This window comes from Scyliorhinus torazame, chromosome 2 (genome assembly GCF_047496885.1).
Source record: "Scyliorhinus torazame isolate Kashiwa2021f chromosome 2, sScyTor2.1, whole genome shotgun sequence".
Classification (NCBI taxonomy): Eukaryota; Metazoa; Chordata; class Chondrichthyes; order Carcharhiniformes; family Scyliorhinidae; genus Scyliorhinus; species Scyliorhinus torazame.
The window spans coordinates 313,094,145-313,166,233 of NC_092708.1; positions in this window are offsets into that span (position 1 = coordinate 313,094,145).

Here is a 72,089-nt window from a genome sequence, read left to right on the forward strand (position 1 = left end):
TTTTTACCATCCCTCACTCTGTGTCAATGAGGCTAGTTGTGATCTAATGTCGCTCCAGCTGCGATCAGCTAACTCGCCACAGAGCAGTCATTAAATTTGGGACCTTTCTGATCTCCATGGCTCAGCTACTTATCAGATTGGAAAGGAAGCAGGAAACGGGAGGGGGGAGCACAATATTAATGGTAAAGCCTTGTTCAAATAATTTTCTGCAGAATTCTGCCTGACTGTCAAGCAAACGTATCGCCAATCTGATGGGAAGGATATGAACCCATGGAGTCCCAGCCACAGCCTGGGACTCGAGGGGATAGCCCCCAGAAACCAGTAAGGGAAGAAAGCTCCAGGTGGGCATTAGGAGGGAGTAAGTGAAGCAATAACAACAGATCCACATTCTGGCTATTGCAAGGGAGAGAGTGAATGATCAAGGTGGGAGTAGGGCAGAGAGATATTGTTGGGACTATGACATAGACTGAGCGAAAACAGAGGCTTCCCTGTGAAGCCTGAGTAGTCCAGTGTTTGGCACTAAAAGCAACTGATCTTCAACACTTACCTTGGTGAGTCAGTCCCTGCCACCTCTGCTGGGAATGCCATGGTGTGGGCCTCCCCCTCATGCATTGTTGAATTTAACACGCCACCTAAAACAGAAGGTCAGCCATGGTCATATTGAATAGCAGAGGAGGCTCGAGGTGCCATCGGACCTATTTCCACCCCTATTTCTTATATCCTTTTGCACCTCCATATTTCACTTTCAAATAGTTTACTTTAATCCCCTCCACAGGGAGTGGAGTAGTTCTTTCTTGAAACCCATTAAGAGTTCCTGCTCCACCATTTATGCCAGTAATCTATTTGACTTTGATGATGTGCTTTGTAACTGTTAAAGCCTGAGCAGTCTTTTTACTGCTAAAACTTACATTGATTTCTTTGACTTTTGAGTTTCCGACATAACCTGAACTCTGAATAATACCCATTATTGCGCTCACCCTCGATTCTAGTTTCACATAATGGTATTTTTTGAAACTGCAGAATCAGTAGCGTAGCGTAAAACCTTTTGCTAAATGCTAATATCCATTGAGAACCTGACGACTCGACTGAATTTTATTTTGGACCTATAACAGTAGTATTGGGAGAGCATTATTCTGCTTACCTGAGTACCTTATTCTTGAACTTATTCCAGAAGTTAAAGAAGTATCATAACACACATGGTCACAAAGCCCCCAAGCAAAGAGATTTTATAACAATAAGCCTATATATTATCTCTATTCTTTTTTTCTTTGATCATCATCCTCAAATATAATCTGAAGCTGACGTAAAGATACCAGACAGTTTCCGGACACTAATGCGATTGAAAAGATTGCAAAATACAGATACAAAATTCATGCTTCGCGAAAAGAGTTCTGGTGAGCAAGCGTACAAGCTGAGTGTTCGGGAAGTAACATTTGACAGTTGTTAGCTTCCCTAAGGCTCTTTCATCAAAGCAGAACATGTGTAAGTCCTTGGAATATAAATCAACATGTGGTGAATCTATTGGGAGAGTTGCTTACAGATTTATATATGCGTCGCCATCATTACACTCCCATTAGTGGCTGTGCCAAACAATAACTGACATTAGAACACAGGGACCTTGGGGTGATGGCGGCCTGGATTTCAGTTCCAGCTGTTGGCAATGTGTGAAGAGAGTTTGGTGGATTGTCATTGACTAGATGAATGAGATAACAAATATATTGGATTTCCTTTGATGGTTCTGGTGCCTGGAGGCAAGTAGTGAGTGATAAAGAGAAGTTTTCAGCATTTAAATGAATGCTGTGAAGTGGAATTATTATTTATCAGAAACCTTCTTCAGAAATTCAAGATATTTGACCAGATTCCTTCTTGTTTAAATTCTTTACAATCTCTATGATTACAGGTGGAAGGAAATAAAGTGGTGGCCTTATCCTCTGCTTCCCCACAACCTCTCTCCACCGCCCCTCCCCCCACCACCACCGCCAATCCCAACCCTTCCAGTTTTCCCGCTCCCCTGAAGTCACTGACTGCTCAATGATACACAATAGTCCATAAGCTTCCACACGCTTTTCATCAGGAATCTTTAGATATCAATCAGGAGGGGGGGAAATTCTCACTGATTTTAAAATGTCTTTAGCCAGAGCTGCTGATGCCAATTCAGGAATTCCTGTTACTATCTGAGATGAGACTTTACTTAACTCTGCAGATCAGCAATAGAAACAGGCACCTTCCCAGTCTATAAGGGTAGGAACCGTGCCTAACAATGTCAGTGCGAGTTGATAACATATATTAGTGTCAATGAATAACTTCAACAATGAATTTATAAGTGATCTGCAGTTTTATTGTAAGATGCCGTGACAATTTATGACTTGTTTTTGCCCTGATATTGTCAGCTTTTCTCCAGCTCCTTTGATTGTTGTTGCTTTAGCAACTTATCCAGCTGGAAGTTGCCAGGCCTCAGTTCATCAAATTCTTCCATGAATTATATGACTTGTCTCTGCTTTCACTTCCCTTACAGAGATCGCCAATGGTATGGAGGAAAGCAGAACCTTTATAAAAAACACCATGAAGTGTTAAAGTTAGAAAAGTCTATTTGACTACAACACCTTTCTTCCAGTGGTTAATGGGTAATTTATTTTATTCATCCATTGGACATGGATGCCTTTGCAAAGCCGAAATCGCCCATGAGAAGGTGGTGTTGAAGTATTGGCAGACCATGTTGTGTAGGTACTCCCACAGTAGTGCAAGGGGAGGGAATTCCACGATTTTGACCTGGCGACAGTGAAGAAACACGATATAGTTCCAAATCAGTATGGTGTGTGAATTGGAGGGCTTTTGCAGGTGATGGCGTTCACGGTTGCATTATTCGTCGAGGTGATAAAGATCATCAGCGGGATTCTCCATCAGCTAACGCCGAAATAGGAAACGTGATTGGGCGGAGAATCGGTTCTGAAGCCAAAATCGTTGGGGGGGGGACGTGGGGGGGGGGGGGGGGGGGACGGACCGATTTCATGCGAAATCACAATTCTCCATCACATCGACAGCGACGTCAATGCGGTCTTGAATGCGCGTATAGTAAACACCGTTTTAATATCATTAGCATGCCCGACCCGGTATTCTCCGGGGCCTCATTCCCGACGGTGAGGTTCACTTGTGCTTTTAAAAATAATGAAACCGACGTCGTGGCTGATGAGGGAGTGAGAGAGGAGGTAGGACACGGAGACTACGGGCTGCCAGAATGCTGGCTGGGGTGGGGCTGTGCCAGGACTGGGGGGAGGGTGACACGTGTACGGGCCGTGTGGCCAGGGTGTCCCACCCACGGGACTGGGGCAGTGCCCAGACATGGAACACCATTACCGGGGCCTGCAAGGCAACCATCTTGATGTGAACCCCACTGACCATCCACCATGGTCCCATGTTCTGCAGAGTGACACTGGCCGTATAGGTGCCCTCACTCCCCCAACTCCGCACCCAATCCTTCCCCTATCCCCCCACCACTCAAATGGCCGCCATCGGCCGGTGGGGCATTGGGCGGCCCACCCAAGGGCAACGTCCACTGTAGCCCCTATGGGGGCACCGGGTGGGGGCCATGGAGCGTACCACTGGCAAGGACTGTGTCAGCCGACGATACACCTGACAGCAAGGATGGGCGCCAGGGCCAGAGTCCCCATGATGCTGGGCACCAACGGGGCCAGGGGTGCGGGGATGGAGGGGGGAACATGGGGGTGCAGATTCCACTGTGCCAGCTAGGGGCACCATGTAGCTCATTGGACCTGGTTGGGGATGGGGTTATGCACCATGCTAACATGTAAGCCTTTCAACCCCTGCAGCCAATGGATATTGGATTTCAACCAGCAATGGAGGCAATCAAGCGAATCGCCACAGCCCTGGGTGATGATCTGCGGCTGTACGAGCTGGAGCTGCTCGAGGAGGAGGAAGCTGCAGCAGCAGAGCGTGCCACAGCAGAGCATGCCCCAGAGGAATATGAGGCAGCTGCCCAGGATGGAGAACCAGCTGCCATGGAGGAGGAGGTGCAAAGGAGGCACCACATGAGGCTTTGTGTATACCGGCAGTGCCTGTCATTTGAGGGCTTGCCAGACCGGGCACGCCATTGAAGACTCTGGCTGAGCAGGGAGACAGTGCGACATGACTGCCAGATCATGGCGCAGCTGGCACCGCAGAGGAATGGGGAGGACACCCACTCCCGGTGGCCGTCAAGGTGATAGTCTCCCTGAAATTTGACGATACGAGTCTTTCCAGGCACCGAGTGGGGACCTGTCCAGAATCTCACAGACCTCGGTGCACAGGTGCATCTACGCAGTCACGAGGGCCCTATATGCCCAGTCGGCACAATACATCCATTTCAATGTTGACCGAGCCCACCAGGATGCCCGGGCACCAGGATTCACCACCATTGCCAAGATGCCACAGGTCCATGGGGTGATCAACAGGATGCATTTCCCCCTACGAGCAACTGCAGAAGACAGGCCGCTCTACACAAACTGAAAAGGGTTCCACTCAATGAATGTACAGCTGATATGTGACCATCAGATGAGCATCAATCACGTCTGCTACCCGGGCAGTATGCACGACGACTTCATCCTGGCACACTCAATGATTCCTGACATGTTTGAGATGCCCCCTTGGCTGGGTTGGCGCCTGGGTGACAGGGGTTATCCACTGTGGTCGTGGCTGATGATGCCTATCTGGAGGCCACAGACGGATGCTGGGCCACGCTACAACGACGCCCATGCAGCGACCAGGAGTGTGATTGAGCGGTGTTTCGGCCTCCTGACGATGCGGTTCAGGTGTCTGAACCGCTCTGGAGGGGCACTCCAGTACGATGCTGAGAGGTTGCCCGCATCGTGGCGGCTTGCTATGTCCTCCACAACATCGTGCAGCAGAGTGGCGACATGCTGGAGAAGGAGGATGAACACCAGGCCTCGTCCAATGAGGAGGTGTGGGGGAGGGCCAGGATGGGTAGGATATGGGGCCCAGGCAGGCACGGGAGGCCGACAACTTGTGCGCCAGTGCCAAAGCACATGGGACGTTCTTATTACCTCCAGGTTCACGGACTAGGTGGGGGGGGGGTAACTGGCCAGGGACACGGACACTGCATCTTTTTGGCTGGGGTGGTGTGCGTGGGGAGTGAAGTGTGTGGACGTGGCTGCAGATGTTCAGCCTCCTGAGTGTCAATCGCGAATCCGGCAGATCCGGCACCGTTTCTCATTGGAAGCAATTAACAGGAGCAGAATCGGTCCAGGTGCAGACCAGTTTTGTTGTGGAAATCCACGAATCCTGTCCTGGCGTCAACACGTGTTTGGATGGTGCTGTCGGAGGAGCCTTGGTGAATTGCTGCAGTATGCTGTTTATCCATCTGCCTAATGCTTTCAATCTTTTGTAAAATCAATACATTCAATCAAGTAATGAAAAATCTAATGTAAGTTTCTTTTTTCCTCCTGTTTCAGTACCACATATTTTCATTTGCCTCAAAGAATGGGTTGCTGTGAGCATGGGTTTCCCCACAAATCTTACATGACTTCTTACAGCGCTGAGTTTGGCAGTAAGATAGATACTTTTTCTAAACTTGTGCAATATCTCCCTTCAACACATGACGTGTTCCCTTCATTGTCCAACCATGAAATGATGAAACCCCCCATCTGAAGCAATGGATTTTGAGTGACAGGCAATCCGGTGGTTCTTAAAGATTTTGAGCTAAGTTTAAATTCAGCTCCTGAGACAGTCTCACAATTGACAGTGTTGGAGTTGTGAATAATAAATATGAAAATATAACTAAGGAATGAAGGATTGCTACTCGTGCCTTCCAATCATTATTTAACATTAGACATAGAATCCCTTCAGTGCAGAAGGAGGCCATTCGGCCCAACGGGCCTGCACTGACCCCCTGAAAGAGCACCCTACATAGGCTCACTCCTCCGCCCTATCCCCGTAACCCCACCTTACCTACACATCTTTAGACACTAAGGGGCAATTTTAACATGACAGGTCCACGTAAACTGCGTGGTCCTGTCATGTTTGGACTGCGGGAGGAAGTCCAAACTTTGGACTGCGGGAGGAAGCCAGAGCACCCGGAGCAGACACGGGGAGAAGGTGCAATCTCCACAGAGACAGTCACCCGAGACCAGAATTGAACCTGGCTCCCTGGTGCTGTGAGGTAGCAGTGCTAACCATTGGACCACCATGCTGTGCCATTCTTGTGAATACAATTAAATCCAGAAAACATTTCCTAATATTGCTTTTTGTTTTCAAAAAGTACTTGTGCCACATAAGGGGAAAAAAACATAGAAAATTACATGTTACACTAAACCAGGATTGTATCAAGTCCCAGTGGATAATCTAACCAGGTTGCCCTATATTACTGCATTAAAAGCTAGCTTTCCTGTTAACGGGACAATTACTACACCTGGAAACACACAGATAAGAATTGACTTCTGATAATTCACAAAAAGAATTTACTGTGGTTCTGTTCGATTAGAAGTATCAGTTTGATACTGATACATGCTTCATGTAATCATAGAAAATAGGAGTAAGAGTGGGCCATTTGACCCTTCAAGCCTGCTTCTCCATTTATTATGATCATGGTTGATCATCCAACTTGATAATCTAATCCCGCCTTCCCCCCATATCCTTTGATCCTCTTCGCCCAAGTTCTATATCTATCTCCTTCTTGAAAATATATAGGGCGTGGTGCAATGGCCAAGGTGCGCCCAAAGCGGATCTGTGCGAGCCAGTTAGATGGCGGGAGATGCCAAAATCGGAATCCGCGCCGGATGCTGATCGGTTTGTGATCTAACTGGGATCCATTTGCGGGATCCAGATCCTGCACTGACTTAGTGAGAAACCAATAATCACCAATTTTTAAAAATAAATTTAGAGTACCCAATTCTTCTTTTTCCAATTAAGGGGCAATTTAGCTTGGCCAATCTACCTATCCTGCACACCTTTGGGTTGGGGAGGTGAGTCCCACGAAGACACGGGGAGAATGTGCAAACTCCACACAGACAGCGACCTGAGGCCAGGATCGTGCCAAGGTCGTCAGTGCCGTGAGGCAGCAGTGCTAACCACTATGCCACCGTGCCGCCCATAATCACCAATTAAAGCAATCTACAAAGCCTTAACGGGACGGACCCAATATCTATTGATCTCCTGTGATCTAACCGCCTCCACAGCGATTGATCACATGAACACCTTTTAGCACACCTATTTAAAAACATGAAGCTTGTGCAATGGCTGCTGTGTGGATCAGAGGAGGTGAGTTTGAGCACCATGGTGGCACAGTGATTAGCACTACTGTCTCACAACTCTAGGGAACAATGTTCAGTTCCGGCCTTGGTTGATTGATTAATGTTTTGGGTTCGTTCCAGGGCTCGAGCAAGGACTTGTGCAACATATGCCAAACTACATAGTTCCAATGCCTCGATCGCTGTGGCCGTGCAATTCAATACACCCCCCAGAGGGTTGCCGATTTTGTGGTGGTCTGCTGTTCTCTCTACACCCTGACACAGCAGCATGATGTACTGGAGGTGTGACAGAAGGGCCATGTGGCCTCGTCTGAAGAGGAGGTCGAAGACGAGCTGAACCAAGAGGGGCTAGATGATAAACATCTGGAGGAATGCTCGGAGGACTAGGGAGGACCTCGTCCTTGCCCACTTCTCATAGGATGTGGTTTCATTTGTCATCTCACCCCCACCCCCTTCCCCTTTACACTCAGCAACTCCCCCCCACCCATCATCCCCCTTTCCCAACACGTCTCTGCCCGACCCAACCATTCTTGAACCATTCTCAAACCCCCTTCCACCATTCCCCGCCCCACCCTCTCCCCCCATCACCCTGTCCCATCCTCCAAGGTCTGTGCCACAGTGGAGGCCATTGTGCTTATTACGGGTGGCGATCCACCCGGTAACACTCCCCACACTGACGACCTGCTGCCACTGCCTCCCAGATGGCATCGGCTGACCTGTGGCTGTCGCATCATGACTCCACTGTGTCCAGCAGTCTTGCCAGGTTGACATCTCTGAATCATTGTGCAGGTCTCCTTGGTGGCATGGCTGCTTGCTGTCTGGGTTTCACATAGAGGGAGCGGTTTAAAGCTGCTCCGCCTTGTTAGCGGGGAGCTGTTGGGCACGGTCCAGCAAATCAGCTGGCGGGACAGCCATTTCCGCCATGAAGCCCATGGAGCCTCATTACCGGCTCTAATTGACATTAGATCCTGGTCACGGTCTCGCCAGATCAGCTGTCGGGAAGCACCCGGCAATTCTCGCTTGGGACCACACTTAGTGTTTCTTCCGTTAGATTGTGCCCATAATGTTCTGGCCTCAACTGCTGGGTGGAAATATTTCTCCTCACCTCAGTCCTTAGTGGTTTACCCCATATCCTTAGAGAATGACCCCTGGTTCTAGACACCCCCGCCATCAGGAACATGGGGCTTCCTGAATCTACTCTGTCTAGTCCTGTTATAATGTTATAGATTTCTGTGAGATCCCCCCATATTCTTCTGAATTCTTGCAAATATAATCCTAACTGACTGAATAGCTCCTCATGCGTCTGTCTCGCTATCCCAGGAATCAATCTGGTAAATCTCTCTGCACTCCCTCTGTAGCAAGAATATCCTTCCTCGGATAAAGAGACCAAAACTGCACACAATATTCCAGGCGGGGCCTCTTCAAGGCCCTGTTTAATTGCAGCAAGACACCCTTGGTTCTGTACTCGAACCCTCATGCCATGAAGGCCAACATGCCATTTGCCTTCTTTACTGCCTGTTGCGCCTGCATGTTTATCCTCAGCGACTGGTGTGGAACTGTGTGGTAGTGTGGAACTGACAACATCTGCTTGCTCCCAAGGTCAGGAAAGCATAGCCCTGCATATGTATCCTTATATAAATGCACAATACTCTCTCCCTGACATCGAATTACTAAGTAAATGTTCAATGTTCGTGCATAGTCAACAGAACATTTACCTTTTTTCCAAGATCAATCATTTTTACATAATGTGAAGGATGTTAAAATTTGCTTTTCATTCAATGCAGGGATACTGTTGCCATTATGCAGCAGAGCTAACATCAGACCAATCCTTGCCAGAGTTTGATGTACTATCAAATCTATGACTTCACTACCATCTGCGCTACTTTTTTACATAATGTAATTTACTGCAACATTGTAGAAAATTCCAGTAACTGATTTTCTTACTAGTCACAGCTACTTTCTTCTAATTATTTCTTTCAGTTGCCACATAACAACAAAGAAGAAAAATTATCTGAGGTAAAACCTGCTTATTATATACGGACACAAGTGAAGCAATCTTGTCTTTGGGTATTAGTATAAATAGCAAATTGGTACCTATTTTACATCTCTCCCAATTTTTATTTCCATTGACTTCACTGGGAATAAAAATAAAGAGACACGTAAATCATGCTGCTCACTTATTACCCAACCATCTTCAGCCAGAAGTTTAAAGTGAATGATTCATCTTGTCCTCCTCCAGAGGTCGTCAGCTTCACAGATGCCCATCTTCAGCCAATTCAATTCACTCCACATGATATCAAGAAACAGCTGAAGGCACTGGATACTGCAACGGCTATGGGACCTGACAGTATTCCGACAATAGTACTGAAGATTTGTGCTCCAGAATTAGCTGTGCCCCTATTCAAGCTGTTCCAGTGCAGCCACAACATTGACACGCACCCAACAATGTGGAAAATTGCCCAAGTATGTCCTGTTCAGAAAAAAGCAGGATAAATTCAACCAGGCCAATTTCCGCCCCATCAGTCTACTCTCGCTCATTGGCAAAGTGATGGACAAGGTCATCAACAAATTTCAGCAGTGTGGTTGCTCCACTGACTGAACTTCTGAAAAAGCACGGGATATTTCGGTGGACTTCAAAATGTCAGGAGGCATTTTACAATCTGAAAACAGTGTTAATCACGACATGCGTTTTGGCAACACCAAAGTATGACAGGCAATTTAAGGTGGCCATCGATGCATGTTATGTGAGCATTGATTCTGTGCTATTACAAGAAGATGATCAAGGTATAGAAGGACCTGTTGGTTATTTTTCCAGAAAACTAAGTGTTCATCAAAACAACTATTCAACCATCGAGAAGGAGACTTTGAGTTTGGTATTGGCATTGCATAATGTCATAGGTTATCATAGATTATCATAGAATTTACAGTGCAGAAGGAGGCCATTCGGCCCATCGAGTCTGCACCGGCTCTTGGTAAGAGCACCCTACCCAAGGTCAACACTTCCACCCTATCCCCATAACCCAGCAACCCCACCCAACACTAAGGGCAATTTTGGACACTAAGGGCAATTTATCATGGCCAATCCACCTAACCTGCACATCTTTGAACTGTGGGAGGAAACCGGAGCACCCGGAGGAAACCCACGCACACACGGGGAGGATGTGCAGACTCCGCACAGACAGTGACCCAAGCCGGAATCGAACCTGGGACCCTGGAGCTGTGAAGCAATTGTGCTATCCACAATGCTACCGTGCTGCCCGTAAATGTTGTAATTTGTTGCTAACAATTCATCAGTGCAATTGTCTACACAGACCATACACCGTTGAAGTTTCTGGAGAATTTTAAAGATTGAAATGCAAGACTGTTTAGTTTATTGCTACAACCTATTAACTTGAAAATTATACATGTAGCAGGAAGAGAAAATGTGATTGCTGTTGCTTTATCATGACTTTGAGATTTGAGAAGACTGGAACATTTAAATTGGGAATGAGAGACTGAAATGGACGATACTAATGTTTAAATTTGCATGCATGAATATGACGAGATTTATATCATATGATGCAACAGTAGTGTTTAGTAATGAGTAATGTTTAAAGTTGGAAAGGCTTTGAAAAATAAGCCACCTTTTCATATTTTTTAACGGGAGGTGTGACGAATGCAGGAAATTGTTAAGTATTATATTTTATATTTTGTTGTAGTTATGACATTAAAAACCCTGGATTCAACTATATACAGGCAACATTTCTGCTAAAGCTGTGATTAAGGGTATGCATAGGTGAGGTAATAATTGATTTTAATCATTTACTTGTTTGCATATAGATGGTTAATAGAATATTGTTTGTGTTTAGGAGGTTCCCTGCGGTATAGCTAATCTATGATGGATTGTGTTTAGTCCCAGCTCAGTAGGTCATGGGACATTTTAGTGAAAGGAAACTAGAGAATGACTTACGCTTGGAATACATATATAATTAATGGGAGGAGCCAGGTCTGTCTATCGGTTTTGCAGTCTGCCACAGGATTTGAGTCTGACAAGACAAGAAGGATTTTTAGGTTGCCTCGGAAAGGGTCTGTCTCCCCAAAGGTCTGCACAGATAAGCAAGTAACCCTAATTGTTAACTTTATTTACAAGTGACATTTGAACTGTATTGGGATATGTAGTGGCAGGCATAAATAGTGAGTTAAAGATTTTTTTTTCCTTTTATTTAAGAACTGTTTCAACTGTTAATTGGAAAGCTATTTCTGTGTTACTAATGTGATTGATTCTATGTTTAAATTAAAGTTTATTTTTAACATAAATGATACATTTTGGTCAGTGTTGTCATTCCTGTGGTCTCAAAGTCTTCCCTCACAGTCTTAACAAATTGCAAAGAATACTGACCTAGCCAGTGATGTTCACATTCCATGAACAAATAAAATTAAAACTTCCCCTGTGGGATAGGATTTTCCAGAGTACAGAGTATAGTTAATACATGCTACCACATCTTGCCTAACCCAGTGCTTTTCCATTCATAAACAGACAGTTGGAAAGCAGCTGGCCTCCAGCATAAGCTGTAAATTGTGCATCAGATTGGCAGCTCCTTTGATTTCCTCACTTTACAGTCCACTATGCCAGTCTAAGTTGGAGGGCCACAATGACTGTAGGGAGAGCTGTCCAAGCATCAAGTATTTGCACTGCAACCATGACTGGTAACCACTTTGAAAAATGAGGAGCAGCAGACACTCCCAACAAAGGCTGAGTTGAATGTATTATTAGTATCCTCAAACAGAGCTGGAGATGCAGGGATCGTAGTAGGTATGATAGTTCAGGTGACCACGACTGCTTGTTATATCCTGCAAAACTTAGTTCTACAAAGGGCAAAGTACTTTGTTCTTCTATTCAACATAAACATATCTATCATACAACAAGGATTCATAAAACAACAACCTGGATTCCTTATTTGAAGATTAGACTATATAGTGTTAATGAGGAGGCTAAGTGTACATGTTTGACTCCTACCACCAGCTCCTGTAGACTGAATACAAGTCATAGGACTAATGCATCGCATCCTGTGTCAAGGTGGCAGTGCGTGACAGCAATTTATGATACTTGATCTACAAGGTACGTACATCATTTCACAACACCCTCTTTTTCTAGCTAGAGATTTACCTTTAAGCACAATTATTTACAATGACAGAAAAAGAAAAGATCAGAATAAACCATAATGGAAAACAATAAATTTACAAGTATTACGATCCCAGACCAGACCCCAACAGTGCCTAGGATAATAGACCAAAACCCCAATATTTTAGTTTATTTGTAAGACCGTGTGGAAAGAAGAATGTTCTCCAGGGGTGAATGCATTAAAATCAGGGCTTTGGTATTTCCAAATTAAAACTTTATTATGAATACAATATGAAACATTTTTAACTTCACACATGAAAAGGACAGCTTACAATTACCCCTTAATGCTACTGCTCAATTTCCCATTAAACATCAAATAAACATACAAACAGCTCTCAATCTATCTTAAAATTAGCATGTCAGAGTAATACTCGCTTTGTAAAACATATATGGCTCCTGTTAGATCCGCTTCTGGCTGAAGATCTTCAAAAAGATGGTTTACCTGGCATGTTTCAGCAACTTTCTGCTCCCCAGCTAAGACTGTTCTGCTTTCCATTTATTACTCTTCTGTATCTACCCTACTGTGAGAGAATTGTGGATTTGGGGTCAGGTAGGTTATAATTCAGCCGCTCTCTCTCCTAAAGCTTCTCCAAAAATTCACGGCTGCTCCGCATTTTGTGCTCTATCCAGCAATGACCTCATTTCCCCAAGCTGAAAAACAAATGATCTCTTCAGGCATGCTAAGCACATTAACTCCCCAAGGACTTTGCCAATCAAACCACATTCCTCTGGTCAAATTCACATGCTGTTTCAAAGAAGCAAAACAAAATCCTTTCTTGAAAAACCATGACCAATGCAGTCAAACACACTATAACACCAAACTTTTAACCCTTAAATTGTCCTACCATTTAGAAGCCAGTATTATTAAAACCCTCCATACATCACACAAGTCCCTAAAATGCATCAGTGCTTCCATTTGCTTATCCATCCAGACATATTTCTGGTGATCTTTGCTGAAGGCTGCTGTACCTTTTCAGAATGTTGGTTAGGTATGCCCTATGCATTTTGCATCTTAGACAATGTTTGAGTCGCAACAGGATTATTCGGTGTATTACTCAGTGTTTCTGGTCGTGGTGTTGTTCTGAGTTGGCATCTGTTTGGGCGCTGTCATGCCACTTGGTGTTAGTACTTTATACAGTCTCGGTTCTGGGCAGATGGTGATTATTTCTGCTGGTTTGCAGGAGCCATCAATGGGGTGTTGTACTCAAATTTTCCATCTGATGTTCAGGTTGGATAATGCGCTACCCACATGCCTTTCATGGGCATCTTTCACCTTCCCCTGTTTTATTACTCAATGCATCCTCTACTCCTGGAAGTATCGCTGAGTGATGACTGGTAAAGTTTTTTCCTATTGGTCTGCCAAATAGAAATCAGGCTCATGAGCATATTGATGGCCCATCTCCGGGAACAAAAGAGTAACATTTGAGTAACCGATACTAAGGCAGACATCCTGGCGCCAGAGGAGACCGAAACAAAGCAGTCCGACGGCCACCTAGGACACGCCCAGCCATCAGGGCACCCACCCCTTTATTGGATTAAATCAATAGGAATGATAAAGAAATGGCCCAATTGATTGGGGCCAAGTTCAAGGCCCGCCCAAAAGAGCGCAAAGCCCCTTTGGGTGTATGAAGGAGCCCCCAAGAAAAAAATCACTCTCTTGGACCCGGCTCTCACCGAGGAGAGACCTGTCCACCAGCTGCACCAGAAGCAAGTAAGTCCAAGGTCAACGCACGCTACCAGACAGACAACCTTAGCTGTTCCCCTGTACCAGTTCGACGCCAGCAGCCTCAGAACTGAACAACGGACATTGTTCCTCTGACTGAGTGGACGCCCGAAGCTAAGTATAGGCTTTAGCAGTAGTGATAGTTTAGTCTGTAGAGTTTCGTGCATGAGTATATTTAACTGTGTGTGTAAATAAATAAACATTGACTTTGAACTAACTAACTGGTGTACCGAGTCTTTGATCAGTATTCGGGTTTAAACCTTGTGGCAGTATCGAAAAATACCTGGCGACTCAAGAGCAAACATAATTAGGATTAAGGAAGGCGACCATATTGACCACCATATTCAGAGCCAAGCAAAGAGAGCAACAGTGATCAAGATCATCTCTCTGCTGGTGTGCCCATGATCACTTGACCTATTGTGTCCACAACATAAAATATCTGGGGTGACCAGGATGAATTGTTGTAACAACATTTGACTGTAATGGATCACAGAGATGGAGGGTTCTCCGTTCCGGGACTCCCAAATCACATTCCCTGATGGGATGAAGAATCATGTGTCAGAGCAAAATCGCATGTAAATTAATGCAAATGCATCTTAATGACCCATCTACATCCATTTATCAGGCCCAGGATGTCCACCATGTCAGAGCTACACTGGAAGTGGCCATCTGAGCCCAACCAAGGGTGATCACCCCCCACCCACCCCCAAAATGCACTGCCTTCGCACTCCTCTCAACCATATCCCCACATGCCCTCTGGGGACCCCTGTAATAGGGTAACCTCTTCAGGGACCCACTGCCTAAATGAACCCTACTCACAGACACTAGCTAGAGAGCAGTCCAGAGCAGTAAGAAGAAATACAACTGTAACACTTACCTTGAAGCTCCACGTGTCCATTCCTGGAAGGAGAGCTGCTGTGACTTGCGTCTGGTTCCCACAGATCAATTAGCTGCAAGCCATTTATAGCTTTCTAGTAGTGGTCTGTGATTGTCAGTCTGTACAAACTATCGGCAGATTTGATTTATTAATCTCCCTTCATGGTTCAGTGGCCTCGTGGTGAAATCCCAATGTTTACAAACATTGGCAACATCAAAGAGAGGTAAGTGCAGTGAAATCACATGCTCACAATGGTGGTGCGATAGCGGGTATTCCACGCCATGCATAAACTTTCATGGCAAGGAACATTGAATTGCTTGCTGGTTTGCATTCCCAAAGAGATCATAAACCGATTGCAATTCACCTCCGCCGGGAGAACAGGATGTTTGAGCAATGTTAATGGTGAGTTTGGCAGTGGTTGGTCGAATCATCACTTGCCATTTCTGTAAGCACATACATTTAAGTGTTTTATTGGGTTGTATTATTTTATTGTTACTTTTAAAAAGTTTTATCGGGGATGCAAGAACAGAGAAAGCTTGGGGAGTATGTGTGTATGTATGTAAATCTGTGAAAGTGGCAAGACAAGGTGAGAAGGTGGTGGATAAACACAAATGGGATCTTCACTTTTAACAATAGAAATCAAAAGCAAGGAAGTTATGTTCAGCATTCGTAAAGCACTGGCAAGTCCTCAGCTGGATTATTGTGTTTAATTCTGGACACTGTCCTCAAGAAAGGACGCTAAAGGCCTTGGGGAGTGTTTTTGAAAACTCACCACTATTCTTAGAAGTCCCCCATACCAAAAAAGGCCGACATTCTAAATGGTGATCAGGGATTCTCACTCCCCGACTCCGATGCAAGCTTCAGTGGGTGCTATTCAGGTCAAACTATATTTTGACGTTATCCCCCGGTATAACCCAGACCTTCACCGAAGATTTCATCTACTTACCACTTAGCAGCATCGATCCTGGGTCCCGCATTGCTAAGTAAGTAAAGTAGACTTTGGAATAACCACTATTTCAGGTTAAATTAAGTTATTTTATTATTATATTTTTTTCTTTTAAAAGCTGCAATTACTGTCTTTACAGGAAGGTAAAAAGATCTTGCTTCTGGATCCTTCTGGTTGGTTGAAGGGACCTTCAGGCCCAACTTGACAATCAATCTTCTTTAAAGTCTGGTCTTCTTTAGATGTATTCACTGATGAGCTCAGTTGCTGTGTCCTATCTTTCCCATGTACAGAGCTGTGAGAGCTATCTCTGAGCTGACTCTGCCTACTTTTTAAATTCTAGTCTTTCTTAGATGTACTTAGCTATTTTAGCTCGGCTGCTTTGCCCTGTCTCTTTCCCCTGGCCAAGTTGACTGTAATATGACTCAGCTTCTCCCCTCTCTCTCTCTCTCTCTGAGTTCTGCTTCTGGTTCTGGTTCTGCCTGCTATCCCCTTTCTTCAGGTTTATATTCTCTTTCTAACAGTTATTCAGTTTTTATGACGTTATTGTAAAGTAACTCTTATTTTCTTTGATTGTAAAAAGTATCTTTGATCTAAACTTTTAATCCAACTAAGTATTAATTTTGACATGACTTCATCTCATAGATCTGATTACATTGTTTCCTTTGTGATGTTCAAAATGCTTTGGTTTCAAGAGGTGTTACTATTAATTCCTGTCATTTCTATAGTTTTATTTTCCAATTGTGTCCTCAGCTCAAAATTTTGACTTTGATTTTGGCTTTGAATTATGTTTCTCGTAGACTGATAGTCTCCAGTTTTCTTTAATTTACCTGGTATTAACAAATTTTCACACCTAGAACCTCATCCTTTCTTTCCCAGCTGCTAACTAAGATAGTTAATTTCAATGAAGGTGTGAGCCATTGTTTTTGGCTTCCTTCAAAATCCTGTTTATTTTGTTTGCTAAGCCTGCTTGACCAAGGCTATCTGCATTTTACAATCCTTCACTGGCAGCTGCTGTTAACCCTTTGTGGGATCTTTCCCTGTATCCTCTCATGTTTCTCTCAGACCAGATATTGCCAGACTTCCATGTTTCAAATGACACATCTTTCCATATTTTCAACAACAGGAGGGAAGAGATTGGTATTACTAGAATAGTGTCATTAATATGTGCCTTCAGTTCTGTGGAGAGACTGTGGAAGCTAGGGTTCATCTCCTTAGAACATGGAAGGATACGTGGAGATTTGATGAAGGCATTCAAAATCATGAATGGTTTCAACAGAGTAACTAAAGAAAATGTTTTTCCACTGCTCAAAGTGTCAGTAACCAGAGGATACAGATCCAAGGTAATTGTAAAAAGAACTCAAGAATATATGAAGCGTTTTTCCTTACACAGTGAGTTACTATGATCTGTATTCCACTGCCTCGAAAGAAAATTGGATAAATACTTGAAGGGAAAGCAAGGCTATGAGAAAAATAGTGGCACGGTAGCACAGTGGTTGTCTTTGTTGCTTCACAGCTCCAGGATGTTATGGGCTAGGGTTTAGAGAACACCAAAGTATATCATGGAGTTTACCTGACCCACAACTTTTAATAGATTTTGGTTCTGGGGAGCACAAGGGCCCACTTTACGGGTGTGACGCAACAGAGATCTAAAGTATTTTAAAAACAAAACAATGTTGATTCTATGAATCCAGTTAGCATTTTATAAACCCACAGGAAACATCTTACCAACTGCCAACACTGATAACCCCCAAAAACATACAATACTCTATCGGTAACCCTTAGTAACTTTCCTAACAACATCCGTGAGCCAAAACACTTTTTAACAAAGACAGTAGGTTTGAATTATCTACAGAGAACAGTTATCACTTTTAAATTATCAAGTGATCTAAACGCCGTGTTTAACATACAGACGGACACCAGTATACATCTGCTTGGTTTGAATGCAGCTCTCCAACTGAAAGCAAAATTGAAACACAGAGCCAAAAAGAGCTTCCAATTCTAAACAAAAGTAAAAAGCAGAATCACATTCCAGCTCCACCCACACAATGACATCACTACAGCCATTTGATAAAACACACTTTTCTTAAAGGGACTCTCACAAGACACCTTCCCCAAGAAAAAAAAAAACATCATCTTCAAGATGGTTTCATTTTTCACCTTTTCACTTTCCTTTGAGAAATATTGACAGTAAATATTTGTATTTTTTTAACAAAACAAAACACGCAAACATTTATAACAACATAGTCCATTTTAGTTCTTCTTCTTCCAATTGGAATCCCTCTTGATTGACAGTCCCTTTTTGGACAAGAAGGTCTCTGTACGATCCATCCATTTCTTTATGCCTCGGCATTTCTCTTTCAGGTCAGTTACTTTAGTTCAATCCAATCATAGAGCCCCTTGTAACTCTCCAACACAGGAGCATCGGTTAATAAAGCATTTAGACCTTCAAATGCCTGTTGACACCCCGCTGTCCACTGAAATTTGCGACGTTTCTTCAGCAAGTCCGTCAGTGGAGTGACCACATTGCTAAAATTCGGCGCAAATCTCTGGTAAAATCCACTCATGCCAAGAAATCGCATTATTTCCCGTTGTGTCAATGGTATTGGAAACTCCTCAATAACTTTTGTTTTCACATCCCGTGGGACCATTCGACCCTGTCCGATTGTATGGCCAAGGAAAGTGACTTGGGCTTTTCCAAATTCACTTGTGGCTAGATTTACCACCAAACCTGCCTCCTGAAGTCGATCGAATAACACCATCAGATGTTTTAAATGTTCTTTCCATGTCTGATTGAAAATTACCAGATCGTCGATGTATACCGCACAATTGGGTAATCCTGAAACAACTTTGTTAGTTAACCATTGAAATGTGGCTGGGGCGTTTTTCATGCCAAATGGCATAACTTTGAATTGGTAGATACCATCTGGAGTCACAAAAGCTGAAATCTCCTTCACCCTTTCGGATAAAGGTACCTGCCAGTAACCTTTTGGTAAATCCAGTTTAGAAATAAAAGCTGATTGTCCCACTTTCTCAATGCAATCCGCCAAACGTGGGATAGGATAAGAGTCCGTTCTTGTAACTGCATTAACCTTTCTATAGTCCACACACAACCGTTGCGTACCATCCAGTTTCTGTACCATCACTATGGGTGAGCGCCATTGGCTGCAACCCACTTCAATTGTGCCATTTGTAAGCATACTTTCAATCCCCTTGTTAACCTGTGCCGATTTTAAAGGGTTAAGTCTATATGGATGTTGTTTAATTGGAACAGCCGCTCCCACCCACATCTACATCATGTATAGCTATTTTAGTACTTCCCATCTTATCTCCACAAACTTGTGATATCAATAACTCTTTCACGTCATTTTGTTTTTCCTCTGAAAGATAACTCAACAATGTATCCCAATTTTTAAGAACATCCTCGTTTTCCAATTTAATTTGAGGTATGTCAAATTCAAAGTCACCTGGATTTGGCATTTCACTTTGGGACAGAATCATTAAAACGTCCTCCGTTTGCTCTCCTTCCCTTTCAAAGTACCTTTTAAGCATATTCCCATGACACACTCAGTGAGTTTTCCTTCTATCTGGCGTTCTTACTACATAATTCACCTCACTTAAATTCCTTTCAATCTGATAAGGTCCACAAAACCTTGCTTTTAGAGGTTCACCTACCACTGGTAACAATACTAAAACTTTATCTCCACTGGCAAAACTACGAACTTTTGCTTTCTTGTCCGCTATCCGTTTCATCACATTTTGTACAACTTTTAAATATTGGCTAGCCACTTCCCCTGCTCTATTTAATCATTCCCTAAAATTTGACACGCAATCCAATAATGTAAGTTCCAACTGCTCACTCACCAATTTTTCCTGAATCAATTTAAGTGGTCCTCTTACCTCATGACCAAAAATTAGTTCAAAAGGACTGAATTTGGTTGACTCATTAGGTACATCCCTAATTGCAAACAGTATGAATGGAATTCTTTTATCCCAATCCTCTGGATAATCTTGACAATAAGCCCTCAACATTGTCTTTAATGTCTGATGCCACCTTTCTAACACTCCCTGCGATTCTGGATGGTACGCCGTTGATTTAAATTGTTTTATTCCTAAGCTATCCATAACTTTTTTGAATAACCTTGAGGTAAATTTTTATCCTTGATCCGATTGTCTTTCTGTGGGTAGTGCATATCTTGTAAAGAATTGAAGTAACTCCTCCACAATCTTTCTAGCTGTAATATTGCATACTGAAATGGCCTCTGGAAACCTAGTAGACACATCCATTATAGTAAAAAGATATTGATTCCCACTTTTCGTTTTAGGAAGCGGTCCTAATCAATCAATTAAGACCCTTGTAAAAGGTTTCTCAAATGCTGGAATGGGTATAAAGGGCGCTGGTTTTATCACTGCTTGAGGTTTCCCTATCACTTGACAAGTGTGACATGATCAACAAAATTTAACTACATCTTTATGTAGTCCAGGCCAATAAAAATGTTTTTGTATTCTAGCTTGAGTTTTCCTTCCTCCCAAATGACCTCCCACTGGTACCTCATGTGCTACTCGCAACATCTCCTTTCTATACCCTACCGGCAATACCACTTGATGAACTTCTGCCCACTTTTCATCCGCCTGCATATGTAAATGTTTCCATTTTCTCATCAAGACATCACTTTTATGGGAATAACATTCTGGTATACACTCTGTGTATGTATACTGTATATATACACAGTATACTCCTCCTCCATGTCTGCTTTATGATACATCCGTTTTATTTCTATATCTTTCTGTTGTAACTCCGCCAATTTTCCTGAACTAAAAATATCCACCTCATCCTCCACTTGTTCTTGTTCTTTTCCAACCATCTGATCAAAAATCGTTTCTGATAATTGAACTTCAACTTTATCTTCACTCTTTGATTTCTCCTCTTTTCTTAACCTGTGACTTTGCGACCTTGTTACTACACAAACCGGAAAAGTCCCAGGATATTTGTCCTTCAACACTTCAGTTGTCTGAGTTCCCACTGGCTTATCAACCACAGTAGACATCACTCCCACCTGTGATCCAGCTATATCATTACCCAAGATAAACTGCATTTCTGGACAAGATAGTTTCTCTATTACCTCCTACTACCAATTCACCACTCTTCACTGGACTTTCCAACCTTACCTTATATAATGGAACACTACTCCTCTCATCCTGAATTCCACATTTAACTATCTTTTCTGGCAATATTCCTCCCAAACTACATAACTCCTCATCTCTTACCATCAAAGATTGACTAGCTCCCGTATCTCTTAAATTTGTGACTACTTTACCACTCCTCCTAGTACACATGAGTAAACTTTACCCACACAAGTAAATTCTTTAAAGAGATCTGGCACCTTCTTATCAATCACCTCTTGATCAGGCTGTACAATCTTTTGCACCTCCTTCGCTTCACTTGGGCTTTCCGTTACCACTTTAACAAACCCACTGACTTATCCTGTTTTATCACATCAGCCGCCCCAGTGCTTTTTTTAAACCACCAACATTGTGACTTTACATGGTCTAGTTTATTACAGTGAAAACATTTGAAACTTTTCATTTCTCTTCCACCCTCCTGGATTTGTTTTTTAATCTGAGGTACACTCTCCTTATTATCCTCCATCAGATCTCCTTTACCTCTACACTTGAGTATTGTTTAGTACAGGGCTAAATTGCTGGCTTTGAAAGCAGACCAAGGCAGGCCAGCAGCACGGTTCAATTCCCGTAACAGCCTCCCTGAACAGGCGCCGGAATGTGGCGACTAGGGGCTTTTCACAGTAACTTCATTGATAACTACTTGTGACAATAAGCGATTTTCATTTCATTTCTCTTTTCCCCAGTTTCTATCCCTCACAGGTTGAAACTGATGTTGGAAACCAAGCTTTGATTTATGAACTAATTCATAATCATCTGCCATTTCTGCTGCTAACCTCACAGTTTTAACCCTCTGCTCTTCCACTTGAGTTCTTACCACATCAGGAATTGAATTTTTAAATTCCCTCCAAAAGTATAATTTCTCTGAGAGCTTCATACGTTTGGTCTATTCTCAAAGCCCTTACCCATCTATCAAAATAACTCTGTTTGATCCTTTCAAACTCCATGTATGTTTGACCAGTTTTTTCCTTAAATTTCTAAACCTTTGTCTGTAGGCTTCAGGCACTCGTTCATATGCACCTAAGATGGATTTTTTTTCACCTCTTCAATGTCCCAGATACCTCCTCTGATAGTGATGCAAGCACGTCACTCACCCTACCTACCAGGTTTGTTTGAATTATTAATACCCACAGGTCCTGGGCCATTTCATTTGTTTAGCTACCTTCTCAAATGAAATGAAATGAAGAAGGCTTCTACCTCATTCTCATCAAACCTTGGCAATGTTCGGACATATTTAAATAGACCCCCACCAAGCCTTAGACTATGACGCTCAAGCTCATTATCATCATCACTCTCCTCAAACTGTACGTTCCGCTTCACCAATTTTAAGTGATTGCCATGTTTCATGGCCATTTTCTGAAGTTCAAACTCTCTCTCTTTTTCCCTTTCCTCTCTCTCCTTTTCTTTTTCTTCTCTATCTCTTTCTCTCTCTTTTTATTTTCCCCTGCTCTGTACCTCCCTTTCTCTTTCTTTTTGTTCTGCCAGGGCTACTCTTTCTTTTTTCCTTTCTCCTCTTCTTTTCTCTCATTTTATATTCAAGCTGCTTTAATTCTTTTTCATGTCCAAGTTGCTTGATTTGTCAATGAATTCTTGCCATTCCTAACGAGTCCAACTGTATCTCAGGCAATATTAAATGCTCAGTTACCGCCGTAAGTACCTCATATTTTCATATTCTGTCAGGTAATGTTAACTACAATGTTTTTGCCAAATCTAAAAGCCTGTTTTTAGTCTATGTTCGTAAGGTACTGCGCGTGACCTTCTCCACCCCCAAAAACTTTGTGCCTCTGAAAGAGCCATTATCCACAACACACTCCCTGCTTAAACTGAAATACCTAACCTGAAAAATTCACTCAGCCAACCCAATCACGAAAGATAGCCTTTTATCTCACGAGCCCCAATTTGTGATGGGCCAGGGTTGAGAGAACACCAAAGTATATCATGGAGTTCACTCGACCCACAACTTTTCATAGATTTTGGGTATGGGGAGCACAAGGGCACATTTTACAGATGTGATGCAACAGAGATCTAAAGTATTTTAAAAACAAAACAATGTTTATTCTATGAATCCAGTTAGCATTTTATAAACCCACAGTAAACATCTTACCAACTACCGATACTGATGACCTCCCAAAAAGAAACAGTACTCTATAGGTAACCCTTAGTAACTTTCCTAACAACATCCATAAAGCCAAAACACTTTTTAACAAAGACAGTAGGTTTGAATTCTTATAGAGAACAGTTATCACTTTTAAATTATCAAGTGATCTAAACACCTTGTTTAACATACAGAGAGAGACCAGTATACATCTGCCTGGTTTTAATGCAGCTCTGCAACTGAAAGTGAAACTTAAACACAGAACCATAAAGAGCTTCCAGCTCAAAACAAAAGTAAAAAGCAGAATCACATTCCAGCTCCACCCACACAATGACATCACTGCAGCCATGTGATAAAACACACTTTTCTTAAAGGGACTCTCACATGACAAGGTCCCAAATTCGTTTCCCAGCATGGGTCGCTGTCTGTGCTCAGTCTGCACGTTCCCCCTGTGTCTGCGTGGGTTTCCTCCCACAAGTCCCGAAAGACGTGCTTGTTAGGTCATTTGGACATTCTGAATTCTCCCTCCGTGTACCCGAGCAAGCGCTGGAATGTGGCGACTAAGGGCTTTTCACAGTAACTTCATTGCAGTGTTAATGTAAGCCTACTTGTGACAATAAAGATTATTATTAAAAAAAGCAGAGCAGTTGAATTAATTGACAGAACATGTATAATGGGCCAAATAGCCTCCTTCTGTGCTGAATCTTTCTATGCTTCTTGTTTCGTGAGATATCATGTATTGACTTTCTTCTCAACATTTTGATTTTATTAACAGACTATATTAGCACTGATGCAGGACTAGTACTTGCTGTGCCTTATGCCAATAATATTAAAAATTCAATCTATTTATATTTCCCCTTAATTAGACGTTTACTGCTACCACACTCTTTGCTTTAATCAGGAAGCGTTGATGGTTTGATCCACAGCCAGCATCTGTGGCTACCCAACAGGGAAATGTGCTTCTTGGGTCCTGTCAGCTTTTCTGCTGCACAACTCAGAACGCTGTGTGTCATGAAGTGATAAATCTGTTCAATGATTCAATTGAGAGTATGTAAAATATAACCATTGTAGACAATTACTTTTCAATGGAAGCTGTTGTTGGGTTTGTCAACGAGGACGCCATCAATGCTCACCGTACATTATTTAAAGTCTTTTGTTGCACTTCATGATTCAAACATATTATTGTGCCTCAATCTCACATTGAAGTGAACATATTTATATTTTTATGGAATGATTAAGAAGTAAAAATAATCGGAGAAAGAATTCCTCAGTGTGAGCCTCTGATTAAAGTGAAAGCATTTTCGGCAGATATTACAAGGTGCTTCTATTCAATGCAGATGGAGCAAATGTTTGAAATACTGGCTTGGAATACAAAGTGTAGTGTCAATGAGCAGCTGTTTATTACAATCCCCTGTTCTCTTTCACTGGCACTCAGGCAGCACAATCCCGTGTGAAAATTGGATCCAAGCAGCAGTTTACAAATCTGTCATGTTTCTCATTGAATCCCAACGCATTGTGTGCAGTCCCTCACAGGAAAGGGATTACTCTAGTCTTAGTCACAGTGGTGTCCTCCAGCCTTCCATTAATCGTCTTTGTTGAGCATAATGGCGTTCTCTAATAGGTTATGATATTTAAGACGGTTCTGCCCGATTATGAGCGCATTTGCAGGTCTTAGAATGTAGGTATTCACAAAGCTGAATTCTGTTTCTGATAACGCAGACCACTAGGGAGCGTGGAAGCACCTGTATTAGATTGGCGGAGCTCCTGATGCTATTCATTACTGAACCACTAGGAATCAGACACAATTCCCTTCTCTCTGCATCAAAATCTCCAAGTGTCAGAGAGTAAGGGTGTCTGTTACCAGAGAAGTGCGTGAAGTCTAAACAATGGGCTGGATTTTACTTTCCTCAGCTGGGTGTGTTTATGGTCAGGGTGTGGATAGGGAGGGGGGGGGGGGGGGTTACAGGGAGGGGGGCATTAAGGCCAGCTTGCAATCCCACCTTGTCCTGCCCACCCCTGATCTGGCCCCCTGAAAATGCTAGATGGGCAGCTGCCGAAATCGGCAGCCTGTCCGTCATATCTGAAAAGATAGTTGTGCTGGAATGTATTAGGGGTAGTATGGTACCTGTGAAGCCGAGAGGCTATTGGCTGACAGGTCCCGGGTCCTGGTTGGATCTGCCGCCTGCTGGCTCCGCCCTGAAGGCGGAGTATAAGAGCTCGAGTTCTCCCAGCAGCCGCATTCTGCAACTGAGCTGCTGGGTAACAAGTCTTGCTTAATAAAGCCTCGATTGATTTCATCTCTTCTCGACTTGAGTGAGTAATTGTTGCGCTTCAATTTATTAAGCAAGCTTAAAAGACGATGGAGCTCCGGATCACCCCGGAGTGTCTGTGAATCAGCCCCCATACAGCAAATTCGGCGGCCGTGTTTAAACACTGGCTAGCGTGCTTCGAAGGGTACCTTCGAACGGCGCCCGGCCGGACCACGGAAGATCAGAAAATGCAGGTCCTGCATTCCAGGGTGAGCCCAGAGATCTACATGTTAATCGAAAACGCGGAGGATTTCCCGACGGCGCTCGCCATGCTGAAAGCTGTCTACATTCGGCCCATAAACCAGGTCTACGTACGCCACCAACTCGCGACGAGACGTCAAATCCCCGGAGAATCGCTCGACGAGTTCTACAGCTCGCTCTTGATTCTGGGAAGGAACTGCAACTGCCCGTCGGTTAGCGCAAACGAGCACACGGAGCTCCTATTCAGGGATGCTTTTGTGGCAGGTATGACTTCTTCTCAAATTCGCCAAAGGCTGTTAGAGAGAGAGACTCATTAGGACTCACAGAGGCACGGGCCCTTGCAGCCTCCCTCGACGTGGCCTCACAAAATGCCCGCGCCTTCGGCCCCGACCGCGCGGCAGCCCCTTGGGCTCCGTGGACCCCCGTTGCGACCGACCCCCCGGCAGCCCCTACCACCCCACAAGCCTGCGCGGCTAGAGCACCAGACCATCCCGGTGGGCCCAGCTGTTATTTTTGCGGGCAGGCGAAACACCCCCGGCAGCGCTGCCCGGACCGCGCAGCTATTTGTAAAAGCTGCGGCAAGAAGGGGCATTACGCAGCGGTGTGCCAGTCCCGGGGGGTCGCCGCAATCTCCGGGGGAGAACGGGGACAGCAGACTCAACCCCCCCAGCGCTCCATGTGCGGCCGGCGGGCGCCGCCATTTTGGCCCCGGACACCACGAGGGGAGGATGGGCGCCGCCATCTTGTGACCCCCTGGCCACATGCGATCCATGGGGGCGGCCATTTTGTCCACCCCCGACCGCGTGCGATCCATGGACGCCGCCATCTTGGCTGATAGCCAAGGACCCCAGCATAGACGGCTCCATGGGGTCGGAAGAAAATGCCACGGTGCAACAACCAAAACTGGCTTCGGTGACCCTGGACCAATCACGGCCCCGGACGCTCCAAACGGCAACAATAACAGTGCTGGTCAACGGGTACGAGACGCCATGCCTAATCGACTCTGGGAGCACGGAAAGTTTTATCCACCCGGACACGGTAAGACGTTGTTTTCTCTCTATTCGTCCGAGGACCCAAAGATTTTCCTGGCTGCGGGATCCCATTCAGGAGAGATCAAAGGGTTCTGCATCGCGAACCTAACGGTGCAAGGGAGGGAGTTTAAGAATTATCGGCTTTATGTCCTTCCCCAACTCTGCGCTCCCACTCTCTTGGGGTTATATTTCCAGTGTAACCTCCAGAGCCTTACGTTCCAATTCGGCAGCCCAATACCCCCACTCACTATCTGCCGCCTCGCGACCCTCAAGGTTGAACCGCCTTCCTTGTTTGCGAACCTCACCCCGGATTGCAAACCCGTCACCACGAGGAGCAGACGGTACAGCGCCCATGACCGAACATTTATCCGATCTGAAGTCCAGCGGCTGCTGAAGGAAGGCATAATCCAGACCAGCAATAGTCCTTGAGAGCCCAGGTGGTAGTTGTGAAGACCGGGAAGAAGCAGAGGATGGTCGTAGACTATAATCAGACCATCAATAGGTACACACAGCTCGATGCGTACCCTCTCCTCCGCATATCCAACATGGTCAATCGGATTGTACAGGACAAGGTCTTTTCCACCGTGGACCTCAAGTCCGCATACCACCAGCTCCCCATCCGCCCGAGTGACCGCAAGTACACGGCCTTCGAGGCAGACGGGTGGCTCTACCACTTCTTAAGGGTCCCATTCGGCGTCACAAACCGGGTCTCGGTCTTCCAACGGGAGATGGACCGAATGGTTGATTAGCACGGGTTGCGGGCCACATTCCCATACCTCGACAATGTAACCATCAGCGGCCATGACCAGCAGGACCACGACGCCAACCTCCGCAAATTCCTCCAGACCGCTAATGCCCTGAACCTCACCTATAATGAGGAAAAATGCGTTTTTAGCACCAACCGTCTGGCCATCCTGGGATAAGTAGTGCGCAATGGAGTGATGGGCCCCGACCCCGAACGCATGCGCCCACTTATGGAATTTCCCCTCCCCCACTGCTCCAAAGCCCTGAAACGCTGCCTGGGCTTCTTTTCGTATTACGCCCAGTGAGTTCCCCAGTACGCAGACAAGGCCCGCCCATTAATACAGTCCACTACCTTCCCCCCCGTCGACAAAGGCTCGCAAGGCCTTCAGCCGCATCAAAGCGGATATCGCAAAGGCCACGATGCACGCAATCGACGAGTCCGTCCCCTTCCAGGTCGAGAGCGACGCATCCGATGTAGCTCTGGCGGCCACCCTCAACCAAGCGAGCAGACCCGTGGCCTTTTTTCTCCCAGACCCTCCACGCCTCAGAAATCCGCCACTCCTAGTGGAAAAGGAAGCCCAAGCCATAGTGGAAGCTGTGCGACATTGGAGGCATTACCTGGCCGGCAGGAGATTCACTCTCCTCACTGACCAACGGTCGGTAGCCTTTATGTTCGATAATGCACAGCGGGGCAAAATCAAGAATGACAAGGTCTTGAGGTGGAGGATTGAGCTCTCCACCTATAACTGAGATCTTGTACCGTCCCGGAAAGCTGAACGAGCCGTCCAATGCCCTATCCCGCGGCACATGTGCCAACGCACAAGTAGACCGCCTCCAAGCCCTCCACGAGGACCTCTGCCACCCGGGGGGTCACTCGTTTCTACCATTACGTGAAGTACCGCAACCTCCCCTACTCTGTTGAGGAGGTCCGTACAGCCACCAGGAACTGCCAAATCTGCGCAGAGTGCAAACCGCACTTTTTCAGGCCAGATAGACCACACCTGATAAAGGCTTCCCGTCCCTTTGAATGCATCAGTTTGGATTTCAAAGGCCCCCTCCCCTCCACTGACCGCAACGTATACTTCCTGAACGTGGTGGACGAGTACTCCCGTTTCCCCTTCACCATCCCCTGCCCCGCCATGACAGCGGCCACAGTCATTCAAGCCCTCAGCACCATCTTTACACTGTTCGGTTTCCCCGCGTACATCCATAGCGACAGGGGTCCTCCTTCATGAGTGACGAGCTGCGTCAGTTCCTGCTCAGCAAGGGCATTGCCTCGAGCAGGACGACCAGCTACAACCCCCGGGGAACGGTCAGGTAGAGAGGGAGAATGGTATGGTCTGGAAGGCCATCCTACTGGCCCTACGGTCCAGAAATCTCCCAGTTTCCTGTTGGCAGGAAGTCCTCCCGGATGCCCTCCACTCCATCCGGTCGCTGCTGTGTACCACCACTAACCAAATGCCTCACGAGCGCCTCCTTGTCTTCCCTAGGAAGTCCTCCTCCGGAACGGCGCTGCCGACCTGGCTGGCAGCCCTAGGACCCATCGTGCTCCGAAAACATGTGTGGATCCACAAATCGGACCCATTGGTCGAGAGGGTTCAACTTGTACCCCGACGGCCGACAGGACACGGTCTGCCTACGGGACCTGGCGCCCGCCGGAAACACACACACACTCCCAACACCGATCACCCTCTCCCTGCCACCGGTGCACCCCACGACCGCTCCCTTCCCGGGTGGATTGGTCCTCCTCCCGTGCACGCCCAGGAGTAAAGAAGCAGGGATGAACAGCGCACTGCTCCCAGAGACGACAGTGCCCGAGCCAGCACCTGCACCACCACCGGGGCTGAGGCGATCGACAAGGACGACCAGGGCACCCGCTCGACTCGTGGAATCCATGTGACACAACAAGAAAAGGAAAACAAACTTGTAAATAATTCCGACAACCTGTACATAGTTAACTATTGGGCTAAATGTATAGCCACTGTGCGAAATCAGTACCAGGACCAGCCTTGTAAACCCCTACCACCATGCGAACCACCACACTGCCGGGTTCTTTTTTAACAAGGGGTGAATGTGGTGGTATTTATTAGGGGTAGTATGGTACCTGTGAAGCCAAGAGGCTATTAGCTGTCAGGTCCCGGCTCCTGGTTCGATCTGCCGCCTGCTGACTCCGCCCCGAAGGCGGAGTATAAGAGCTCGAGTTCTCCCAGCAGCCGCATTCTGTAACTGAGCTGTTGGGGAACAAGTCTTGCTCAATAAAGCCTCGATTGATTTCATCTCTTCTCGACTTGAGTGAGTAATTGTTGCGCTATAATAGTTAAAGGTCAATTTGGCTCATTAGCAAGCCTATTGTCCTGGATAACACACTGCCCATGCCATAATATGGTTGGCGTAGAAAAGCAAGGCAGGCTGTTTTTTTATGGCTAACTTGAGAAAAGGTGAGAAGGAAACGGCGCTTATTCAGGGTTTTTTCCCTCCGTATAGCGGGGCATTCCCCACACTACGGCGTGAGCCACCCCTTCCTCCTGTGTCACCTGCCCTCCAAAGTCCATTCCCCACTTCCTCCTTTCCCCCCTTCCCCTCCCTCGGCTAAATCCCTGGACATACCTCTCTGTGGAAGCCATCTATCTTCTTCATGCTCCTTCTCGCAATCCCAGCAGCATCCAAATGTCCCACTCTCACCTATTTTAGCCTGCCCGCAATGTGTTCTGGCTGTGGAGAATGCTTCCGCAGGGCTCCTGACCTACTTTACTTTCGGGGGTACAAGCATCCCATCCTCACCCCCATTCTAAGATCATAAGGCTGTAAGACATAATATCAGATCAGCCATTCGGCCCGTCGAGTCAGCGCCACCATTCAATAAGATCATGGCTGATCTGATACAATGATCCTCAAATCCACATTTGTGCCTTTTTCCCATAACCCTTCATTCCTTTGCTGATAAAAAAAATCTGTCCATCTCAGCCTTAACGATACTTGATGATGCAACCTCTACAGCCCTCTGCGGTAAAGAATTCAACAGATTCACGACCCTCTGAGAGAAGAACTTCTTCCTCATCTCTGACTTAAATGGACAGCTCCTTACTCTGAGATTATAACCTCTGGTCCTAGACTCTTCCACAAGGGGAAACAACCTCTCTGCATCTACACTGTCAAGTCCCGTGAGAATCCTATATGTCTCAATAAGGTCAACTTTTATTCTTTTAAACTCCAATGAGTACCGGCCCAACCTATTAAATCTCACCCCAAAAGAACCCCTCCACACCCAGGATCAAACTAGTAAACCTTCTCTGGACTGTCTCCAATATCAGTCTATCTTTCCTTACATGTGGGGACCACAACTGTTCACTGTATTCCAGGTGTGGTCTTACTAATACTTTGTATAGTTTCAGTAAGACTCCTCTATTTTTATTCTGCATTTCATTTGAAATAAAGGCCAACATTCCATTTGCTTTCCCATGTACCTGCTAAACTTGCTTGCTAGCTTTTTGTGATTTGTGCACAAGGACCCCCAGTGTTGCCGCTTTCTGTAGTCTTTCTCTATTTAAATAATACTCAGCTCATTTATTCTTAATTCCAAAGTGCAGAACTTCACATTTTCCTACATTATATCCCATCCACCAAGTTTTTGCCCACTCACTTAACATGCCCATATTCATTTGTAGACTCTTTGTGTCATCCTCACCACTTGCATTCCCACCTATTTTTGTATCATCCGCAAACTTGGCAATAAAACATTCACTTCCCTCGTCCAAGTCACTGATGTATTTTGTAAACAATTATGGCTCATAGATTCCTGTGACACTCCATTAGTTACAGGTTGCCAACTGGAAAATGCCCTTCATATCCCTATCCCAACTCTCGATTGTTTATCAGTTAGCCAATGCTCTGCCCATGCTTATATACTACCCCCAACGCCATGGACTCTTATCTTATTAAGTAGTCTTGCGTGCGGTACCTTATTGATATAATTTGGAAATCCAAGTATATTACATCAACTTGTTCTCCTTATCTATCCTGCTCATTATCATCTCCCAGAATTCTCATAATATTGGCAGGCATGATTTCCCCTTCATGAAGCCATGGTGACTTTGCTTGATTATATTTTCTGGGTGGAAGTTTGTTAAAATTGACAAAGTGTTATTTCCGGCATGAAAATTGCTGTGAATTCCACTGCTGGTGTAATCCAGAATACGATTGTTAGACATTTTGAAAAACGTTTTCTTGCCATATGAAACACGCTACGCCTGATGCACAAAATGTCTGATTCACTCACCACGGGGACTTATGAGCATTTCAATCAAGGGAACTCTGCATATAAATGGCTCCACAGCACTCACTCTCACTTAAGCCATGAGGACGGCTGCTTGAAGGTCAGCTGCAAGATTTTCTGATGGGGCCCTGACAGGACTTTTGGATGTCATAGAGGAGAGGGAGTCAACGATTTACCCATGCGTTGGAAGGAGATCCCCATCAATGTGACAAATCCCACCTGGGAAGCGGTGGCAGCAGTGATCAGTGCGAGCAGCATGACTCGGAGGTGAGGGTTCAAAATGTTTTAAAAAGGTGATGACCTCCTACGATCTGCCCCTGTCTTCCCTTAGCAGTCAACCTTTCTGTCCACCCCGGATGTCACTTTGAACCCATCAAAGATGCGTCTCATCTATCACCTGCACATTCCACCGTTGCGGAGACTGTCAACTCGGTGGGTGAACTTAGCAGACAGGCATCCGGGTCACTTTCTGGTGAGCACTGCACTGCTTCTGGTGCACATCAGGTAGACACAGGAACGTCCCAGGGTTCAGACAGTCGGCAGCCTGCTGGATCCCAGGACACAGCTGAGTCCTTGCCAGGTGTTTCTGGACATGTTTCTGTCTCAGCTGCTTGAGATGTAAAGGCAGATCCGGGAATACCAGGAGGGGTCGTCAGCAACATTCTTCTGACTGGAAGGTCGATTGTAGGAATCCCAGAGCCTTCTGCCACAAGGGATGTTGCTGGCATTGGGGGATAGGTCACAAAGGTCTCTGGGCAGGGGGTCGGTGGTCATTGTAGAGCTGCCAGACAACATGATGTTCATAATGTGCGAACTGGGAAGCAATGAGAGCACCCCTCATCCTCCTGCCCAATGAACCCTCACTGCCGCCTGCCCTCAATTCTCAAGGTCCTCCTTGGGCTCTCCCTCCACTCCCTCCTGGACATTCTCCTCCTCAGAGGAAACATCCTGGTCCTCTTGGTCTTCCACTAGCATATTGCCCCACTGCTGCACTAGGTTGTGGAGGGCACAGTACACAACATCAATGCGGGAGACCCTCTGGGAACTGTACTGAAGGGCTCCGTAGGGCCTGTCAAGGCAGCAAGAGTGTGTCTTTAGTAGGCCGATACACTGTCCAATCACAGTTCGGGTGGCACTGTGAGCCCCATTGTAACGGGACTCCACCTGAGTCTCAGGCCTCCTACATAGGCGTCATTAGCCAAGACCTCAACGGGCACCCCTTCCTCCTTATGAGCTATCCCAACAGCTTGGAGTAACCCTCAAAAATCACTGGAATTTGATGCTGCCCCAAGACAAAGCTGCCATGCACGCTCCTTGGAAAGCGTGCCTAGGTGTGAACAAAAAACAAAGAACAAAGAAATGTACAGCACAGGAACAGGCCCTTCGGCCCTCCAAGCCCGTGCCGACCATACTGCCCGACTAAACTACAATCTTCTACACTTCCTGGGTCCGTATCCTTCTATTCCCATCCTATTCATATATTTGTCAAGATGCCCCTTAAATGTCCCTATCGTCCCTGCTTCCACTACCTCCTCCGGTAGTGAGTTCCAGGCACCCACTACCCTCTGCGTAAAAAACTTGCCTCGTACATCTACTCTAAACCTTGCCCCTCGCACCTTAAACCTATGCCCCCTAGTAATTGACCCCTCTACCCTGGGGAAAAGCCTCTGACTATCCACTCTGTCTATGCCCCTCATAATTTTGTATACCTCTATCAGGTCTCCCCTCAACCTCCTTCGTTCCAGTGAGAACAAACCGAGTTTATACAATCGCTCCTCATAGCTTATGCCCTCCATACCAGGCAAATCTGGTAAATTCTGGTAAATCTCTTCTGCACCCTCTCTAAAGCCTCCACGTCCTTCCCGTGTGACTTCACCTTTTGTACTAGTCTACCATGCGATTCATGATATTCATGATATTCATGCGATTGTCACACACAAACTGCACATTAAGGGTGGATACCCTTCCTGTTGATATAGAGGACTCCCTGATACCACGGTGCGCAAATAGCCATATGAGTGATATCGATGGCCCGCTGGATTTGTGGGAGACCAGTCATAGATACAAATCCCGCAGCTCTCTCATCCTGATGGGCCTGGTCAAGGTTGAAGTTAATGTTGTTCTGAGGCCTGGGCATACAGTGCATCCGTTAACTCGTGAACGCATGTATGTGGGGATGACTGTGTGATCCCAGATGTCACCCATTGAGCCTTGGAACGATCCAGCGGCACACAAGTTCAGGGCTTCCATGACTTTCATGGCCACAGGGAGCAGGTGCTCTCCCCCTCCACATGGTGCCAAGTTTGATAGAAGGCCGCACAGGTACCACATTCTACCCTCTGTGAGGTGGAATCACTTGCGGCACAGGTTGTCTGACAGCTGTATGAAGAACAGCCAGATTCTGTTAACCCTCGGTCTCATTCTTCTTTGCCTTCAAGCCCCCTCTTCGCTCGAATGGGTAGCCGGCCCTTGAGCCTGTCCTGCAGCCCCCAGGCCTCCTGGTACTGGGTCCTCTCTGGGTGTGGCCTGTCTTAATTGCTGGAGTCTGTGCTTCTCCAGCTCAGTGATCAGTATAATTGTTGGTTCCACTGGCTCCATCCTGATATATTTCAAAACTCTGCGAGGGATGAGATACAGACAGAAAGACAGTCAGGTTGATGTTGTATCCCGTTACCTTCAGATCCTCCCTTGTCCTCCTGGTCATGAAAGCTGTCAACCCTGCACCTTATCCAGCAGCCAGCGCACACTCATATCTGCGGCCCTTCCATCTTCATCACTTGACCTGCCCTGGACAATGCCCTCGCCCCTTCAGAATCACCATTGGCTCTCATCTGGTTGTGCCCTCCCTTAATCTCAACATCACAGGGGTACTGGCTACACCAATGGCCACCTCATGTCAACTGAATGCCTATGTGTAATTGAGGTCTTTTGCATCCTCTAAGTCAGTCAGTGGATGGTGGCTGTGAGGCTCAACACATTCCTTCCCAATGCCCCGCACCCAACCTTTTATCCTTGATATATGAGGTTCCACCCTCTCCTTGACTTTGAGACTGTGAGCAACTGACATTGATAAGGCTCAAATCATGATGTCCAATTAGTTAGATGAGCAGGACTCTCAGGAATGCTAAGAGGCACAATTACTCTCTGAGGCACAACAGCCAAGACACATAGGCAGCGTTCAGACTCAGATTTTGTCATTGTGTAATCTAATTGCTGTCAAGCCTTTACATTTAAAACTCCTGGGCAGCTACTGCATAATCTCTAAATTGATGCTACCACTATCAACCCCTCCTTCCTCATTACGGTCCTGCCTTCTCTTTTGGGATTTCATCCAACCAACCCCTTAAGGTAGCCTTCTTCAGTTGCATCACTCCCTTCAACCCATCTCATGAGCCCCGCTCCCCCAGGCAGCCCATACCCCAGGGCCACTAACAACTTTAAACTGTGCGGTCATTCTCACTTCCTTGCCACACAGTCAGAAAAATCATTCATGGCAGTCAAAAGGTTTTAAACCGGAAAGCCTTCCTCTAGAATCACTCAGGGTAGTCAGCAGCTGTGAAAACAGAGGGTGGGTTTCTCCGTCCCGCTGGTGCGGCACGCCATCAGGATTCTCCATTTTTCTGGCTGATCAATGGGGTTTCCCATTGTGGGGCAGCCCCACGCCATCGGGAAATCCCCGGGCTGCTGGCAAAATGGAGGTTCCCGACGGCGGAGAATTCAGCCCAGAGTCTTTACATTCATTATGGGTTCTGAAGGGCTTTTAAGACAGGCAGCCTGCAGAATAGCACTGGACTTTGAAAGGATTTTAAGACAGAAAGGTTGAAGGCTTCATGGGAACATACACCAACCATGGTCCCTAACCTGGGGGATGCCCCTGGACTGCCCCCCACTCCCAGCATCTTTGAACAACCTCTCTGATGCACTAAGCGTCAAGAACCACAAAGACATGTGAGACTTTAACCAAGGCTTTAATACACTACATAGGAAGCTTACCCGACACAGACGACCCCAGACAAAATGGGTCAGGTCTCAGAAGCGGGGTCTTATACCTACTCCCGGGGGAGTGGCCAAGGCGGAGCTCTCCGTGGCCAGGTCAGGTTACATACAGGTGACCGAACCTCTACAGAGCTACAGTACAATGCACAGTACAATACACAGGATTACAGGGCCACGGAACACACAACTATTATATAACTATGTACAATGCTAGGGAAGTACAGTGGTGTATCACCACATTCACCCTTTGTTTAGAAGGAAGTCCGGGGTGAAAATATGGAGTAGCAAACACAGTGAACAAACAGGGAGTAATGAACAGAGTCCATCAGGAGGTTCCGTGTCGTCAGAGGTCGAGACGAACGATGGGTTTGGTCGATCTCTTTGAACGTCGGAGCTGCGGCGCTGAGGTAGTGTCCGGTGGTATCCATGCGGTCGGTGGTGCTGGGTCGCGAGGCGGCATGACGTCCCCCACCGCTTCGGCTGGCTCGAGGCGAGACTGCGGGATGACAGCGGCTGGCACGGAGTAGTAACAGGCCGAGGGATCGACGGGAGCAGAGAGGGAGCGGGGTGGAGGTTGCGGGGCGGGGGCGGCAGGGGCCCCAGAGGGGGCCAGGTCCTTGATGGAGACGGTCTCCTCACGCCCGTCGGGGTGCGCTATGTACGCGTACTGTGGGTTGGCGTGGAGGAGACGGACTCTCTCCACCAGGGGCTCCGCCTTAGAGGTCCGCATGTGCTTGCGGAGCAGGATGTCTCCCGGGGACAGGAGCCAGGATGGAAGCGATGTCACGGATGCCGATCTTCTGGAGAAGAGAAACATCCGCTCATGAGGGGTAGCATTCGTTGCAATACACAAAAGGGACCGGATGGAATGGAGTGCGGCAGGAAGGGCCTCCTGCCAACGGGAGACTGGTAGGCCTTTGGACTTGAGGGCTAGCAGCACGGCCTTCCAAACTGTCGCGGTCTCCCTCTCCACCTGTCCGTTCCCCCGGGGGTTGTAACTGGTCGTCCTGCTCGAGGCAACGCCCCTGGCGAGCAGGTACCGATGCAGCTCCTCACTCATGAAGGAGGAGCCCCGGTCACTGTGAATGTAATTGGGATAACCGAACAGCATGAAGACGTCGTGCAACGCTTTGATGACGGTGGCGGAGGTCGTGTCGGGGCAGGGAATGGCGAGGAAGTACATTGAGGAAGTATGTGTTGTGGTTGTGGATGGGGAAGGGCCCTTTGAAGTCAATGCTGAGACGTTCAAAAGGGCGGGTAGCCTTGATTAGGTGCGCCTTGTCTGGCTTGTAGAATTGCGGCTTGCACTCCGCACAGACTTGGCAGTCCTTAGTCATGGCCTTGACCTCCTCGACTGAGAAGGGCAGGTTGTGGCCCTTGGTGTAGTGGTAGAACTGCCTGACGTCCGGGTGACAGAGGTCATTATGTAGTGCCCGCAGTCGGTCATCCTGTGCGTTGGCACAAGTACTACGGGACAGGGCATCAGGAGGATCATTGAGCTTACCTGGCCGGTATAAGATACTATAATTGTAGGTGGAGAGTTCGATCCTCCACTGTAATATCTTATCATTTTTGATTTTACCTCGTTGTTTGTTGTCGACCATGAACGCAACCAATCGTTGGTCAGTAACGAGGGTAAATGGTTTTCCGGCCAGGTAGTGCCTCCAGTGCCGTACGGCTTCCACTATAGCCTGTGCCTCCTTCTCAACAGAGGAGTGGCGGATCTCGGGGCCTTGGAGTGTGCGGGAAAAGAAGGCGATGGGCCTGCCCGCCTGGTTGAGGGTGGCACCCAGGGCAAAGTCGGAGGCATCGCTCTCGACTTGGAATGGTGCAGACTCGTCTACCGCATACATGGCGGCTTTGGCGATAGCGGTTTTTAGGAGGTGGAAGGCCTGGCAGGCCTCGGGCGGGAGGGGGAATGAGGGGGAACGGAGGAGGGGTCGGGCCTTTGTCAGCGTACTCGGGCACCCATTGGGCATAGTAGGCAAAGAACCCGAGGCATTGCCTCAGTTCATTGGGGCAGGTGGGAATGGGGAGTTGGAGAAGGGGGAGCAGACGATCAGGATCGGGGCCGAGGACACCGTTCTCCACCACGTAGCCGAGTATGGCGAGGCGGGTGGTGCCGAAAACACATTTTGCCTCGTTGTACGTGAGATTGAGGCATTTGGCAGTTTGGAGGAATTTAGTGAGGTTGATGTCATGGTCCTGCTGGTTGTGGCCGCAGATGGTGACGTTGTCCAGATACAGGAAGGTAGCCCGCAGTCTGTTCTGGTCCACCATTCGGTCCATCTCCCGTTGGAAGACCGAGACTCCATTGGTGACGCCAAAGGGTACCCTAAGAATGTGGTAGAGGCAGCCGTCCGCCTCGAAGGCCGTGAAGTTACGGTCCTCCGGGCGGAAAGGGAGCTGGTGGTAGGCGGATTTCAAGTCTATGGTGGAGAACACCTGATACTGTGCAATCTGGGTGACCATGTCAGATATGCAGGGGAGGGGATACGCATCAAGCAACGTGTACCGGTTGATGGTCTGACTGTAGTCAATGACCATGCGGTGTTTCTCGCTAGACTTGACTACCACCACTTGGGCTCGCCAGGGGCTGGTGCTGTGAGCAATGATCTTTTCCGAGAGAAGGCGCTTAATCTCCGCTCGAATGTAATCTCCGCTCGAATGAATTGGCGGTCCCCGAAACTGTAACGCCGATATTTAGTAGCCAAGGGCTTGCAGTCGGGGGTGAGATTAGCAAACAATGAAGGGGGGGGTTCCTGAGCGTGGAGAGACTACAGGTGGGACCCGGGGGGGGGATCAGGGAAGAACTGGGGGTTGGAGACCGTGAGTGGGGGGAGGGGGCCGTTAAAATGCAAGGTGAGGCTGCGCAGGTGGCATTGGAAGTCCAGGCCGAGGATCGCGGCGGCGCAGAGGTGAGGGAGGACCATGAATTTGAAATCCTGGAACACCGCGCCATTCACTGAGAGGGTGACGACGCAGTAGCCCGAAACCTCGGCCGACTGGGAGTTGGAAGCCATGGAAATATGCCTGCGCGTGGGTAGTACCTTGAGGGAGCAGCAGCGCATGGTGTCCGGGTGGAGGAAGCTCTCCGTGCTGCCGCTGTCGAAGAGGCAGGTAACAGTGAAACAATTTACCTGAACCTCCATGGTGGATCTGGCGAGTTGATGCGGTCGGTCCTGGCCGAGGACGATGGATGCGATGGTGGAGCTGTTGGAGAAGGGTGCCGGATCCGGGGAGCGGCCTGCGGAAGAAGGTGGTGGCGCACAGGCGTCGTAGGCTGCTGTTGGAGGCCAGGTTGCTGTCGTTGGCTGCATCTCAGTTGTTTGCAGCATTTCGGTCGAGTGCGCAGGTCCGAAAGTGATGATCGGCGGCGGGGCGGGCCCGGAAGCGACGATCGGCGGCGGACCGGAAGTGACGTGCAGCGGACCGGAAGTGAAGGAAGCCGGGCCGGGATAATCAAAGATGGCGGCGCCCCTGCGTCGCACATGTCGAATAGCGAGCCGGGAACGGAGGATAGCGGCACCCCGGAGTAGCAGGCCGCGGTGTTGGACCCCGAGGCAGCGGTGGAGCGGCAGACGTTTGCAAAATGACCTTTCTTGCCACAGGCTGAACAGGTAGCATCTCTAGCAGGGCAGCGTTTCCTGGGGTGTTTTGCCTGGCCACAAAAGTAACACTGAGGCCCAGGCATTATTTTTACTGCTGGTGTGGCTGGATGGGCCGTGACTTGCAGGGGTTGTTGCTGGGCGGGCGGCAGGGAGATAGCGGCCACGTAGGGAACGTGGGCAGGCGCATAGGAAGTTTGGGCAGGCGTGTAGGACGCATTATTGTCATAGGCTGCCTGTTGGGCCTCTGCCATAGTGACTGCCGTGTCCAGAGTCAGGGTAGTTTGTGCCAGTAGGAGTTGGCGAATTGGGACGGAAGCGATGCCGGCTACAAAGGCATCGAGCACCAGGGCCTCAGTGTTCTGCTCAGCGGAGACTGCTGGCACGTTGCAGGTGAGCGCGAGGACACGGAGGTCCCGAACGAACACGGATAGGGGTTCACCCGGCTGCTGGTTCCGGGAGGCGAGGCGGTGGCGGGCGTAAATAGAATTAACAGTTCGTGCATACCGGCTTTTGAGCTTCACGATGGCATCGGCGTAGGTCTTTGTTCCCGTGATGAGGTCGAAAATCCCGTAGTCGAGCCGTGAGCACAGGAGGTTGAGTCGGTCAGCGTCCGTTTTGGCGAAGGCGGAGGATGCTTCCAGGTAGGCCTCGAAATACCGGAGCCAGCAGTTGAAAAGGTGATCCGCACGTGGAGCGTGGGGGTCGAGCGAGAGCTTGTCGGGTTTCAGAGCAGCCTCCATTATAACTGTAGTGTATTAAATTGATGCACTAAGCGTCAAGAACCACAAAGACATGTGAGACTTTAACCAAGGCTTTAATACACTACATACGAAGCTTACCCGACACAGACAACCCCAGACAAAATGGGTCAGGTCTCAGAAGCGGGGTCTTATACCTACTCCCGGGGGAGTGGCCAAGGTGGAGCTCTCCGTGGCCAGGTCAGGTTACATAAAGGTGACCAAACCTCTACAGAGTTACAGTACAATGCACAGTACAATACACAGGATTACAGGGCCACGTTACACACAACTATTATATAACTATGTACAATGCTAGGTAAGTACAGTGGTGTATCACCACACTCTCTCTGCAGCTGATCAATGGATCCTGTCCCCTTGTGAATCCTGGTACAAGGTGGAGAGGGGTATTCACCTCCGTCCTCCCTCTTGGAGGCCATAGCATCTGGTTACTGTCTTTAAATATAAATAGTAATTCATGCCCGAATGACATCATGCTGGTAGACGGGACAATTCCATGAGATCTGAACATCTGACTTTAACCTTGTTCATGAAATTAAAATGAAATCAAATTCATTCGAGTCAGGTTCTCACCCAGCTTGGGCGTGTACCTGATTGCGTCAGCGGGGAGGGTCCAGCAAGATCGCTATCGGAATTCTTGCCAGTGATTTTGCCCTCACAGAGAATTTGCGGCCATAACAGGATTTGCACCAGCGGCAAACAGGCCCCGTGAATCTCACCCTGCATTTGTAAATGATCTGCAATTACATCTTTTATAATGGACTCTAATATTTTCCCAATGAAAGATGTTAAGCTAACATTTTCAGTATTTCCCTCCCTTTTTGAATAAGGGTGTTACATTGACAGTTTTCCATCCTCTGGGCCATTTCAAGAATTTAAGGATTATTGAAAGATTACGACCAGTGCATCCATTATCTCTGTACCTACTCCTTATATCCTAGGATCCAACCGCTAATATCCAGGGGTCTTGTTGGCCTTTAGCCCCATTAGTTTCCTTAGTACTTTGTCTCCAGTGATAATTATTTGTATTTATTTCCTCTCCACTTTTCCCCTTGAGTATTTCGTCTTTTTTTGAATGTTATTTTTTTCGACTGTGAAGACTGACTCAAAATATTTATTTAACCACGTAAAGTGCAGCCACATATGTACCAATTGTCACCAATATTCTCCCCGATTGTGGGACAGATGTCCTGCTAATCACCGACAGGTGTGGCCATTTTTCTATGTTTAAAAATAATTCAAAAACTCTCAATACCTTTCTTGTTGGGTCAGAGATTTTCTGAGATATTGATTGTTTAGGAGAAAAAACTATATAAAATATGCATCCATCGACAAAGGAATATTGATTTCTTCAACACATGAAGCAGTATTTCCAATATAAAACCAAAGTCATGCCTGCTGAGCATAAAATTGGTTTTGTGGATCAGTGACTCATGATAGAAAACACATGACTTTCATATTCCTTGAAATTGGCCAGCTTAAGGATTCCTGTGAGAAACAATGGTCAACAAGCTCTGGTATGTTCCTCGTGCCCTGTCATTAGGTGACCTAATCAGCAGTCCTTAAAGTTTTCGCTTTTCATGTACTGTTTCCTTTATTTGAATAAGGGTCGCTTTAGCTCAATTGGTTGGACAGATGGTTTGTGATAGAGAGAGAGTTCAATTCCCATACCAGCTGAGGTCATTCTGAAGGCCCCACCATCTCAACCTTGCCCCTCGCCTGAGGTGTGGTGATCCTCAGGTTAAATCACCACCAGCCAGCTCCCCCCCTCAAAGTGGAAAGCAGCCTATGGCCATCTGGGACAATGGTGATTTTTACTTTAGTCACCGTGAAGGCACAGTGGCAGAGTGGTTAGGAATTAGGGGCAGAAGTAGGCAATTCAGTCCTTGCAGCCTGCTCCGCCATTCAATGAGATCATGGCTGGTTTCTTCCTGGTCTCAAAGCCACCTCCCTAACTGTTCTACATATCCCTTTAAACCTTTTTTTTGGTACATGAATTCAAAAGGTTTGTAAACATTGGGGTTTCACCACTGATTGAAATCAACCTTTTGAGTTAGCTATAGATAAAAGATTTATATAAAAAGATCATTAAGAGTAATTAATTAAATCATTATATATTAACCATAACCGCAAGGAAAGCTGAATGCTTGGGAATCGATCAGATAAGCAAACTCCTAGAGTCTACAAGGCCAAACTAGCAGAAAGACCCTTTGTGTTCGAGAGCTGGGCTAAGATCCCAGTTCTGTGTCCATGGTAACAGGTCACCCCATAGTGAGAATCTCTGGTGGGAAATGTGTCTCACTATGGAAAAATACAGAAATCTTTTAGCTCTTAATTTGACAGACAGACACTTCGGCCAAATTAAATGAACTATAGATCAGTTAAAACCAATCACAGCTGTAAGGAGGACGAAATGTTAAAGATAGTAATCTCCTTAAAAGTAGTTCAGGTGTCGGAATGGGAAAGCCATTCTAGAATCAATTCAACCTTTCTTCTGAAACCTGTTCTATCAGCTTGCTTTGCAAAACAGCTATTTTATTCTATTTTAAACTGCGCAGTCGTTTTGTACTCTGTATCTTGATTTGAAGAAATTACAATGAGCTATTATTGTATTTTGAATTCAACAATCTGTACTTATGAAAGACAATCATTCTGATTAGCTTGTTGCAGGGTGAGTCGGAACGTCCTGAATTTTGTACTTAAAATTGACTTACTAGTAGACATTCAAATAAAGTTTCAATTAATTGGACCAATATCACAGTCTGAGATTTCTGTTATTTGGGGACCAAGAAGGGGTGACGCATACCCAGGGTTCCGAATAGACACACAGATTCAACAATTGGCATAGTCGGCAAAAAGGGGGAAGGAAAGATGTTGATGAAATCGGACGAACGGAGGGAGAAATCGGACCGAAGTCGGTGCCGTAGACGAGATACCAAATCATTAACGGAGAGATCTGAAGGCAGTATCACAGACTGGAAAACCGGAAGACTGCGATCCGAACATTGGCTAGAATGAGGTAAGAAATCAACTTTACCTCATTAAAATTCTCAAGCCGCAACGCTCGTGAAACTTCCCCCTACCAACAAAAGAACCTGTCAAGAAAAGACTGTGCAATTGGGTGCGGGTGCAAACCTATTTTCAGATGTCTTATATCGGTGTAATTTGGTATATGGTACGGCGCTACAGGTATTCGAATTACAACCTATGGCTCACAGAGCCCTCAGTATGCGGCCCAGATCAGAAACCTTTTCGGAAGAATTATGGGGGACGATCGTCCTACAAAAGTCCCCACTGCTTCCAAGGGTGCAGCAGAGCTTCCCACAATCTCAAAGGGTGGCCGAGCTCCACCAGACGTATCTATTGACGATATGTTCGGAGATCTTAAATCCGCTATTAATCGGCATTTTGAATTATCCAACGCAATTATGAAAATTGAATCAAAATTTAAATAAAAAATTGAATCAAATTCCTAAGAGCCTATTTGAAGATATAAAGAGAGTTTGGGGAAAAACTACTCAACTGAGGAATAAGAAGCGTGTTAGATGGTCTCTTGCAGTAATGGGACAGCTCCGTAGGCGACAAGAAACAATCGGCAACATAAACCAAGATTGCAAACTTAAATCTGCCAAAGATAAACTCCAGGCAGTTGTTCAGCAATTGCGAGAATCAAAATCTAAGCTCGAAAAATTAGATAAAACTAAAACCCTATTAGCCGACGTGAACTGCAGAGTTCAAGAATTACTATTGCAAATTGATGAGCTACAAAGGAAAAATACCGTACTCCATAGTTCAGCAATTAATATCACAAAATGATGAACTGAATTCCCAAAATACTGGGCTACAAACAGAGAACACCTAATTACTTAAAGAAAAGTGTACTGTCGAGAATTAAATGGACAACATGAAAGGTCATAACAAATTGCTGACAGAAACTTTGGCGGCTCAGAAGCCGACAAATCCTTTTTTAAACCCTCAGCTGTATATAAATTCTCCAGCCCAGACAATGGCCCTTGTCCCCACGAACGCGCTCAACCTCAGCTAATCCCCACAGCCGCCGACAATGCGAGTGTAGTCAGCCAAAATACCCTGCTAGTTCCGATTCAAAAGCCCCCGGAGCAGCTCCAGCAGTCTCCGAGAGTGTTATCACTACACGAGGCACTGAACAAAGGAAACTAGTTAGCTCGGACGAAGATAGTGATGCAAAAGACGAACCTAGTGGCAGGACTAGAGTAATACGACTCACCCCATTGTGCACCAAACGGGTTAAGGTTGAAGCGACAGAAACAACTGAAGACGAGGTAACAACCACGAGATCTCATTATGCCCGACATTGGGTTCATGATCCGGCAGAATCCTATAAAATCGACAGATGGTTCAAACAACTCCCACACCCTAAAAAAGAGGGTTCAGCCACCTGGAATCAGTTATAGCGCTTACAGAATATTTACAGTCTCCATCCGTTAGATGGTGTACAGGTTTTGTCTGTGATGGTTAGTTCCCGCGATAGTCACATACTCTCGATGGAGGTTCGGTTATCTCTTGGCGATGATTTACAAAATCTGGAAGGGGGATGGCAGTCAATTAAAAATTGGCTATTCAGATTCAATCCACCTAAAACTGATTAGGGAAAAATAACATCTAGTATTCAAAAAAAATTGGAGGATCTGCAGGACTATGAGGAAAGATTTAGAACAGTTTGGATGGAGCATTCCGGATTGGAGTCCAGGCAGGAGAGGAGAATTGGGATATGAATACCTTAGGACCATTCAAAACTGCTTTTGTCGCTGGTTTGAGACCCACACTGTCTAAAGCTTTAAACATGGTCCTTCCTGACTGGGTGGTAATGGATACTACCTACAAGGCCTTAGTAGAATGATGTATTCAACTTGACCACAGCTTGAAAGTTAAAAACCGTAACAGGCCTCAGGCTCAGCCTCAAGCAGCAGGCGCTGCAAGTAGCGCAGAAACGCTAGCAGGAAATACTACTACTCCTCCTCCGGTAACACCAATCCCGGCCCCTGTCCTTGCTCCGTTAAAGTATTCCAGAAAACTGGGAAAATGTCATTTTTGGGGCAGCACGCTGGCCTAGGGGTTAGCACAGCTGCCTCACGGCACTGAGGTCCCAGGTTTGATCCCGACTCTGGGTCACTGTCCGTGTGGAGTTTGCACATTCTCCCCGTGTCTGCCTGGGTTTCGCCCCCACAACCCAAAAATGTGCAGATGAGGTGGATTGGCCACACTAAATTGCCCCTTAATTGGAAAAATAATTGGGTAATCTAAATTTAAAAAAAAGAAAATGTAATTTTTGTGGTAAAGATGGCCATTGGGAAAAATCATGTTGTTTCAGAATACAAGCTAATTATAGGGGTCCCTATGGAGTGAGTCCCTATTACAGAGGTTTCTGTGGGGTGTCTCCTATTACAGGGATCCCTGGGCAGATCTCTGTACTACTGGGGTCCCTGTGGGGGTTTCCCTATTACAGGAGTCCCTAGTGGGTCCCCCTATTTCAGGGATCCCTGTGGGGAATCTTGCTATTACAGGGGTCCCGGGGGGGGGGGGGGGTCCCTATTACATTGGTACCTGGAGGGTCTCCCTATTACAGGGGTCCCATTGTGGGGTCTCCCTATTACAGGCGTGGTCCTTATGGGGGGGTCTCCCTATTACAGGGGTCCTGTGGGGGTCTTCCTATTGCAGAGGGCCCTGTGGAGGGGGCCCTATTACAGGGATCCTTGTGGTGGTCATCCTATTGTTGCCCTTTCTAGCTTTAGTCTATTTGCTCTGTTTAGGTCACCTTTGCTCATGAGTCGCCAGGTATCTTTATGATGCCGCCACGTGGTTCAAGTTCAGGTTATGATTAATAACACAGCACACCGCTTAGTAAGGCTTAAAACAACGGTCATTTATTATCTTCAACAAGCAATATTAATACCCTAATACTACTATTTATATAATAAACCTATCACTACTGGCCAATACTTAACTTAGGAAGAGCCCACCAGGTCAGGGAACAGAATGTCTTGTCCAATCAAATCTGGCCCGTGGGATTCAAAAGGCTGCTACAGGTCGGTGGCTAGGTGTCTCTACCGGATAGCGATCGTTGGATTCAAACTTACGATACACGGTGGCTGGTCTTGCAAAGGTCTCGAGCAGGCGAAGATGAGAGAGAGCGAGATCTGAACTTGGACCTTTACTTTTATAGGGCCCAGGGGCTTCCCGCCTCCCGGGGCGGCCCTTGACCCTGAGTCCCAAGTGATTGGATTCTGTCCCCAGTCTCTGGGGTCGATGTGTCCAATGGTGAGGCGATTCCTCGATCGGGGGGTGGTCGCTCACCTGTCTTTGTTTCGGCCACTGCAGGCGCCGACAGGTCTGGCCCGGTATTCAATTGCTAATATGTTGCAATTGTTCCCGGGGATAGCCGATTTAACTGTGGATGTCTGAGTAGATTAGGTGGAAACAGTCCTAAATGCAACTGCGGATACCTGGGTTGATGGGCTGTTGATAGCCCTGAGTATCGATCTGGGCTACGTTCCCAGAGCTGGATATGCAAACCCGTCTGCAGCTGCCTGCTTGTGTCTTCTTGGCTGCTTTTCCCAGCAGTCTTTCGGGTTAGCCGTTTTAAACTGGGTTTTGGCCAGATTAATCGGAACGCAGACATTTTACATGGCTACACTATCACAGGGGTCCCTATTGGGGGGGGGGTCTATTACAGGTGACTCTGGAGGGTCTACCCATTACAGGGGTCCCTGGGTGGGGTTTCGCCATTACAGGGGAGCCTGTGGGGGTTTCCATATTTCAGGGGTCCCTGTGGGGGTGTCTGCTATTATCGTGGTCCCTGTGGGGTGTCTCCCTATTACAGAGGTCCCTGGAAGATCTCCCCATTACAGGGGTCTCTGTGGGGTTCTCCCTATTACAGGAGACCCTGCGAGGACCCCCCATTTCAGGGGGCATCTCACCATAACAGGTGTCCCTGGTGGTGCCTGCCTATTACGGAGGACCCTGTGGGCGTCTCGCTATTACAGGGGTTCCTGATGGTCTTCGTATTACAGGGGTCCCCCACAGGGCCTCCCTATTACATAGGTCCTCGGGGGGTCTCCCTATTTCACGTGTCCCTGTGGAGGTATCTCTATTACAGGGGTCTCTGTGGGGGGTCTCCTCATAACGGGAGAGCCCTGGAGGTGGCAGGTCGGGTGAGGTGACCCTGTACTTGGAGGTAAGGATGAGCACCCAGGCAATGCGGGGGTGGGGGGGCTTCTGTATGATGCGGGAGGGGAGTGCGGTTGGGGTTGATTTGAGGTGCTGGGGGAGCGGGTGACCGGCCATGGGAGTTTGCTATTGGCCACTCGCTCAAAATGGTGGTCCGATAGCGGGATTCCCTCGGGGGTCACTCGTATTCCACACCATACATAAATTTACATGGCAAGGAACACTAAATTGCTTGCCGGTTTGCACTCCCCGGGGGGCCGTAAACCGTTTGCATTTCAACTCCGGCGGAGAACATAGTCTACCAAATGGAGAATCTCGCCCAACATCACCTCTTTGATTAGCGTCCAGCTGCCACACTGAAGTCTAGCCATATTGGTGGAGACAGAATCCAGGCAGTTACTTAAAACAGATTCAGGTCTTTTCTATTTTAAGTTATGGGCTTAATGCTGTTGAAGGCGCCATTTGTAAAAATGTGTTCAGAGTGAATAATAAAAATAAGTCCTAAATATTAATTAATTCTGATTCTGTTAAGAATGACAGAAACAAAATCAAAGATAAAAGCTTTTTGTGTGGTTGGAATAAAACAATAATTGCAGCAGGATTATTGAACAAGCGACAACATTAGTCCCGTTTTAGGCAGGGTTTAAGTTCACCACAGTTTTCGTTATTATTTATTGTCTGAGGCAGTAGCATCATTTGGAACAACTTCAACGATCCACATCCACAAGCTTTGAAATGAAGATCACACATTTTAAAACTCTGATCTAGTTTCTATGGCCATCTGCTACGGCGCAGCTTTTAATCTTTGCAGAATCATTGCTTTTGGCTTTTACTGCCTTTGCAGTTATTTATGTAATAAAAACTTTTCCAAATTCTGAGAATAGTACAACGACCAGTTTGCTCAACTTTTGAATAAAACCTGCAGAACCAGGGGCGTCATTCTCCGACCCCCCGCCGGGTCGGAGAATGGCCGTTGGCCGCCGTGAATCCCGCCCCCGCCCCCGCCGAAGTCTCCGCTCCCGGAGATTGGGCGGGGGCGGGAATCGGGCCGCGCCGGTTGGCGGGACCCCCCGCTGGATTCTCCGGCCCAGATGGGCCGAAGTCCCGCCCAGGAATTGCCTGTCCCGCCGACGTAAATCAAACCTGGTATTTACCGGCGGGACCAGGCGGCGTGGGCGGGCTCTGGGGTCCTGGGGGGGGCGCGGGGCGATCTGACCCCGGGGGGTGCCCCCACGGTGGCCTGGCCCGCGATCGGGGCCCACCGATCCGCGGGTGGGCCTGTGCCGTGGGGGCACTCTTTCCCTTCCGCCTCCGCTACGGCCTCCACCATGGCGGAGGTGGAAGAGACTCTCCCTACTGCGCATGCGCGGGAAACTGACAGCGGCCGCTGACGCTCCCGTGCATGCGCCGCATTTCCGCGCCAGCTGGCGGGGAAACAAACGCCATTTCCGCCAGCTGGCGGGGCGGAAATCCCTCCGGCGTCGGCCTAGCCCCTCAATGTTGGGGCTAGGCCACCAAAGATGCGGAGCCTTCCGCACCTTTGGGCCGGCGCGATGCCCGTCTGATTGGCGCCAGCTTTGGCGCCAGTCGGCGGACATCCCGCCGTTGGGGGAGAATTTCACCCCTGGTTTCTACAAGGAATAACAAATACCTGTGTCTTGTGCAGCTAAAGCATGGAAACAATGGGCAGTTAAAGATCATCAGGACCGAAGGTAAACTGTCAATTTTCGAGTCTCAATTCAATAAGATTGCGTAATCAAAAGCTGTTAATCTTATTTACCCAAGTGCTCATGATCAGTATTTTCAGTAAAATCTTTTTTCTATTTTTCCTTTGTTTGTTCCCTTTGATTCTGAATATACTGATTCTGTCTAAAATATAGTTTTCCAGGTGCCAGTCGTCATCTGTTAACTGTTCAAGTACTATCCGTTCTGACAATGGAGTATCATTCGACTCTGCAACTTCAGGAAGCTTCATAACTCTATCCTTACCTACAGCAGCACACATGGTTAGCAGCAGGAGCTGCTGGTCAGTGATCAGGAGCAGGAAGGTGGATTAATTTTCCCAAAGACAGCTGTGGCCACATTTCATCTGGTTGAGAGCAGATAGCTCAGTAAATCCAATTTGATCCTGTGTTTATACAATCCCTTTCTTAATTTATCCCTTTCATCTTACGTTTTTTCCCCAGTTCTATAAATTGCTGTGGCTCGCAATGCTCTGAATGGTACCCGATTTACATCAAAGGTCGGGCGACAGCAGTAAAATAATTGTGCATGCACTGGATTGCACATCTGTCTGTCGTTTGCAGATTCTCTCTCTTCCTATGTTCACATTCATGGCTCTCCTCTTTTTCTACGTTAGTGATCATTAGACATCACTGATCAAGAGGAAGTTGTAGGTTATGTAGGGACAATGGGATTAATTATAGAACGCCCGAGCAGAGTTTGGTCTCCAGGTCCAATGGGTCAAGTAGCCTCCTTCTATCCTGCAAATGGTTCAATACTGCATTCATTTTACAACAGTTTATGTGCCATCATTATTTCCACCCAGACAGCAAGTTGAGAGCTTGATTCCAGCAGATCAAGGGCGAAATTCTCCGGTATCGGCGCGATGTCCGCCGACTGGCGCCCAAAACGGCGCAAATCAGTCGGGCATCGCGCCGCCCCAAAGGTGCGGAATGCTCCGCATCTTGGGGGGCCGAGCCCCAACCTTAAGGGGCTAGGCCCGCGCCGGACTAATTTCTGCCCCGCCAGCTGGCAGAAAAGGCCTTTGGTGCCCCGCCAGCTGGCGCGGAAATGACATCTCCGGGCGGCACATGCGCGGGAGCGTCAGCAGCCACTCACGGCATCCCCGCGCATGCGCAGTGGAGGGAGTCTCTTCCGCCTCCGCCATGGTGGAGACCGTGGCGAAAGCGGAAGGAAAAGAGTGCCCCCACGGCACAGGCCCGCCCGCAGATCGGTGGGCCCCGATCGCGGGCCAGGCCACCGTGGGGGCACCCCCCGGGGTCAGATCGCCCCACCCCCCCAGGACCCTGGAGCCCGCCCGCGCCGCCTTGTCCCGCCGGTAAGGTAGGTGGTTTAATCTACACCGGCGGGACAGGCATTTTAGCAGCAGGACTTCGGCCCATTCGGGCCGGAGAATCGCGGGGGGGGGGGCCTGCCAACCGGTGCGGCGCGATTCCCGCCCCCGCCGAATCTCCGGTGCCGGAGAATTCGGCAACCGGCGGGGGCGGGATTCACGCCAGCCCCCGGCGATACTCCAACCCGGCGGGGGGTTCGGAGAATCTCGCCCCTGAACACTATTTGCTGCATACATGTTTAACAGCATGATTTGTAGAAGAATCAAACAGACACTGAAGAAGCCATGCGGATTCAAAACATTAAATCTGTTTCTATCTCCACAGATGTTGCCAGACCTGTTGAGTTTATTCCAGCAAGAAAATGTATACAAATTGCTGTCTTGCCTTATGATCCTCTACAGTATTAAACATACCAGTGGACAATGAGGTACATATCTTCACCAGGGGTGCAATTCGCCGCCTATGTTCTCCCGCCAGCGGAGAATCGGAACATTTTCGCGCTGCTGCTAGGAGTGCTGGGGATGTGCGATTCTGTCTATGCAAACAGGCTATCGCGTGCATTCCACCTGAGACCACGGTCGGGTTTCTCCCTTTTGGGGACTAAATCCCCACGCCGGCGGGAAAACCGGCGCCAACCACTCCGGCGTCAATAGCCCCTGAAAGTGAGGAATTCTCCAAGTTTTCGGGGGCTAGGTTGACGCTGGAGTGGTTGGCGCCGCTACAGCCAGCGCCGAAGTATCGGCATGAGTTCTCGCATGCGCGGAACAGCCGGCATGATCTCGCGCATGCACGCACGGGCTGGCGTATTTCCGCGCATGCGCGGGGGTTCTCTTCTCCGCTCCAGCCCCCGGGCAATATAGCGGAGCTCTACAGGGGCCGAGCGCAGAGGAAAGAAGCCCCCCACAGAAACAGCCTGCCAGGCCACTGTGGGGGCCCCCCCCCGGAGTCGGATCCTCCCGCGCACCCTCGAGGACTGCCTCCGCTGACTTACTTGCCAGGTCCCGCCGTGTGTGAGGTGAGTAATTCACGCCGGCAGGACTGGTCAAAACTGGACGGCCACTCAGCTCATCGGGGCCCAGAGAATCGCCGGGGGGCCACTGTCAACGGTCCCTGAACGGCGTGGCGGGAATCCGGCCGGCCCCCGAAAAACGCCGCCGGAGAATAGGGCAGTCGGGGCGGCAGGGCGGGATTCGCGCCTCCCCCCGGGGATTGTCCGACCCGGTGGGGGGGTCAGAGAATTCCGGCCCCGATTCTCCAGGCATATTCACTGGGGTCAGGAACCCCGGGCGTCATTCTCCGCTGGCGGGAGTCTCCGTTTTGCCGGCGCCCGGGGGTTTCCCGACGGCGTGGGGCTGCCCCACAATGGGAAACCCCATTGACCGGCCGATGTTACGGAGACTCCCGCCGGCCGGTCGGGGCAGAAATGTGGCGGGGCGGGTAGGAGAATTTCGCCCCCCATTTCGAAGCTGACTAACTGGAGCAGCTTTTAAGTGCTTAACTAACCCAAGTCACTCATTCCAGTCAAGAAGATGGCTGCTAAAAAGACCTGCATTATGCTTCTTTGATGCGGACATCCACAGAATGTTGGACACTGTTGAGGAGAGGAGTGACACCCTCTTTCCCAAGGTGGGGTGGAGACAACAGCCAGCTGTTATGAATAAAGCCTGGGATGAAGTGGCAGGTACAGTGAGTGCTGGCATCCTCATCAAGAGGACCAGAATGCAATGCGGGTAGAAGAAGAACAACCTCTTTTTAGCAGTTCGGGTATGTAACATCTGTGTGACCCTGGCATCACTCCCATTTTTGACCCCTGATATCGGCCCAGAAACACTTATATACCAGCATGTACCTCAGAACCCCACCCCCTTCAGGAACCCTCAACAAATGCCCTGCCCTCTTTGGCCAGGCACATTGTCCACATATGGCACCAGCTAGTAGCCCCCCCCCACCCCCCCACCCCCATAAAACTGGCATGCCGGCGTCTCACTAGGTCATTTCTGTGCTCCCAAGGAAAAAGTGGGTTCTAATCAAAGGGAAGGTCAGAAGGCGGGGGCAGGATTGGAGCTGTCGTTCAAAATGGCGGCCCGATCAGTGAGTATTGTGTTCAGTTTTGGTCTCCTTACCTGAGAAAGGACGTACTGGCGCTGGAGGGTGTGCAGACGAGATTCACTAGGTTAATCCCAGAGCTGAAGGGGTTCGATTACGAGGAGAGGTTGAGTAGGCTGGGACTGTACTCGTTGGAATTTAGAAGGATGCGGGGAAAATCCCACCCACAGATGGACATTGCTGCTGTGCTCCAGAGCTTGACCCGCTCACAAAGGCTCATGGCTGAGGACATCAAGAGCATTGGCCGGGCACTGACTGACTTTACCCAGTCACAGAGGCACATTACTGAGGCAATGAGGGACATGGTCCATTCACTGAGGCACATGTCCCAGTTACAGAGCACCATGGCTGAGGATATCGACACCATGGTTCAGACGAGGATGAGCCTCCAGGACTGGCAGCGCTAGATGATAGTGTGGCCTCTGGAGCTCACTCCAGATGACCCACCATCCATCAGGGGCCAGCGAGCAACCCGAGGGAGGAGAAAGGGATGGGGCCATTCCCGGGGCCTCCTGCAATGGAGGCACATGAATATTCAGGCCGTTCTGAATCTTCCCCCCCCCCCACTCTGCATCTGCTGGGCAGTGGACAGAATAGGATGACATGTCGCCACCTGTGACACCCGAATGTCAACCAGGCCCATTCAGGCCTCGGCCCTCCAGAGGACGGCTACCAAAGGCATCACAGGGCAGAGGGAAAGACAGGCAGCAGGACACCTCCATTCCAGATGTGCAGTCTGGGAGAACACCTAAAAAGTGCGGGAGGCCACGAAAGATCTGAAAGATAGAGGACAAATAATTTGGCACTGGAGTAGCAGAACATTGTTGTCAGGGGGAAGGGGACACAATCTGTAAATACGCACCATTAACCACTTTTCAATCACCAGCCCAATCTGCCTCTCGCCTACGATCCACAGGTTTGAACGGTTAAGGGGAAGGTGGGTGAAAGGCTAAGGGGATGGTGTCATGGAGGGGGCAATGGGACTGATATGGGCATGCGGGGGGGGGGGGTGCAATGGCAATGACGCTGCCGGTCTGTTGACCTCCTGGTCAGAAAATTGGGAGGTGATCAGATTCTCCCTCGATGACCCTGAAGGACTTGTTCCACAGCCTGACGAGGCAGCTTTGGGTCCTCGCCTGACTCATCCTGGACACTGTCCTCATCTGGCGATGCCGAGCGCACTTCCGACTTCTCCAGCATGTCAGCCCGGTGTTGCGTGATGTTGTGCAGGATGCAGCAGGTCACCACGATGCACCCGACTCTGGGGGCTGTATTGGAAAGCACCACCAGAGCAGTCCATCAGTGGAAGTGCATCATAAGGAAGCAAATGCAGTGCTCGATGACCCCCCTTGTTGCTGAGTGAGCATTGTTATAATGGTTCTCAGCCACACTCTTGGGGGACCGCACAGGCAGCATCACCCATTACCTAGGCGGATAGACCTTGTCGCCCGCCACCAACCACTCACCCGCTGGAACACCTCAAAGGTGTTGGGACCCTCCAAGGGCACCAAGATGTAAACGTCGTGCACACAGCCTGGACATCATGTACAGAGGTGCATGATGTGCAGCTAGTGATCGCATACCAACTGCACTTTCAGGGAGTGGAAGCCTTTCCTGTTAATGAAGGACCGCCTCTGTCGAGCTGGTGTGTCATCAATAACCCCCGGTTATTGATCATCAGGAACCCCCGGGCCTGAGACCTGCCAGCCATGGCAACAAATCCAGGTATCTTTCTGGGCCTGGCCTGGTTAAAGTGTATGCGGACAGATGCCCAGGCACATAGGACATCCATGACATCTCGGATGCACCTAATACGGACCTTTGCAAAATCCCACAGTATTTCCAGGATTCTGGCAGCAGTCAACAGTTTAAACACTTAAGTGCCTGTATCACCTACGGAGTGAGTTGCTAATTTTTGACAGCAGTAATGGGAGATTCACCCAGAGAACCCAGACCCAGAGGGGGATACCTTGAGTCCACATCCATGCCAACAAGTCGGTCCCCACAGCCCCAGAACTCCAGGCAGACACCACCCCAAGCCCGTAGACACTGAAAAAGCTAATCACCTCCTTGCTCCACCTCAACAGCCATGGCACCAGGACCCTGTGTAAGGATCCTCCTGTTTAAACCTGGTTTCACCTGTGTATTCCTTTTACTTTCTGTTATTTTGCCTTTTCTAACTTTTGTGTCTGGACAATTACTGGGATCTGTACCTTTAAGATGGACTTCATTTTTAATTTTTAAAAAGGGAAACCCCAGCAAGACGGGCTGTTTGGTCTGGCCTCAGGAAACCCCCAATAAGATGTGCTGCTTGTTCCGGCCTCAGTGATGACACATCTTAATGGACTTGGCTGTCAACCAATGAGTTGATTACTTTGCAGGGATCTCAGCTGATCACCTATACTGATTGGTGGTGTCTGTTCTGGAATTTTCTTTTCCTCCGTGAGACTATTTTCCAAGTTAGTTGCATTTTGGACAGATGTGAAGAAGGCTTTGAAAGGGGTAAATCTCTCTTCACAGTCAGATTGACCTGCAAGAAAATTCAGTCCAACATCAGCTTCAGGCAGACCCAGGGTTCAATTCCAACCTCGGGTCTCTGTGTGGAGTTTGCACCTTCTCCCCATGTCTGCATGGGTTTTTTCTGGGTGCTCCAGTTTCCTCCCATAGTCCAAAGATCTGCAGGTTAGGTGAATTGGCCTAATTAATATTGCCCAAAGATTAGGTGGAGTGGGGGAGGATTGGGCCTAGGTAGAGTGCTCTATCGGAGCAAGGGCCGGTTCAGCCGCGATGGGCTGAATTACCTTCTTCTGCACTGTCGGGATTCTACGATTCTATCAATCTTTCGAACATGAAGAAAGACTGTAGACTTTCCAATTGGACAACTAATGGCTGTTAGATGGTTGTTACGATCTATCCGACGGTTAGAGAATGATCCCACCAGACTTACCCATCAGCCAAAATGGCTTGCTTACAAGAAGTAATTGACACACATAATGAGATGTAGCTGCTTATAAAGCCTTTATAGAGGCTTCTAATGTTTTCATGTTTTGACCTTTGTAAAGATTTGTAACAAAGATGTCTGCCTAAGCTCAGTAGGAGACATATAAATACGGAGGCAGGAAAAATGGTCTGTTACAGTGGAACAAAGTTTCAGTTCCTATTTGGCGGATAGCAAAGTGGAGGACATGCAGAATATATAGTAACAAGGGAATGTTCCCAATGAACAGCATTGCTTTGAAGGAGATGGATGAAGAAAATCATGACACTGGCCTGTTAGGTGCATCTGGTCTTGCAAAATCTTTTTATCTGGGCATCAGATAACTTCGGGATGAGTTTTTGAATTTTACATTTTCTAAGGGGGTAGGATGGGGGACGGGAGTACAACGCAAAAGGGCAAGCTTTGGCAATTCCTGCCCCGCCATTTAAAGATGCCAAATAAAGCATCTTTCAGCAAATTTAATGGCCACACAGCAGGAAGCTGGCCAAGTCATAGAAACATAGAAAATAGGAGCAGGAGGAGGCCATTTGGCCCATCGAGTCTGCTTCTTGGAAACATACAAACGTTTTGGCCTCAACTACTTCCTGTGCTAATGAATTCTATAGGCCGACCACTCTCTGGATGAAGGAATTTCTCCTCATCTCTATCCTAAATGGCCTATCGCATATCCTCAGCCTGTGATCCCTAGTCCTGGACTTCCCCATCATCGCGAACATCCTTCCCGCATCGACCCTGCCTCGTCCTGTTAGAATTTTATAGGTTTTGGTAGGGAAAGATAGGCCGTGTGCCCAATCAGCACTCCAGGATGGGACATCTGAAGAGGGAGGAGTCAGACCGTGAACCAGAAATCAGTCACGGTCTCCCATTTAAAGGCACCCTGATATGAGTTGTGGTTCCAAGGTAATAGGTGGACTGAAACTACAGAGGCCTGAATGAATCTACAGTAAAAACCTTGAACCAAAAGCAAAGCCTGAAGAGGTATAATGTCCTGGAAACACCCATTTGACCTATGTTATTCTTAACCCCCTTTCTTCCCCTCTGTGTTTGTCTGTCTTGTGTGTATGTGTAGAGGGCGGAGGGCAAGTTAAAGTGGGTAATTATGAATTAGATAATAGGTCACCAGTTTCTTTGCTGCATATTCCATTGTAGTTTCCGTTATGAATAAACAGTAATTGTGTTTAAACTTACAGGCCTGGTGACTGTAATTATTAGGCAGCCAAGGGCCAAATAATTTGGATATTTCTCTCAGAAGTATTGGTTAATTCACTTGTTGTGTGACTCCAGGACTAATGGGGCACGAATTGACCGCACACTAGCCCAGGAGGTCATAACAGTTCGAATATGGGAGTTTGTGCTCATGTGGGCTTCTGATTGGCCTAATTTGGTAGCTCTACATTGGTACATGTGCGGGCAGCTCTGGTGTTAATGAAATGAAATGAAAATCGCTTATTGTCACAAGTAGGCTTCAAATGAAGTTCCTGTGAAAAGCCCCTAGTCGTCACATTCCGGCGCCTGTTTGGGGAGGCTGGTACGGGAATTGAACCGTGCTGCTGGCCTGCCTTGGTCTGCTTTCACAGTCAGCGATTTAGCCCTGTGCTAAACCATTGGAGATATCAGGAGAAGGTGACCAAGGTGATCTCGTAGATAAAATTCCAGTTTTCTAGTTAACTGGGGTTATTAACCACCTCTTCAGGGGGCATCCAATGTCACCCAGAAGCCAGCCATCCAAGAGTTCTGATCCACAGAACATCCCTGGCACCTGAGTGCATCATGGCTGCTGCCAGGATAGCAATGCTATGCTGCTATACTCTGTTGTCAGGATAATACCTTCGCCTACCTCTGCTTGTCTGCTGCTTCGTCTCCCCTTCACAGATCCTTGCCCAGCAGCAGGTTCCACAACGTCCTGGACCATAAGGACATTTTTGTTCTTGGCCAGCTTCTCTTCTCCTTTTCCTTCTCCTCCTCAGTGGAGGAGAATCCTCTAACCATAAAATGCATCCCTTAGAGTCTGTGTCGCCATTTCTGCATGATTTGTGCACGGAAGATGCACCCATACATGTAAATTTTGATTGGCAGGTAAAGTGATGCTTGGCAGACCTTATGTTCCTCCAAACCGCAAAAGGAAAGAGGGATTCCTCATAAGAAATGTATTATGTATGCAAAATAAGTGATGATAGTACCTGACTGGATAACTCACCAATCAATAAATTGGAAACAGAAAAAGCAAGAAAAATACTTGGAAATAAGCTACCAACCTTGGCATTAGGGTATTAAATGCACTCCCATAAACAGCACATGCTACGCCCCCATTTTATACAAAGAGATGCAGAACTGAGACCAATAGCAACCTAAGCATTGGGAAAATATCTGGACATCTAAAACACATATTCAGGGTGAGTTTTAAATATAATTAGTTACAAATTAATGCCAGAATCTGGCAGTAGAAAGCTGAACCATAAATTTGGAATGAGATGTGTTACGAGAAGGAGATATCAGGAAACTGGGTCCAGAAATGAGATCTAAGCTATTTAGGGGTTAACCAACTGAGGGAAAACTGCTAGCATGGGGGTCAGGGGGATACACCGACACTTGACCTGTTACATTGTCCAATTCAGACTTAAACTCATTAGTAGGAATACGCAGAATGCTCCTGTTCAGCCAGGGTGAGTCACCCGAGATCCATTGTCTTTCAGGACACTGCTGTCTGACCAGCTATTAGTCCATTACAGAGTCTGCTGGTCTCTTTGGCCATCAATTGGAGGTTAGTTCCATATCAATAGCATGCTCTGCTCTTTTGTAGAAACGGGAGTGGGAAATCAAACAGCCAAGCTAACAATATTGGTTCAAATCTGGACACCCCAGGGGAGAACTTTGTTTGAGGGGCTGGGCAGAGCTCCAAGAGAGAGATAAAGAATCCTGTTTCTCCTTAGGAGAAGGATTTGAAAAGCCACTAAAAGAGATCATGGAAAGCTTCATAAATGCAAGGATCACCTTTGCCTGTATGTGTAAATGGAATGAGAGCTGTGTGTTCATTTGAAGTGCTGTTTAATGGGAACTCTTGTGTTAGGGTTAAGAAACTACATGTAATCTGTTATTGTTAGGGTCGAAGTTTAAAAGTTTAAATATTGCTTTTCTTTTGTTTTAATAAAGTTTGTTTGTAAAATAACCAAGCCCTATTTATTATGATATCACTCCTGGATTGAATCGATCTTTCCGCACTGCCTTAAAACATTAAAATGGTACGGGTCTGGCCCAGTATCTTAGCCACTGTTGAGAGCTGACCAGGCATCCAGAACAGGTGTCAAAGCAAAATGGGAATCTGCTGTGATTGATTTTGGTTTACTTTTCCAATTGATTATACTGTTATGAGTCCGGGTTCACAGAACCCCAAAGTGTTTCATGGAGTTGAACTGACCCACAACTTTTAATAGATTGTGGTGTGGGAAGCACACGGCGTACTCTCCAGGTGTGATACAGCAATTATGGACAAATGGCTTTTAAAACAAAACAATGTTTATTCTAGGAACTCAAGTTAACCTTTTAAAAACAAACATTGACTATCTTAACACCCATTACTTCAAAGATAACCCCAAAAGACTACAACACTAAATAATCCTTTAAACTGTTCCTTTAAACATCCAAAAGACTTCAAACCTTCAAAAATAGGCATGAGGTTACATTCAATGTATTTATAGTCTTTGGATTTGCAGACAATGTGTTTCTTCCTGCAGCTCTCAGGAAAACACACAGACAGCTGCCTTCTCAAGCTGAAACCAAAAAGCAGAAGTGAGCTCAGCTCCCCCACCCCCCCCCCCCCCCACCCTCTGACATCACTTCAGTAATATGATCAGCTCCATTTCTTAAAGGTACATTGCTAAAACCTCCATTTCTTAAAGGTACTCTCACATGACACCTCCCCCCAAGGAAAAAAAACCCATCAACTTCAAGATGGTTTCATTTTTCACCTTTGCACCATCAATTAAGAAATGCACACAGTAAAAACACTTTACCGGTTCAAAAAAAAAAACAACACACGCAAACAGGTATAATAATATTGTCCATTTTTTTTTTCGTTCTTCTGCCTCCAACCAAAATCCTTCTCAATTGACAGTCTCTTTGAACAAGAAAGTTTCTGCACGATCCATCCATTCCTCTATTGCTCGGCATTTCTCGTTAAAGTCAGATACTTTAATTCAATCTGAACATAGAGTCCTTTGCAATTCTCCAACACAGGAGCATTGGTTAACACAGTTTTCAGGCAGTCAAATGCCTGTTGAAAGTCCGCTGTCCATTGAAATTTTCGACGTTTCTTAAGCAAGTCCATCAGTGGAGCAATCACGCTGCAAAACCTTTGCACAAATGTTCGATCAAATCCACTCATGCCAAGAAAACGCAGTATTTCCCTTCGTCTTGAGGGTATCGGAAACTCCTCAAGGAAAGTGATTTGGGCTTTTCCAAATTCACTTTTGGCTAGGTTTATCACCAAACCCGCCTCCTGAAGTAGATCGAATAACTCCATAAGATGTTTTAAATGTTCTTTCCATGTCTGGCTGAAAACTACCAGATCGCCGATGTATATACCATTTGGAGTCACGGAAGCTGAAATCTCCTTCGCCCTTTTGGATGAAGGTACCTGCCAGTAACATTTAAGTAAATCCAATTTGGAAATAAAAGCGGATTGTCCCACTTTCTCAATGCATTCCTCCAAACGTGGGATAGGATAAGAGTCCGTTCTTGTAACTGCATTCACCTTTTTATAGTCCACACACAACCATTGAGTACCATCTGGTTTAGGTACCATTACTATGGGTGAGCTCCATTGGCTGCAACCCACTTCAATTATGCCATTTTTAAGCATACTCTCAATCTCTTTGTTAACCTGTGCCAATTTTAAAGGGTTAAGTCTATATGGATGCTGTTTGATTGGAACAGCATTTCCCACATCTACATCATGTATAGCCATTTTAGTACTTCTCAATTTATCTCCACAAACCTGCCCACGTGATATCAATAACTCTTTCAGGTCGGTTTGTTTTTCCTCCGGAAGATAACTCAACAATTTATCCCAATTTTTAAGAACATCCTCATTTTCCAATTGAATTTGAGGTATGTCAAATTCACAGTCATCTGGATTTGGTTTGTCAGTTTGAGTTAGAATCATTAAAACCGCCTCCTTTTTCTCTGCTTCCCTTTAAAAAGTACCTTTTAAGCATATTCACATGACACACTCGATGAGTCTTCCTTCTATCTGGTGTTTTGACCACATAATTCACTTCACTTAATTTCCTTTCAATCTGATAAGGTCCACTAAACCTAGCTTTTAAAGGTTCACCTACCACTGATAACAACACTAAAACTTTATCTCCACTGGCAAAACTACGAACTTTAGAGTTCTTGTCCGTTACCCGTTTCATCACATTTTGTACAACTTTCAAATGTTGTCCAGCCAATTCACCTGCTCTATTGAATCGTTCCCTAAAATTTGACACGTAATCCAATAGTGTAACTTCCGATTTCCACCCACCAATTTTTCCTTCATCATTTTAAGTGGTCCTTGTACCTCATGACCAAAAATTAGTTCAAAAGGACTAAATTTGGTTGACTCATTAGATGCATCTCTAATTGCAAACAGTACGAATGGAATTCCTTTATCCCAATCCTCTGGATAATCTTGACAATAAGCCCTCAACATTGTCTTTAATGTCTGATGCCACCTTTCTAACACTCCCTGCGATTCTGGATGGTACGCAGTTGATTTAAATTGTTTTATTCCTAAGCTCTCCATAACTTCTTTGAATAACTTTGATGTAAAATTTGATCCTTGATCCGATTGAATTTCTGTGGTAGTCCATATCGAGTAAAGAATTTAAGTAAACTCCTCCACAATCTTTTTAGCTGTAATATTACATACTGGAATGGCCTCTGGAAACCGAGTAGACACATACATTAGAGTCAAAAGATATTGATTCCCACTTTTTGTTTTAGGAACCGGTCCTACACAATCAATTAGGACCCTTGTAAAAGGTTCCTCAAATGCTGGAATGGGTATTAAGGGCGCTGGTTTTATCACTGCTTGAGGTTTCCCTATCACTTGACATGTGTGACATGATTGACAAAATTTAACTACACCTTTATGTAGTCCAGGCCAACAAAACTGTTTCTGGATTTTAGCTTGAGTTTTCCTTATCCCCAAATGACCTCCCACTGGTACCTCATGTGCCACTCGCAACACCTCCTTTCTATACCCTACCGGCAATACTACTTGATGAACTTCTGCCCACTTTTCATCCGCCTGCATATGTACAGGTCTCCATTTTCTCATCAAGACATCACTTTTACGGTAATAACACTCTGGTATACTCTCAGATTCCTCTTCCGTATATGCTTTCTGATATATCCGTTTTATTTCTTTCTGTTGTAACTCCGCCAATTTTCCTGAACAAAACATATCCGCCTCGTCCTCCACCTCTTCTTGTTCTTTTTCAATCATCTGATCAAAAATCGTTTCTGATAATTGCACTTCCACTTCATCTTCACTCTTTAATTTCTCCTCTTGTCTTAACCTGTGACTTTGCTACCTTGTTACTACATAATCTGGAGAAATCCCAGCATATTCATCCTTCAATCCTTCAGTTGTCTGATTTTCCACTGGCTTATCAATCACAGTAGGCATCACTCCAACGTACGATCCAGCAATATTGTTACCCAAGTTAAACTGTATTCCTGAGTAAACTTTCCCCACACAAGTAAATTCTTTCAAGACACCTGGCACCTTCTTATCAATCACCTCTTAATCAGGCTGTAAAATCTTTTGCACATCCTTCGCTTCACTTGGGCTTTCCTTCACCACTCTAACAAACCCCACTGTCTTATCCTGTTTTACTACATCAGCCTTCCCAGTGCTCTTCTTCAACCACTAACACTGTGACTTTACACGGCCTAGTTTATTACAGTGAAAACATTTGAAACTTTTCATTTCTTTTCAACCCTCCTGGATCTCTTTTTTAATCTGAGGTACACTCTCCTTATTTTCTCACATCAGATCACCTTTACCTTTACCACTTGAATATTTCTCATGTCCCCAGTTTCTATCCCTCACAGGCTGAAACTGATGTCGGAAACCAAGCTTTGATTTGTGAACTAATTCATAATCATCTGCCATTTCTGCTGCTAATCTCGCAGTTTTAACCTTCTGCTCTTCCACATGAGTTCTCATTACATCAGGAATTGAATTTTTAAACTCCTCCAAAAGTATAATTTCTCTGAGAGCTTCATACGTTTGATCTATTTTCAAAGCCCTTGTCCACCAATCAAAATTACTCTGTTTGAGCCTTTCAAATTCCATGTATGTTTGACCAAATTATTTCCTTAAATTTCTAAGCCTTTGTCTGTAGGCTTCAGGCACTAGTTCATATGCACCTAAGATGGATTTTTTCACCTCCTCATATGTTCCAGATACCTCCTCCGGTAGTGATGCAAACACTTCACTAGCTCTACCTACCAGCTTTGTTCGAATCAGTAATACCCACATGTCCTATGGCCATTTCATTTGTTTAGCTACCTTCTCAAATGAAATGAAAAAGGCTTCTATCTCCTTCTCGTCAAACCTTGGCAATGCTTGGACATATTTAAATAAATCCCCACCAAGCCTTCGACTTTGACGCTCTTTCTCACTATCCTCATCACTATCATCCAACTGTACTTTTTACATCTCTTTACATCTGCCAATTTTAACTGACTGTCATGTTTCATGGCCATTTTCTGAAGTTCAAACTCTCTCACTTTATCTTTTTCCCTGATCTGTATCTCCCTTTCTCTTTCTTTTTGTTCTGCTAGGGCTATTCTTTCTTTTCTCATTTCTTCTCTCTCTTTCTTTTTCCTCTCACTCTCTTTCTTTTTCCTCTCTACCTCTTTCGTATTCAGGCTGCTTTAATTCTTTCTCATGTTCCATTTGTTTAATTTGCAACTGAATTTTTTGCCATTTCCCATGAATCAAACTGTAACTAAGGCAACTTTAAATGCTTAACCACCACCATAATTACCTCATCTTTTCGCATTTTGTCAGGTAATGTTAACTGCAATGTTTTTGCCAAATCTAACAGTCTGCTTTAAGTCTCTGTCCGTAAGGTACTGCGTGTGACCGTCTCCACCCCCAAAAACATCTGAACCTCTGAAAAAGCCATTGTCCACAACACACTCCCCACTTAAACTAAAATATCACACCTGAAAAGCAACCACAATATGCTCATCCCTCACTGTCTTTAAGTTCACTAAGCCAATCCACTAGATAGACTTTTATCCCCCTCGAGCCCCCAATTGTTATGGGTCTGGGTTCACAGAACCCCAAAGTGTTTCATGGAGTTCAACCGACCCACAACTTTTAATAGATTGTGGTGCGGGAAGCACACGGCGTAATCTCCAGGTGTGATACAGCAATTATGGACAAATGGCTTGTAACACAAAACAATGTTTATTCTAGGAACTCAAGTTAACCTTTTAAAAACAAACATTGAATATCTTGACACCCATTACTTCAAAGATAACCCCAAAAGACTACAACACTAAATAATCCTTCAAACTGTTCCTTTAAACATCCAAAAGACTTCAAACCTTCAAAAATAGACATGAGGTTACATTCAATATATTTATAGTCTTTGGATGTTCAGACATCAACAGACCAGCTCTGTGTTTCTTCCTGCAGCTCTCAGGACAAAACACAGACACTCCCACCTGCCTTCTCAAACTGAAACCAAAAAGCAGAAGCGAGCTCTGTGGTGAATTCTGTAGGTGCATGCACAGAAGGGGTTAATGGGTAGATAGCGGCACCACATGATCACCAGAGGGCTGGACCAACAGGGGTATAAAGGGCAGCCATATGGCGTCGCTGTCTCACTCTTGGGTATGTTGTGAACAGGGAAACATCAGAATCACATAGATAGTTAGTGGAGTAGCATTTAGTTACAATTGTTAAATCTTGTTATCCAATTCCTAGTTCCCATGTTAAGGTAAAGAACTCACGCATTAATAGTTATAGTTACTCAATAAACCTTTGTTGTTACTGGACGAGTTTGAGTCTTCTTCAACAAGATTCAGAGGACCTCACCAATCAGCCAAGGATTGAGTAACACGTGTTATCGACCACGCAGGTAACACCACAAGGTGCCACGGAGTGTGTTGGCCTTAACAACAAAAATAGAAACTAGCTAGCCTAGGTTCGACAGACAAGAGAAAAAAAAATTAAAAAAATCTCGGATAAGATATTCGGTCAAGGAAGGCATCGCTACAATTGGATCTCTCGGGCACAAACCGGTAAGATGGAATCACTTCCAGAACACCTCAGAACCTCTGGTAATCTCCAGTGTAATTGGAAGATTTTCCTGCAACAATTTAATTTGTTTCTGGAAATTAAGGACATGATCGCTGCGCCAGATTTTTAAAAAATTGCATACCTCTTAGCTGTGGCAGGGAAACCGGCCATGGAGATATATAACTCATTTACCTTTGCTGAAGGGGAGGACAAGAATAAATGGGACACAATTATAAACAAATTCGATACCCACTGCAAATCGGAGGTGAATGAAACATTTGAACGCTTCAAGTTCACCAGGCGTATACAAAGACCAGGAGAATCATTCAGCAGCTTTCTCACTGACTTAAAGCTGCTGGCCCAATCCTGTAATTATGAGACCCTCCGTGACTCCCTCATCAGAGACCAGATTGTCAGTGGCATTTCTGATGAGGGACTCAGAAAATCTCTCCGGAAGCACAAAAATGTTGACCTTGAAATGGCTACACAACCATGTTCTGCTCATAAAATCACTGAAGCACAATACCAGTAGTTTACTTACCGGGACCAAGGCCTCCACCACGAGGTTGGAGCAGTCAAAATGGTGGCCCAGGCTACTCGAAGATGCTCCTCCACCGGCAATCCCGCACGCGAATCTGCAAGTGTCCCACACACATGCGTAGTTCGCATGGAGACTGGAACCGGCTGAGAACGCTACTGCGCATGCGCGAACGTGCCAGGACGGCGTCATGACGTGTCATACCACGGACATGCCCTCTTAAAAGGGCAATGTCCAGCTTATGGCAAACGGTGCCTGAGGTGTGGAAAGTACAACCACTATGCCTTCAAATATCGAGCTGTGCTACAGATGACTTCCACGGGACAACAACTAAGACCCTGCGACATTCGGAACGTGGCATCTATGGACCGCCAACCAATATTCAGTGATTACCTGTCCAAAAATGATGACCTTGCCTATGGTGACTCCTACGGTGTGGACACGATTACAGTAACGGAGGAACCTTACATCACCACGCCTCATACAAAATGCCCGAAAGTGAACAAAAAGGGGTTTAAAGTCTCAAAACAAAAAATTATTTTCCCCAGCGACAGAATGAAGCTCGAGCCTCCACTTACAGTTAAAGATCACTGCCGCAGCACCCTGAAACATACCGTTTGCAGCACCCAAAGAGAAGAGCACAATGACAAATCCATAGCAAAAGATTTGTTCATTGACGATGATTACTCAGGGGATGAGTTCCTCATTGGACAAATAGAGCACCATGACACATCCTTGACAAGAAGCGATGATTTGCTCGCTGACGAATGCCTCTCAGCCATGGATCAGTTCTCCGGATCTGATGGTCATTGCAGCAGCAACATGGGTGCCAAGTCCCATACGAGTCTCATGGTGGGAGAATCCAGTACCATGATGACATGACAGCTCATCGACAAAATGGATGACAAACACATGTCATATATCCTAGCAGAAGGCGACGCCACGCATAAAGCACAGATTGACTCCACTGAGGGAGTGTTACCGGCCTCCATAGCGAGCTCATTGACAGGCTCCATAATGGCCTCAAGCGACGACTCCGGAGCGACAGCCGTGAACGAGGAAGACTATGACGGTCTATCTGCCTTGTGTGAGCAGCCAGCAGCAGACATTAAATGTCTACCCACTGTTGATCAAAGCAGTGAACAAAACCACCACAACAACAACAACAGATCTCGTGGTTTTGTGTCTGCGCCGCAGCAATCACCCAACCCAGCTTGCAAAAAAGATAACACACGGGGTCAACACTACAAGCACAAAAGAAAGTCCGCTACTAACGTCAACTTACTTCGACCATTCCGATGTCTCATGATGTCCTCACGGACACACATAAACACTGACGGTCACAACGACATGGCGACATCAACACTGCCACCTCAACAACAGGCGAAAGGATCTATCCACCTGATCAAACGCATACAGTCTGGACTCACAATGTTTTTCATTAGAATTGGACTTTTAAACATTGATTGACTTTGTACAGTCATTAATACCATCCCATTCTGTAGACAGCGTTACCTGTTTCATCTGTTCCCAGTTGACTTAATTCATTGTGTTTGTTTAGTTTTCGTTACACCATACAGAAAACCTGTAGCACATTAAAAAGGGGGAGATGTGATGATCTCTGTAGGTGCATGGACACAAGGGGTTAATGGGTAGATAGCAGCACCAGAGGGCTGGACCAACAGGGGTATAAAGGGCAGCCACACGAGGTCTCTGGCTCTCTCTCGGGTGTGCTGTGAACAGGGAAATATCAGAATCACATAGTTAGTGGAGTTACATTTAGTTACAATTGTTAAATCTTGTTATCCAATTCCTAGTTCCCATGTTAAGGTAAAGAACTCACGCATTAATAGTTATAGTTACTCAATAAATCTTTGTTGTTACTGGACGAGTTTGAGTCTTCTTCAACAAGATTCAGAGGACCTCACCATCAGCCAAGGATTGAGTCACACGTGTTATCGACCACGCAGGTAACACTACAAGCTCAGCTCCCCCCCCACCCTCTGACATCACTTCAGTAATATGATCAGCTCCATTTCTTAAAGGTACATTGCTTAAACATCCATTTCTTAAAGGTACTCTTACATGACAATACACCAGGTTTGTCTGTCAGTCAGGCATGACCACTTGTAACATTTACCCTTCATATTTTGAAGGGAATTTACTGTACACTTTCTTCACTCAAAGAGGGAATTACCAATCATATGTTTCAATTTGGGCCCATGGAAGTACAAGGAAAGTAAATACTTCAGCTTTAAGCTCCTGGACAGGATAAAAGAACACTAATATCTGTCAATCTTACCACAATACTAACATTTCAAGGCACCAGCTACAGGAAACCCTTCAACAATATTTGACAGAAAACAAAATCCTTAACCAACTATTAATGTGGAAATGCTCCGTTAAATCCACCAGTGTAAATCCTCTGCTGCAGCTAATAGCAAATTCTTGTTCGCTGTACATTTAAGTGGAGCCAATTCTTCAAAAAACAGAATCTATATTTGTTAAAGGTCAACTGAACAAGTTGGAGGATTTCTACCTTTGGCTTGGATTATTTGTATAATTGTGAATTCAACCTCATTCAACTGTTCTTTTTTTTAGAATTTGGTTTAGAATTTGGTGGATGGGAGTGCGCGTGTATTTGGGAGTGTGGGTGTGGGTGGGAGTGAGCGAGTAAGTCTGTGTGTGTTTGGGAGTGGGTATGTGTGCGCTATTCTCCGGCCTCGTTACGCTCTTACTCAAGCAAAATGAGGCTGGTGAATAGCGGGAGAGGCTATAAACAAGAACCGCACCAGGCGGCAGTTTGTGAATCAACTGGCCCACTCCTGTAGGCGAAATCGGGCGAGAAACGTATGTTCCTTGCTTCATTCTGCTTTCCAAAGAGACTGTTCCCTTCATGGCATCCACCGCACTTCCCCTTGCATGCCTGTGGGATGCAACACTTGTCCATTAACTTTTGTGAATACCACTGCTCAATGTGGTAGGGATCATGGGTTTAGAAAGTGCTGTCGAAGGAGCCTTGGTAAGTTGCTGTAATGCATCTTGTAAATGGTACATGCTGCTGCCACTGTGCATCAGTGGTGGACAGAGTGTGCATTTAAGATGGTGGATGGGGTGCAAATCAAGAGGGTTGCAATCCCCTGGATGGTGTTGAGCTGCTTGAGTGTTGTTCACCTGCACTCATGAAGTGGAGAGTATTCCATCACACCACCTGACTTGTGCCTTGCAGATGGTGGACAGGCTTTGGGAAGCCAGCAGGCAAGTTACTTTCTGCATAATTCCCAGCCTCTGGCCAGCTCTTGTAGCCACAGTATTAATGACTGATCCAGTTCAATTTCTGGTCAATGGTAACCCCCTAGGATTTTGATAGTGTGGGATTCAGTGATGGTAATGTGACTGAATGGCAAGGGAGTTGTCAGATTCGCTTTTGTTCGAAATAGCCATTATCTGACACTTGTATGCAGTGAATGTTATTTGCCACTTGTCAGTCCAAGCTTGGATATCGTCCAGGTCTTGTTGCATTTGGACATGGATTCCTTCAACATCTGAGAAATTACGAATGGTTTTGAACATTGTGAGACCATCCGTGAACATCCCCACTTCTGACCTTATAATGGAGGCAAGCTCCATATGCACAGTGCATTGCAATGCATGAGGGAATGGGAGCTCTGCATGATTTTCTTTTCTCTAACTCAATCATTGTAACCCTGTTGCTTCAGCTCTCAGTTGCCTCAGCCAAGATTAGTGATCTTGAGATCTTTCTGACTTGTTTATCTTCATAGTCACTTGCAGTAATTCAAGAAATTCCAGCATTTGATTTCGGGTGCCAATTGAATTATTCATTGATGCAAGGAAAGTCATAAAATTCAGCTCAATATCAATCAGGACTCAGTTTTGTCATTGAATAAGATTAACTTGATAAAATGATATAATTAAACGGCTACTGAGCCTATTTCAAATATATCATTGATGTAATGAAATCATTACATACAAATAAGGACTATTAAATCTAATAATCACAGTTATAAAAATAATTTGAATATCTCTTTTGCTTCCAGTTTTCTCTTTCACAACCATGGCAGGCAAAGAGTGAATATTACGGCCTGCCAATATTCTATTTTTCTTTAATGTCACTTCAGCAGCCTCATTGTAAAATGGGATACGAACAGAAGTGAGAGAGATAAATGTCATTTCGATATGGGAGGAGCAGCTTGTTCACAATGTGCATTTCAACTGTTATGGTTAGCAAGCAGGAGCTACAGTGCAAAACGGCTGAAAATAAAGCTGTTTTCCCTTCTTCATGGCAGCATAGCTGTGATTATATGGTTCCACATGGCATTTGTGGGATTGCTGTATTCTGGGTGCATGCAGCAACATTTGGAGTGCAGTGAGCTGACCTTGACCACAGAAAATTGTTTATACATTCTCTAATATCACAAGCTGATTCACTATCAATTATGACGAGACGAGAGTAGAATGTAATCGAGGCTTTATTACACAGAGATGTGTGGCCTCCTACAGCAGCTTATGAAATGACTGCTGTTCGGAGAGCATACACATTTACACTCCACCTCCTGGGTGGAGCCAGCAGGCAGGGATCTACCCCCGTACCTGTAGTACAGGGGCCTTACCGTAATACCCAGATATACAATATAATACAACAGTGGTGACTACCACACAAGCACATCCTATTTAATATTGGGCTCTGCAATGCCTCAAGTGCATTTCCCTTGTGTCCCATTAAATATAACAAGCAACAAGCACTAAAGCAGGCTCATCCAAAGTATGGCCAGCGAAGCCCCTCTATATGGCCCCTGCCAACAGTTTCCAAAGCCAGGGTCAAAAACATGAATTTCAATGCAAGGTTCTTTTTGGAGAAGCTCTTCTAATTGCAGGTCAGTTCTCTTCCACTTTTGCTTCTGAGGAAGACTAGTGAGCCTATCAGCAGCTAATGAGGGAGAGAAACAGTGTCTGAATAGAGGATCAGTGAATATCACATTGTTGAATGCTGTGAAGATTGCAAAATCCAAGGAAGTGAAGCAATGGTGAGGCTGGAGCTCAGGGAACCAGGTACAGCTAACCTGCAGCTCAGGGAGGCTGATGATGAGTCAGGGCCTGGAAAGCCAAGGTCTAGTCAGGGCCTAGGCCTAGGTCGATTTGTGGCCTGGAAGGTCGAGATGGGGCTTGGGAGGCTGAGGTCGAGTTGGGACCTGGAAGGTCAAAGTTGAGTTGATCCCCAGGAGGCCGAGATCAAGGCAGAGCCCAGCAGGCCAAGTTTGGGTCAGGGCCTGGGAAACCTACGTTAAGGTGAGACCCAGAAGGCCGAGGTCGAGTCAGAGCCCAGGATCCCTAGGTCGAGTTGGGAGCTGGAAAGCCAAAGTCGAGTCAGGGCACAGGGCCAAGTCAGAGCACAGCAGGACGAGGTTGAGTAGGGGATTGGGAGGCCAAGGTTGCATCAAGGCCCAGGAGGCCGAGAGCCCGGGAGGCTGAGGTCAAGTCAGCGCCCAGGAATCCGAGGTCGAGTCGTGGCCTCGGAAGCTGTGGTCAAATCTGGCCCAGGAGGCTGAGATCGAGCCAGAGCCTAGGAAGCCGAAGTCGAGTTGGGCCCAGGAGACAGTGGTCAAGCCGGGGCCTAAGAACCCAATGTCGAGCCGGGGTCTTGGAAGTGACAATGTCACGGTGAGTATGTGGGAGTGAATGGGTTAGTGGGTGGCAGTGACTGGTAGGAAGGGAGTGAATGTGTGTGGGTGGGAAGGATGGATGGCGTGTGTCCTTGGGTGGGGATGAGGGAATGTGTTTTTAGGTCAGAGCGAGATTGAGTGAGTGGGTATATGTGAAGGTGGGAGTTGGTGAGTGAGTATGTTTGTGGGTGGGAGTGAGTGAGTGAGTATTTGTGTGGATGGGAGTGAGTATGTGTGAGGGTGTGAGTCAGTGAATGAGTATGTATGTGTTTGGGAGTGAATGAGTGTGTATGAATATGTTTGGGAATGAGTGAGTGTGCTTGAGTGGCAGTGTGACTGAGAATGTATGTGGGTGGGAGTGAATATGTCTGTGGGTTGGAGTGAGGGATTAAAAATCTGTGTTTGGGAGTGAGTATGAGTAGGAGTGAGTGAGTGAATATATGTGTGAGAGTGAGTGTGTGAGCATGTGTGGGTGGAAGCGAGTGAGAATGTGTGTGTTTGGGAGTGAGTGAGTATGTAGTTGGGTGGGCATGAGTGAGTGAGTGAGTATGAGTTTCGGTGGGTGTGAGTGTGTGTGTGAGTGGGAGTGAGTGAATATGTGTGTGGGAGTGAGCGAGTGTGGTGAGGCTGGAGCCCAGGGAACCAGGTACAGCTGACCTGAAGCTCAGGGAAGCTGATGACGAGTCAGGGCCTGGAAAGCCAAGGGCTAGTCGGGGCCCAGGAGGGCTCGGTCGATTTGGGGCCTGGAAGGCCGAGATCGAGATGGGGCTTGGGAGGCCAAGGTCACGTTGGGGCCTGGAAGGCCGAAGTTGAGTTGGATCCCAGGAGGCCGAGATCAAGTCCTAGCCCAGCAGGCCAAGGCTGGGTCAGGGCCCAGGAAGCTGCATCAGGTTGGGGCCTAGAAGGTCATAGTCGAGTCAGAGCCTGGGAGCCCTAGGTCGAGTTGGGAGCTGGAAGGCCAAAGTCGAGTCAGGGCCCAGGGCCGAGGCCGTCACAGCCCAACAGGACGAGGTT